Source organism: Phyllobates terribilis, unplaced genomic scaffold (assembly GCF_046119375.1).
Source record: "Phyllobates terribilis strain yellow unplaced genomic scaffold, ASM4611937v1 Scaffold_9__5_contigs__length_417890890, whole genome shotgun sequence".
Lineage (NCBI taxonomy): Eukaryota > Metazoa > Chordata > Amphibia > Anura > Dendrobatidae > Phyllobates > Phyllobates terribilis.
Window position 1 is genome coordinate 183,461,257 of NW_027362769.1, and position 72,089 is coordinate 183,533,345.

The 72,089-nt window shown below is 51.6% G+C and overlaps 3 protein-coding genes across 3 annotated transcripts; 2 read left to right on the forward strand and 1 right to left on the reverse strand.

The window, feature by feature from the left end:
• Positions 1-18,043: 18,043 nt before the first annotated feature.
• TMEM177 (transmembrane protein 177) lies at positions 18,044-21,440 on the forward strand. Its single transcript, XM_073645711.1, has 2 exons — positions 18,044-18,136; positions 20,031-21,440. Exon 2 carries the CDS (start codon positions 20,042-20,044, stop codon positions 20,969-20,971), a length of 930 nt encoding a protein of 309 aa, XP_073501812.1. The 5' UTR covers positions 18,044-18,136; positions 20,031-20,041; the 3' UTR covers positions 20,972-21,440.
• Positions 21,441-33,873: 12,433 nt separating this feature from the next.
• LOC141160906 (fibrinogen-like protein 1-like protein) lies at positions 33,874-36,806 on the reverse strand. Its single transcript, XM_073645713.1, has 2 exons — positions 36,519-36,806; positions 33,874-34,636 (listed from the first exon to the last, which is right to left on the reverse strand). Exons 1-2 carry the CDS (start codon positions 36,691-36,693, stop codon positions 33,987-33,989), a joined length of 825 nt encoding a protein of 274 aa, XP_073501814.1. The 5' UTR covers positions 36,694-36,806; the 3' UTR covers positions 33,874-33,986.
• A 2,557-nt stretch (positions 36,807-39,363) lies between these two features.
• On the forward strand, positions 39,364-44,358 carry LOC141161932 (fibrinogen-like protein 1-like protein). Its single transcript, XM_073647494.1, has 3 exons — positions 39,364-39,514; positions 40,117-40,295; positions 43,535-44,358. Exons 1-3 carry the CDS (start codon positions 39,459-39,461, stop codon positions 44,239-44,241), a joined length of 942 nt encoding a protein of 313 aa, XP_073503595.1. The 5' UTR covers positions 39,364-39,458; the 3' UTR covers positions 44,242-44,358.
• The last annotated feature ends 27,731 nt before the right edge of the window (positions 44,359-72,089 follow it).

The following is a 72,089-nucleotide window of genomic DNA, read 5'->3' on the forward strand; positions in this document are numbered from 1 at the left end:
AGACAGTATCACACAGGAGAGGATTAGATACACAGCTCAGCAGACAGTATCACACAGGAGAGGATTAGATACACGGCTCAGCAGTCAGTGTCACACAGGATGGGATTAGATACACGGCTCAGCAGACAGTATCACACAGGATAGGATTAGATACACGGCTCAGCAGACAGTATCACACAGGATAGGATTAGATACACGGCTCAGCAGACAGTATCACACAGGATGGGATTAGATACACGGCTCAGCAGACAGTATCACACAGGATAGGATTAGATATACGGCTCAGCAGACAGTATCACACAGGATAGGATTAGATACACGGCTCAGCAGACAGTATCACACAGGATAGGATTAGATACACGGCTCAGCAGACAGTATCACACAGGAGAGGATTAGATACACAGCTCAGCAGACAGTATCACACAGGAGAGGATTAGATACACAGCTCAGCAGACAGTATAACACAGGATAGGATTAGATACACGGCTCAGCAGACAGTATCACACAGGATAGGATTAGATACACGGCTCAGCAGACAGTATCACACAGGATAGGATTAGATACACGGCTCAGCAGACAGTATCACACAGGATAGGATTAGATACACGGCGCAGCAGACAGTATCACACAGGATAGGATTAGATACACGGCTCAGCAGACAGTATCACACAGGATAGGATTAGATACACGGCTCAGCAGACAGTATCACACAGGATAGGATTAGATACATGGCTCAGCAGACAGTATCACACAAGATAGGATTAGATACACAGCTCAGCAGACAGTATCACACAGGATAGGATTAGATACACGGCTCAGCAGACAGTATCACACAGGATAGGATTAGATACACGGCTCAGCAGACAGTATCACACAGGATGGGATTAGATACACGGCTCAGCAGACAGTATCACACAGGATAGGATTAGATATACGGCTCAGCAGACAGTATCACACAGGATAGGATTAGATACACGGCTCAGCAGACAGTATCACACAGGATAGGATTAGATACACGGCTCAGCAGACAGTATCACACAGGAGAGGATTAGATACACGGCTCAGCAGACAGTATCACACAGGATAGGATTAGATACACGGCTCAGCAGACAGTATCACACAGGATAGGATTAGATACACGGCGCAGCAGACAGTATCACACAGGATAGGATTAGATACACAGCTCAGCAGACAGTATCACACAGGATAGGATTAGATACACGGCTCAGCAGACAGTATCACACAGGATAGGATTAGATACAGCTCAGCAGACAGTATCACACAGGATAGGATTAGATACACGGCTCAGCAGACAGTATCACACAGGATAGGATTAGATACAGCTCAGCAGACAGTATCACACAGGATAGGATTAGATACACGGCTCAGCAGACAGTATCACACAGGATAGGATTAGATACACGGCTCAGCAGACAGTATCACACAGGACAGGATTAGATACACAGCTCAGCAGACAGTATCACACAGGATAGGATTAGATACACAGCTCAGCAGACAGTACCACACAGGATAGGATTAGATACACGGCTCAGCAGACAGTATCACACAGGATAGGATTAGATACACAGCTCAGCAGACAGTATCACACAGGATAGGATTAGATACACGGCTCAGCAGACAGTATCACACAGGACAGGATTAGATACAAAGCTCAGCAGACAGTATCACACAGGATAGGATTAGATACAAAGCTCAGCAGACAGTATCACACAGGATAGGATTAGATACACGGCTCAGCAGACAGTATCACACAGGATAGGATTAGATACACGGCTCAGCAGACAGTATCACACAGGAGAGGATTAGATACACAGCTCAGCAGACAGTACCACACAGGATAGGATTAGATACACAGCTCAACAGAGAGTATCACCCAGGAGAGGATTAGATACACAGCTCAGCAGACAGTATCACACAGGAGAGGATTAGATACACGGCTCAGCAGACAGTACCACACAGGATAGGATTAGATACACGGCTCAGCAGACAGTATCACACAGGAGAGGATTAGATACACAGCTCAGCATACAGTATCACACAGGATAGGATTAGATACACAGCTCAGCAGACAGTATCACACAGGATAGGATTAGATACACGGCTCAGCAGACAGTACCACACAGGATAGGATTAGATACACGGCTCAGCAGACAGTATCACACAGGAGAGGATTAGATACACAGCTCAGCATACAGTATCACACAGGATAGGATTAGATACATGGCTCAGCAGACAGTATCACAGGATAGGATTAGATACACGGCTCAGCAGACAGTATCACACAGGATAGGATTAGATACACGGCTCAGCAGACAGTACCACACAGGATAGGATTAGATATACGGCTCAGCAGACAGTATCACACAGGAGAGGATTAGATACACGGCTCAGCAGACAGTATCACCCAGGAGAGGATTAGATACACAGCTCAGCAGACAGTATCACACAGGAGAGGATTAGATACACGGCTCAGCAGACAGGATCACACAGGATAGGATTAGATACACGGCTCAGCAGACAGTATCACACAGGAGAGGATTAGATACACAGCTCAGCAAACAGTATCACACAGGATAGGATTAGATACACGGCTCAGCAGACAGTATCACACAGGATAGGATTAGATACACGGCTCAGCAGACAGTATCACACAGGAGAGGATTAGATACACGGCTCAGCAGACAGTACCACACAGGATAGGATTAGATACACGGCTCAGCAGACAGTATCACACAGGAGAGGATTAGATACACGGCTCAGCAGATAGTATCACCCAGGAGAGGATTAGATACACAGCTCAGCAGACAGTATCACACAGGAGAGGATTAGATACACGGCTCAGCAGACAGTATCACACAGGAGAGGATTAGATACACAGCTCAGCAGACAGTACCACACAGGATAGGATTAGATACACGGCTCAGCAGACAGTATCACACAGGAGAGGATTAGATACACAGCTCAGCAGACAGTACCACACAGGATAGGATTAGATACACGGCTCAGCAGACAGTATCACACAGGAGAGGATTAGATACACGGCTCAGCAGATAGTATCACCCAGGAGAGGATTAGATACACAGCTCAGCAGACAGTATCACACAGGAGAGGATTAGATACACGGCTCAGCAGACAGTATCACACAGGAGAGGATTAGATACACAGCTCAGCAGACAGTACCACACAGGATAGGATTAGATACACGGCTCAGCAGACAGTATCACACAGGAGAGGATTAGATACACAGCTCAGCAGACAGTACCACACAGGATAGGATTAGATACACGGCTCAGCAGACAGTATCACACAGGAGAGGATTAGATACACGGCTCAGCAGACAGTATCACACAGGATAGGATTAGATACACATCAACGTCAATGTGCCGTCCCTGTGACATGTACAGTGCTGGCCAAAAGTATTGGCACCCCTGCAATTCTGTCAGATAATACTCAGTTTCTTCCTGAAAATGATTGCAATCACAAATTCTTTGGTATTATTATCTTCATTTAATTTGTCTTCAATGAAAAAAAACACAAAAATAATTGTCCTAAAGCCAAATTGGATATAATTCCACACCAAACCTAAAAAGGGGGTGGACAAAAGTATTGGCACTGTGTGAACAATCCTGTGATGCTTCTGTAATTGGTGTAATTAACAGCACCTGTAACTTACCTGTGGCACCTAACAGGTGTTGGCAATAACTAAATCACACTTGCAGCCAGTTAACATGGATTAAAGTTGACTCAACCTCTGTCCTGTGTCCTTGTGTGACCACATTGAGCATGGAGAAAAGAAAGAAGACCAAAGAACTGTCTGAGGACTTGAGAAACCAAATTGTGAGGAAGCATGAGCAATCTCAAGGCTACAAGTCCATCTCCAAAGACCTGAATGTTCCTGTGTCTTCCGTGCGCAGTGTCAGTGTAAAGCCCATGGCACTGTGGCTAACCTCCCTAGATGTGGCCGGAAAAGAAAAATTGACGAGAGATTTCAACGCAAGATTGTGCGGATGGTGGATAAAGAACCTCGACTAACATCCAAACAAGTTCAAGCTGCCCTGAGTCCGAGGGTACAACAGTGTCAACCCGTACTATCCGTCGGCGTCTGAATGAAAAGGGACTGTATGGTAGGATACCCAGGAAGACCCCACTTCTTACCCCGAGACATAAAAAAGCCAGGCTGGAGTTTGCCAAAACTTACCTGAGAAAGCCTAAAACGTTTTGGAAGAATGTTCTCTGGTCAGATGAGACAAAAGTAGATGGGAAAAAGCATCAACATAGAGTGTACAGGAAAAAAAAAGAAGCATTCAAAGAAAAGAACACGGTCCCTACAGTCAAACATGGTGGAGGTTCCCTGATGTTTTGGGGTTGCTTTGCTGCCTCTGGCACTGGACTGCTTGACCGTGTGCATGGCATTATGAAGTCTGAAGACTACCAACAAATTTTGCAGCATAATGTAGGGCCCAGTGTGAGAAAGCTGGGTCTCCCTCAGAGGTCATGGGTCTTCCAGCAGGACAATGACCCAAAACACACTTCCAAAAGCACTATAAAATGGTTTGTGAGAAAGCACTGGAGACTTCTAAGGTGGCCAGCAATGAGTCCAGACCTGAATCCCATAGAACACCTGTGGAGAGATCTCAAAATGGCAGTTTGGAGAAGGCAGCCTTCAAATATCAGGGACCTGGAGCAGTTTGCCAAAGAAGAATGGTCTACAATTCCAGCAGAGCATTGTAAGAAACTCATTGATGGTTACCGGAAGCGGTTGTTCGCAGTTATTTTGGCTAAAGGTTGTGCAACCAAGTATTAGGCTGAGGGTGCCAATACTTTTGTCCGGCCCTTTTTTGGAGTTTTGTGTGAAATGATCAATGATTTGATTTTTGCTTCATTCTCTTTTGTGTTTTTTCATTGAAGACAAATTAAATGAAGATAATAAGACCAAAGAATTTGTGATTGCAAGAAACTGAGTATTATCTGACAGAATTGCAGGGGTGCCAATACTTTTGGCCAGCACTGTATCAGAGCTGTGAATGCGCCGTCCCAGTGACATGTAGCAGAGTTGTGAATGTGCCGTCCCTGACATGTAGCAGAGCTGTGAATGTGCCGTCCATGTGACATGTAGCAGAGCTGTGAATGTGCCGTCCCTGTGACATGTAGCAGAGCTGTGAATGCGCCGTCCCAGTGACATGTAGCAGAGCTGTGAATGTGCCGTCCATGTGACATGTAGCAGAGCTGTGAATGTGCCGTCCATGTGACATGTAGCAGAGCTGTGAATGTGCCGTCCATGTGACATGTAGCAGAGCTGTGAATGTGCCGTCCCTGACATGTAGCAGAGCTGTGAATGTGCCGTCCCTGACATGTAGCAGAGCTGTGAATGTGCCGTCCATGTGACATGTAGCAGAGCTGTGAATGTGCCATCCATTTGACATGTAGCAGAGCTGTGAATGTGCCGTCCATGTGACATGTAGCAGAGCTGTAAATGTGCCGTCCCTGTGACATGTAGCAGAGCTGTGAATGTGCTGTCCCTGTGACATGTAGCAGAGCTGTGAATGTGCCGTCCATGTGACATGTAGCAGAGCTGTGAATGTGCCGTCCATGTGACATGTAGCAGAGCTGTGAATGTGCCCACCCTGTGACATGTAGCAGAGCTGTGAATGTGCCGTCCCTGTGACATGTAGCAGAGCTGTGAATGTGTTGTGCCTGTGACATGTAGCAGAGCTGTGAATGTGCCGTCCATGTGACATGTAGCAGAGCTGTGAATGTGCCGTCCATGTGACATGTAGCAGAGCTGTGAATGTGCCGTCCCTGTGACATGTAGCAGAGCTGTGAATGTGTTGTGCCTGTGACATGTAGCAGAGCTGTGAATGTGCCGTCCATGTGACATGTAGCAGAGCTGTGAATGTGCCGTCCATGTGACATGTAGCAGAGCTGTGAATGTGCCGTCCCTGTGACATGTAGCAGAGCTGTGAATGTGCCGTCCCTGTGACATGTAGCAGAGCTGTGAATGTGCCGTCCCTGTGACATGTAGCAGAGCTGTGAATGTGCCGTCCCTGTGACATGTAGCAGAGCTGTGAATGTGCCGTCCATGTGACATGTAGCAGAGCTGTGAATGTGCCGTCCCTGTGACATGTAGCAGAGCTGTGAATGTGCCGTCCATGTGACATGTAGCAGAGCTGTGAATGTGCCGTCCATGTGACATGTAGCAGAGCTGTGAATATGACGTCCATGTGACATTTAGCAGAGCTGTGAATGTGCCGTCCCTGTGACATGTAGCAGAGCTGTGAATGTGCCGATCCTGTGACATGTAGCAGAGCTGTGAATGTGTTGTGCCTGTGACATGTAGCAGAGCTGTGAATGTGCCGTCCCTGTGACATGTAGCAGAGCTGTGAATGTGCCGTCCATGTGACATGTAGCAGAGCTGTGAATGTGCCGTCCATGTGACATGTAGCAAAGCTGTGAATGTGCTGTCCCTGTGACATGTAGCAGAGCTGTGAATGTGCCGTCCATGTGACATGTAGCAGAGCTGTGAATGTGCCGTCCCTGTGACATGTAGCAAAGCTGTGAATGTGCTGTCCCTGTGACATGTAGCAGAGCTGTGAATGTGCCGTCCCTGTGACATGTAGCAAAGCTGTGAATGTGCTGTCCCTGTGACATGTAGCAGAGCTGTGAATGTGCCGTCCCTGTGACATGTAGCAGAGCTGTGAATGTGCCGTCCATGTGACATGTAGCAGAGCTGTGAATGTGCCGTCCCTGTGACATGTAGCAAAGCTGTGAATGTGCCGTCCATGTGACATGTAGCAGAGCTGTGAATGTGCCGTCCCTGTGACATGTAGCAGAGTTGTGAATGTGCCGTCCATGTGACATGTAGCAGAGCTGTGAATGTGCTGTCCCTGTGACATGTAGCAGAGCTGTGAATGTGCCGTCCCTGTGACATGTAGCAGAGCTGTGAATGTGCCGTCCCTGTGACATGTAGCAGAGCTGTGAATGTGCTGTCCCTGTGACATGTAGCAGAGCTGTGAATGTGCCGTCCCTGTGACATGTAGCAGAGCTGTGAATGTGCTGTCCCTGTGACATGTAGCAGAGCTGTGAATGTGCCGTCCCTGTGACATGTAGCAGAGCTGTGAATGTGCCGTCCCTGTGACATGTAGCAGAGCTGTGAATGTGCCGTCCCTGTGACATGTAGCAGAGCTGTGAATGTGCCGTCCCTGTGACATGTAGCAGAGCTGTGAATGTGCTGTCCCTGTGACATGTAGCAGAGCTGTGAATGTGCCGTCCCTGTGACATGTAGCAGAGCTGTGAATGTGCCGTCCCTGTGACATGTAGCAGAGCTGTGAATGTGCCGTCCCTGTGACATGTAGCAGAGCTGTGAATGTGCCGTCCCTGTGACATGTAGCAGAGCTGTGAATGTGCTGTCCCTGTGACATGTAGCAGAGCTGTGAATGTGCCGTCCCTGTGACATGTAGCAGAGCTGTGAATGTGCCGTCCCTGTGACATGTAGCAGAGCTGTGAATGTGCCGTCCCTGTGACATGTAGCAGAGCTGTGAATGTGCCGTCCCTGTGACATGTAGCAGAGCTGTGAATGTGCTGTCCCTGTGACATGTAGCAGAGCTGTGAATGTGCCGTCCCTGTGACATGTAGCAGAGCTGTGAATGTGCTGTCCCTGTGGCATCTGTATTCACCTGCACCAGGTCTGTTCATCAGCGTCAGCGTTATGTGGGCAGCAGTGATCGCTCTACAATAAGGCTCTGTGCACACAGTCAGGAGCGGCTGAGTGTTTATGGAGCGTCAGGATGTTACAGCAGTGGATGTTATTTCTAAAAATCCCATCTCCACTCTGCGTCTCTGTGCACCTGCGGACCACCCTCTGACACTGACGTACGGTGCGTCTTTCAGGACCGCTGTCCATTTCTCTTGCGGGTCCCATTTGGACTTTCCCCATAGACCTAACATCAATGAGGAAAGTCCATGTGAGAAAAAAATTGTGCCGCTCATTTGCATGTTCTGCAGCGTCGGGGGCACGGACAACTACGGATCTTGGGCACATACCCTCACACAGCCATTACTGTATAATATACAGAGGTGACATCATCACTGTCCAAATATAAACCATCAAACTGACAGCGACACTGAATGCCAAGCAGCAGCTGCAAAAGCCGAACAATAATGTGATAAACAGCTGGAAACATTGAGAACACCATGTATGAGGGTCCGAACAAAGAACCAGCACACGATTCATTCATTGCAAGTACTGTGTGCGGCCCAGAAGACGAGGCTTGTGAGGGTGACAGACGGCTCCATTATCTGCAGAGGAATCTGATTAAAGGAGACGTGGAGCTCAGGATCTCTCCCCATGGCCGCTGTTACCATCCCTGCTGCTTCCCCGAATATTCAGCTTTCTTTGTAATTCCGCCTTACGGCTTCTGATTTATGGGCTTTTATATTTAGCGCAAATTTTTATGGTCCCTTTACTAAGGGAGCGTCATTCACAGGGTCATTATGCAAAGCAGCCTGAAAACCCGCCCCCAGAAATACACATAAGACACGCCCCCAGAAATACACATAAGACACGCCCCCAGAAATTCACATAAGACACGCCCCCAGAAATTCACATAAGACACGCCCCCAGAAATTCACATAAGACACGCCCCCAGAAATTCACATAAGACACGCCCCCAGAAATACACATAAGACACGCCCCCAGAAATTCACATAAGACACGCCCCCAGAAATTCACATAAGACACGCCCCCATAAATACACATAAGACACGCCCCCAGAAATTCACATAAGACACGCCCCCAGAAATTCACATAAGACACGCCCCCAGAAATTCACATAAGACACGCCCCCAGAAATTCACATAAGACACGCCCCCAGAAATTCATGTTAGACACGCTCCCAGAAATTCACATAAGACACGCCCCCAGAAATTGACATAAGACACGCCCCCCGAAAGACACGCCCCCAGAAAGACACATAAGACACGCCCCCAGAAATTCACGTAAGACACGCCCCCATAAATTCACGTAAGACACGCCCTCTCCATTTAAAAAAAAAACAAAACACATACAAATTAGCACTAAATATAAAAGCCCCGATCCCTGGAAGTGTATGGTGGAAACCAGGGCTGTGGCGTCGGTAAGCCAAACCTCCATCTCCTCAATTTCCATGACACCAACTCCCTCATACACGACTCCGACCACCTCATACACGGCTCCGACTCCCTCATACACGACTCAGACCCCCTCATACACGGCTCCGACCCCCTCATACACGGCTCCGACCCCCTCATACGCGACTCCGACCCCCTCATACGCGACTCCGACCCCCTCATACGCGGCTCCGGCTCCCTCATACGCGGCTCCGACCCCCTCATACACGGCTCCGACTCCCTCATACACGGCTCCGACCCCCTCATACGCGGCTCCGACCCCCTCATACGCGGCTCCGACTCCCACATACGCGGCTCCGGCCCCCTCATACACGGCTCCGGCCCCCTCATACACGACTCCGACCCCCTCATACACGACTCCGACCCCCTCATACACGACTCCGACCCCCTCATACACGACTCCGACCCCCTCATACACGACTCCGACCCCCTCATACACGGCTCCGACTCCCTCATACACGGCTCCGACTCCCTCATACACGACTCCGACCCCCTCATACACGGCTCCGACCCCCTCATACACGACTCCGACCCCCTCATACACGGCTCCGACCCCTCATACACGGCTCCGACTCCCTCATACACGACTCCGACTCCCTCATACACGACTCCGACCCCCTCATACACGGCTCCTACTCCCTCATACACGGCTCCGACCCCCTCATACACGGCTCCGGCCCCCTCATACACGACTCCGACTCCCTCATACACGACTCCGACCCCTTCATACACGACTCCGACCCCCTCATACACGGCTCCTACTCCCTCATACACGACTCCGACTCCCTCATACACAGCTCCTACTCCCTCATACACGACTCCGACCCCCTCATACACGGCTCCGACTCCCTCATACACGGCTCCGACTCCCTCATACACGACTCCGACCCCCTCATACACGACTCCAACCCCCTCATACACGGCTCCGACTCCCTCATACACGGCTCCGACTCCCTCATACACGGCTCCGACTCCCTCATACACGGCTCCGACTCCCTCATACACGACTCCGACCCCCTCATACACGGCTCCGACTCCCTCATACACGGCTCCGACTCCCTCATACACGACTCCGACCCCCTCATACACAGCTCCGACTCCCTCATACACGGCTTCGACTCCCTCATACACGGCTCCGACTCCCGCATACACGGCTCCGACTCCCTCATACACGACTCCGACCCCCTCATACACGGCTCCGACTCCCTCATACACGGCTCCGGCTCCCTCATACACGGCTCCGGCTCCCTCATACACGACTCCGACTCCCTCATACACGGCTCCGACTCCCTCATACACGGCTCCGGCTCCCTCATACACGACTCCGACTCCCTCATACACGGCTCCGACTCCCTCATACACGGCTCCGGCTCCCTCATACACGGCTCCGGCTCCCTCATACACGGCTCCGGCTCCCTCATACACGGCTCCGACCCCCTCATACACGGCTCCGACTCCCTCATACACGGCTCCGACTCCCTCATACACTGCTCCGACTCCCTCATACACGGCTCCGACTCCCTCATACACGGCTCCGACTCCCTCATACACTGCTCCGACTCCCTCATACACGACTCCGACCCCCTCATACACAGCTCCGACTCCCTCATACACGACTCCGACTCCCTCATACACGGCTCCGACTCCCTCATACACGGCTCCGGCTCCCTCATACACGGCTCCGGCTCCCTCATACACGGCTCCGGCTCCCTCATACACGGCTCCGACCCCCTCATACACGGCTCCGACTCCCTCATACACGGCTCCGACTCCCTCATACACGGCTCCGACTCCCTCATACACTGCTCCGACTCCCTCATACACGGCTCCGACCCCCTCATACACGGCTCCGACTCCCTCATACACGACTCTGACCCCCTCATACACGACTCTGACCCCCTCATACACAGCTCCGACTCCCTCATACACTGCTCCGACTCCCTCATACACGGCTCCGACCCCCTCATTCACGGCTCCGACTCCCTCATACACGACTCTGACCCCCTCATACACGACTCTGACCCCCTCATACACGACTCCGACTACCTCATACACGGCTCCAACTCCCTCATACACGGCTCCGACCCCCTCATACACGGCTCCGACCCCCTCATACACGACTCCGACCCCCTCATACACGGCTCCGACTCCCTCATACACGACTCCGACCCCCTCATACACAGCTCCGACTCCCTCATACACGACTCCGACTCCCTCATACACGGCTCCGGCTCCCTCATACACGGCTCCGGCTCCCTCATACACGGCTCCGGCTCCCTCATACACGGCTCCGACCCCCTCATACACGGCTCCGACCCCCTCATACACGGCTCCGACTCCCTCATACACGGCTCCGACCCCCTCATACACGGCTCCTACTCCCTCATACACGACTCCGACCCCCTCATACACGGCTCCGACCCCCTCATACACGGCTCCTACTCCCTCATACACGGCTCTGACCCCCTCATACACGGCTCCGACTCCCTCATACACGACTCCGACTCCCTCATACACGGCTCCGACCCCCTCATACACGGCTCCTACTCCCTCATACACGACTCCGAGTCCCTCATACACGGCTCCGGCCCCCTCATACACGACTCCAACCCCCTCATACACGACTCCGACCCCCTCATACACGGCTCCGACCCCCTCATACACGGCTCCTACTCCCTCATACACGGCTCTGACCCCCTCATACACGGCTCCGACTCCCTCATACACGACTCCGAGTCCCTCATACACGGCTCCGGCCCCCTCATACACGACTCCGGCCCCCTCATACACGACTCCAACCCCCTCATACACGACTCCGACCCCCTCATACACGGCTCCGACCCCCTCATACACGGCTCCTACTCCCTCATACACGGCTCTGACCCCCTCATACACGGCTCCGACTCCCTCATACACGACTCCGACTCCCTCATACACGGCTCCGACCCCCTCATACACGGCTCCTACCCCCTCATACACGACTCCGACTCCCTCATACACGGCTCCGACTCCCTCATACACGGCTCCGACCCCCTCATACACGGCTCCTACTCCCTCATACACGGCTCCGACCCCCTCATACACGGCTCCTACTCCCTCATACACGACTCTGACCCCTTCATACACGGCTCCGGCCCCCTCATACACGGCTCCTACTCCCTCATACACGACTCCGACCCCCTCATACACGGCTCCTACTCCCTCATACACGACTCCGACTCCCTCATACACGGCTCCGACTCCCTCATACACGGCTCCGACCCCCTCATACACGGCTCCTACTCCCTCATACACGGCTCCGGCCCCCTCATACACGACTCCGACCCCCTCATACACGACTCCGACCCCCTCATACACGGCTCCGACCCCCTCATACACGGCTCCTACTCCCTCATACACGGCTCTGACCCCCTCATACACGGCTCCGACTCCCTCATACACGACTCCGACTCCCTCATACACGGCTCCGACCCCCTCATACACGGCTCCTACCCCCTCATACACGACTCCGACTCCCTCATACACGGCTCCGACTCCCTCATACACGGCTCCGACCCCCTCATACACGGCTCCTACTCCCTCATACACAGCTCCGACCCCCTCATACACGGCTCCTACTCCCTCATACACGACTCTGACCCCTTCATACACGGCTCCGGCCCCCTCATACACGGCTCCTACTCCCTCATACACGACTCCGACCCCCTCATACACGGCTCCTACTCCCTCATACACGACTCCGACTCCCTCATACACGGCTCCGACTCCCTCATACACGGCTCCGACCCCCTCATACACGGCTCCGACCCCCTCATACACGGCTCCGACTCCCTCATACACGGCTCCGACCCCCTCATACGCGACTCCGACTCCCTCATACGCGGCTCCGACCCCCTCATACGCGGCTCCTACTCCCTCATACGCGGCTCCGACCCCCTCATACGCGGCTCCGACCCCCTCATACGCGGCTCCGACCCCCTCATACGCGGCTCCGACCCCCTCATACACGACTCCGACCCCCTCATACACGGCTCCGACCCCCTCATACACGGCTCCGGCCCCCTCATACACGGCTCCTACTCCCTCATACACGGCTCCGACTCCCTCATACACGGCTCCGACTCCCTCATACACGACTCCGACTCCCTCATACACGGCTCCGACCCCCTCATACACGGCTCCGGCCCCCTCATACACGGCTCCTACTCCCTCATACACGGCTCCGACTCCCTCATACACAGCTCATGTTTAAGCTTTAGTGATAAATTTACTGTAGTAAAATGGTAACATCAGGCTTTTAATCATTATTATGATACAATAATCAAGCTATTTAGATAGAATATAAAATACATTTATGAGCTAAGAGGAGAAACAAACTAAAACATCAAGCATACAGAGACAACATATACTGGACCATTGATGTATGCACAGTTTATTGAAAGTTTAGATATGCTTTAAGAAGTACTTACCTTCATCCTACTTTCCTGTTCACTCCAGCAGTTCTGAGATGAGTGCAGGCATTCTTTCCCTGTGAGTTTCAGGAGTTATTATTGGGGTCCTTTATTCAGTATCCTCATCCCATGGTCAGAGCGAAGAACAAATATTAGGCGTCTCTCTCTAGAGGACTTGTCCTGTATATTATACAGACAACCCAAGAGGTCAGAGGCCACATCTCCCTCCACAGCAGGTGGGATTGTGCATCATGAGGAGCGGTTGGGCCGCACAGGGCCCCTATACTGTTCTTCCACAGGGGCCTTTTGTGTCCGCTCTGGACTCGATCACTGGGTGTCCAGCAGGATGACACCGTGTGATCGACTATGAAGTCATTGGCCACAAGATAATTACAGATGTAATTAATTATATTGGGGTTATGATCACAGGGGAGCGATATCGATTCGGGTGTATTATATCGGATGGCCAGATGGGGTCAGGAAGACATTTTTTATCCTCCTGTTTTGCCCTGTGCATGTTTCAGAAGTAGAAAATGTTGCTCACTTGCAACAAATTATATCACACTCAAAATCCGCAGAAGAGGCAGAAAGATGCTTTATTAATGATCAGTTCCCAAATCCTTCAGCAGCAGTTTTCTGAAGTGTTCCCAAAGCAATGAGCGCCCTCTACTGGTGCGCATGACATATAACACGACGGCTGCAGCTCTTCACCAGCTGTACAATGTGGATGATTATAGGATGATTGATGTTTGGAAGAGGAACCTTTTTCGGGAGAGATTGCACGATATTGTGATACAATGTTACGTTTTCTACCTTCAGAATGAAGGCTCCAACCCAAAATCACCCAAACATATCATGGCACTGAAGCATCAATCTAAAGCCGCCCCTACAAGAACAAAACCCAGGACACCGACACAATGAGCAGATCCCCGGCAGTAAGAAAATAAGCAGCAATGGTGCCTGAAAGGAACACAGGGGACCTGGTAACAGAATATTGATCAAAAAAACTTAAAAGCCGTCCTACCACGTCACGGTGACCCTAATAGGGGAAGTCCTAACCTCCAATACTAAAACCTTACCATGTGTCTAATGACATAAGTGTGAATAAGGGACGAGAGGACGGAACGATAAGTGGCTTCAGCCAACTGCTACGCTCCTCGCTCCTGTACATACATGAACACTGAGCTGGATGTGCTTTATCTTCCATGGGGACATTGCATGGGGCATGCTGACAATCAACATGCACAACCCTTCTTTCTTGTAACATCTGATTTTGGTAGAGGGTTGGGAAACCACTATATGCATTAAAGAGGCTGGCCACTACCATCAATATCTGATGGGTGGGGATGGGACAGCCAGCACCCGCCAATCAGCTGTTACCGGAGCCAGACGGAAGTTCTCCGGGGCTGCCAGAACACAGCAGCTGTCACCGCTATAGGGCTCCAGTACGGCAGGTCCACCACGTAGAAGAGGGAGTGAGTGTGCAGTACCGCCCCCCGGCCACTATAGAAATGATGGCGCTGCTGTGCAAGGGCAGCATTGGAGACCCTCCGGCCAATGGTGCTGACAGTTTATTGGCTGCCGGGTGTCCCATCCCCACCGATCAGATACTGATGGCCGATCCTAAAGATAATAAAGTCATGGCCGACCCCTGTGAACAGTCAGCGGATTCAGCTGAACTCCTCCGGTCTGGCGGACGTTCATCTGATGTGTGCGGCCGCCGGAAGGTGTGAACAGTCGCACAGGTGATTAAAGGGGATGTTATAAGGTTATCACGAAGCAAAGACGTCACAACCTGTAATCCATCAACTGTGCAACCATGCACCTGTGACCACTGCAGCCAATCCCTGGCCTCAATGGGCATATACTGCCCTGTGCCCTTCACTGGTAATGCTAGCGATTGGCTGCAGAGGTCACAGGTGCATGGTCAGAATACTATCACTTCAGTGCACAAGACTGGCAGGACCGGTGCACCTTTCCCCATAGATAACTACCAAGAGCAACACGCCGTCTGGCTGATACGGGGCGCCAGCAGGCAGCCACAGGGACCGGCCGAGGGCTCCACTATTAGTACTGCAGTTTCGCAAACCCCCTAGGCTTCGTTCACACCAGTGTCCTGCCGCCTATAACGGATCTATTGTACCAGGACCAGCGCCCGGGATTTATACTGGCTTCTGCCAGATCAGAGAACATCGGCAGAGCTCATCGGCGGCACGCACATCGGCAGAGCTCATCGGCGGCGGGCACATCGGCAGAACTCATCGGCGGCGCGCACATCGGCAGAACTCATCGGCGGCGCGCACATCGGCAGAACTCATCGGCGGCGCGCACATCGGCAAAGCTCATCGGCGGCGAGCACACCGGCAGAACTCATCGGCGGCGCGCACATCGGCAGAACTCATCGGCGGCGGGCACATCGGCAGAACTCATCGGCGGCGCGCACATCGGCAGAACTCATCGGCGGCGGGCACATCGGCAGAGCTCATCGGCGGCGCGCACATCGGCAGAACTCATCGGCGGCGGGCACATCGTCAGAACTCATCGGCGGCGCGCACATCGTCAGAACTCATCGGCGGCGCGCACATCGTCAGAACTCATCGGCGGCACGCACATCGGCAGAACTCATCGGCGGCAAGCACATCGGCAGAACTCATCGGAGGCGGGCACATCGTCAGAACTCATCGGCGGCGGGCACATCGGCAGAACTCATCGGCGGCGGGCACATCGTCAGAACTCATCGGAGGCGCGCACATCGTCAGAACTCATCGGCGGCGCGCACATCGGCAGAGCTCATCGGCGGCGAGCACACCGGCAGAACTCATCGGCGTCGCGCACATCGGCAGAACTCATCGGCGGCGGGCACATCGGCAGAGCTCATTGACGGAGGGCACATCGGCAGAGCTCATCGGCGGCACGTACATCGGCAGAGCTCATCGGCGGTAGGCACATCGGCAGAGCTCATCGGCGGCGGGCACATCGGCAGAGCTCATCGGCGGCACGTACATCGGCAGAGCTCATCGGCGGTAGGCACATCGGCAGAACTCATCGGCGGCGGGCACATGGGCAGAGCTCATCGGCGGCAGGCACATCGGCAGAACTCATCGGCGGCGGGCACATCGGCAGAGATCATCGGCGGCGAGCACATCGGCAGAGCTCATCGGTGGCGCGCACATCGGCAGAGCTCATTGGCGGCGAGCACAATGGCAGAGCTCATTGACGGAGGGCACATCGGCAGAGCTCATCGGCGGCACGTACATCGGCAGAGCTCATCGGCGGTAGGCACATCGGCAGAACTCATCGGCGGCGGGCACATGGGCAGAGCTCATCGGCGGCAGGCACATCGGCAGAACTCATCGGCGGCGGGCACATCGGCAGAGCTCATCGGCGGCGAGCACATTGGCAGAGCTCATCGGCGGCGGGCACATCGGCAGAGCTCATCGGCGACAAGCACATCGGCAGAACTCATCGGCGGCGGGCACATCGGCAGAGCTCATCGGCGGCGCGCACATCGGCAGAACTCATCGGCGGCGCGCACATCGGCAGAACTCATCGGCGGCGGGCACATCAGCAGAACTCATCGGCGGTTGGCACATCGGCAGAACTCATCGGCAGAACTCATCGGCGGCGGGCACATCGGCAGAACTCATCGGCGGTGGGCACATCGGCAGAACTCATCGGCAGAGCGCACATCGGCAGAGCTCATCGGCAGCGGGCACATCGGCAGAGCTCATCGGCGGCGGGCACATCGGCAGAGCTCATCGGCGGCGGGCACATCGGCAGAGCTCATCGGTGGCGCGCACATCGGCAGAGCTCATCGGCGGCGCGCACATCGGCAGAGCTCATCGGCGGCGGGCACATCGGCAGAGCTCATCGGAGGCGCGCACATCGGCAGAACTCATCGGCGGCGCGCACATCGGCAGAGCTCATCGGCGGCGCGCACATCGGCAGAGCTCATCGGCGGCGCGCACATCGGCAGAACTCATCGGCGGCGGGCACATCGACAGAACTCATCGGCGGCGGGCACATCGGCAGAACTCATCGGCGGCGGGCACATCGGCAGAACTCATCGGCGGCGGGCACATCGGCAGAACTCATCGGCGGCGGGCACATCGGCAGAACTCATCGGCGGCGCGCACATCGGCAGAACTCATCGGCGGCGCGCACAGCGCCTCGTAATAACCGAGGAATGAAAATATCATTTATTGTTCCTGCTATCTGCAGCTTCCGGGCACCAACATCTCTGTCCGCACCGGGGCTCAGGGCTCACAGCCTGCACTCCAGAAATGTCACAGTTGTCAGAAATCCGAGGTGATCGCTCAGGATCCGGGGAGATTGCTCAGTTTGATTCCTGCATCTTCAGCCGTCACCGACACCGACGGCAGCGCGCAATGTAAACACAACGTGACGTCACCGCGCTTCGCGTCACTGGAACGCAGCGTCGTCTGGGCGAGTTCTCCCGGCAGCTCTTTACGGCCGCATAGACTGCACGTGAGGTGGAGGTCAGAGCTGGGACCGGTGTTGGGGCAGCAGCAGGGGTTTATCGCGATAGTGGCTTCAGTGTCACGACATGTAGTAACCTGCATGTATTGTGTATCTGTATTGTGGTTGTTTGCAGGTTCTGCCTCTTCTGCAGCACATGAGGCATCGGGGGTCTCCAGGCTGATGATTATTGGGGGTTTTGTCCTTTGGGTGGGATTTTCTTCAGTTGTTGAGGGTAATTAATGTGTAATGGATGCTGCTTAGCTCTTCACTTTGGCACCATTGTCCACCTCTGCTTGCTTTCAGTGAATGGGAGAACTATGTTCTGGTGCTTTATGGGCGGGGTCTCGGCCCCTGTGTCCGGGCTCCACTGTCGCCCTTTTTGGATAGTTTCGGGGTCTCAGCAGAGCCCAGACACAGGGGCCGAGACCCCAAAACTATCCACAGGGGCAGACAGCAAAGCCCGGACACAGGGGCCGAGACCCTGAAACCATCCACAGGGGGCGACAGTCACTGATAGCAGAGCCCGGACACAGGGGCCGAGACCCCGAAACTATCCACAGGGGGCAATAGTCACTGATAGCAGAGCCCGGACACGGGCCGAGACCGAACAGAGGCCGACAGCAAAGCCCGCACACAGGGGCCGAGACCCCAAAACAATCCACAGGGGCAGACAGCAAAGCTCGGACACAGGGATCGAGACCCCAAAACCATCCACAGGGGGCGACAGTCACTGATAGCAGAGCCCGGACACAGGGGCCGAGACCCCGAAACTATCCACAGGGGGCAACAGTCACTGATAGCAGAGCCCGGACACGGGCCGAGACCGAACAGAGGCCGACAGCAAAGCCCGGACACAGGGGCCGAGACCCCAAAACAATCCACAGGGGGCGACAGTCACTGATAGCAGAGCCCGGACACAGGGGCCGAGACCCCGAAACTATCCACAGGGGGCGACAGTCACTGATAGCAGAGACTGAACAGAGGCCGACAGCAAAGCCCGCACACAGGGGCCGAGACCCTGAAACCATCCACAGGGGGCGACAGTCACTGATAGCAGAGCCCGGACACAGGGGCCGAGACCCCGAAACTATCCACGGGGCGACAGTCACTGATAGCAGAGCCCGGACACGGGCCGAGACCGAACAGAGGCCGACAGCAAAGCCCGCACACAGGGGCCGAGACCCCAAAACAATCCACAGGGGCAGACAGCAAAGCTCGGACACAGGGATCGAGACCCCAAAACCATCGACAGGGGGCGACAGTCACTGATAGCAGAGCCCGGACACAGGGGCCGAGACCCCGAAACTATCCACAGGGGGCAACAGTCACTGATAGCAGAGCCCGGACACAGAGGCCATCAGTGACTGTTGCCCCCTGTGGATAGTTTCGGGGTCTCGGCCCCTGTGTCCGGGCTCTGCTATCAGTGACTGTCGCCCCCTGTCGATGGTTTTGGGGTCTCGACCCCTGTGTCCGGGCTTTGCTGTCTGCCCCTGTGGATTGTTTTGGGGTCTCGGCCCCTGTGTCCGGGCTTTGCTGTCGGCCTCTGTTCGGTCTCGGCCCGTGTCCGGGCTCTGCTATCAGTGACTGTCGCCCCCTGTGGATAGTTTCGGGGTCTCGGCCCCTGTGTCCGGGCTCTGCTATCAGTGACTGTCGCCCCCTGTGGATGGTTTCGGGGTCTCGGCCCCTGTGTCCGGGCTTTGCTGTCTGCCCCTGTGGATAGTTTCGGGGTCTCAGCCCCTGTGTCCGGGCTTTGCTGTCGGCCCCTGTCGGGTCTTGGCCCGTGTCCGGGCTCTGCTATCAGTGACTGTCGTCCCCTGTGGATGGTTTCGGGGTGTCGGTCGCAGTCGTATTCCTCTCATGTTTGTCTGCCAGGTCCCCGCTGATTTCTCTTGTCTGTTCTCTGGTTGTCAGGTTGTCGGAGCATGGCGTCCGTCCTGTTCTTGAAGCTCTGCGTCTTCACTCGGCAGCATCGGGGGAGGATTCTCGGGGCGTCTTCTCTAGCTCTGCTTGCTGTGAACGTTTCGCACCACGTGTTCCCGGAACAGACATTCAGGAAGTTGTATCAGGCGTGGACGAGAGGCGAGCCGGCTCTGCTCAGCGAGCGTCTGCAGACCCTGCTCTGTGATGTCCTGGATGACGCCCACCTGTCCACCTCGGGTTTCACGCCCTTTGCGGCCTACGGCTTCCAGCCCGTCAGTGCCGGGGTCCCTTGCTTTCCCAGCGGCTGCTTGATTGGAATTCCCGCCAATTATAACAGTACGGAGGCGGATGGAGCCGGCACCGCGAACCGTCTGCTGGTGATTAATGGCCAGGAGGTGGACTGGGCCAGTGAACCCGGGATCCGGCTTAGAGACTCCCTGACCTTATCCATAGAGGCCCAGAAGTTCTCCTTGGCCCGGGAAGCTGTTCACGCCCAGACCAGTGGCCCCATCCTGCAGGCATCAGTAGCCCCGCTCTGCCTAACCAGCGTCTGTGTCTCCAGCGTGGCCTTGAAGCAGCTCCTCGGTCTGTACTCCGGACCCCTGGTATTGCGGGGGGTCTTCAATGTCCTGGCTGTTCTCCTGGGGTTTACGGGCTACTGTCTGTGTTACGATGCAGTCAATCAATGGCTGGACTACAGGTCAGACAGGAAGGCGGCCGCACTGTCTGCAGACTATGCCCGGGGTGGGCTGGAGTTCTACGAGAAGATACTGGCACGTAATAGGCTGCTCCGGGGGATTATGGGCAACCAGGGGGCTACCATGTACGCACCCAGCGGGAATCTGTTCCCCAAACATAAACTGAGACTGAAGCACGCCCCGTACACGTGCCGGAGAGACCGGATCCTGCACGCCCTGGAGAAGCAGGAGTGACGTGTCGTCCGGAGGTGGTCGGGCCGCTCCGCATGCTTCCTTGTAGGCGAATTGTATCAATTGATTGCTGGATCTGCCCCTAAATGTTCACTCACCGGATCTCAACATCCTCACCGTCCGGGACTGGGCTGCAGAGGCCGGGACCACCCAGGCGACGCCCGTCCGTCCTGATATAGAGGAGCGTCTGCCCTGCTTGCTGTCTGTGAATAGCACCCGTGGCTCCACATCTTCTGAGATCCATCATTCGCACAGCTGCTCCCGATCCCCCGTTTGCGCGAGTCTGACCCTGACACATTGTAGGGGTTTGTGGCCATTTACCAAGGAGCCTCCATAGATGCGTGATGTCATACAGCGAAGTGGCTCCTGCGCGGCGGCCTTTCTGTCACGTGACCCGCGCTGCGGCCGTTCTGTCATGTGACCGTCGAGGCATCACCCGATCTGACACAATAAACCTTTATTTTCTACGATTCATCATTTATATATTGTTCTGATAAATACCTCGGCTTTGTGCATGTCGGAAAAAGACGGCGGAGGCCGGAGAGCGTCCACAGCCTCATTATAGTCCATTGGATTCCTGTGTTATTGGGGTTACGGCACAAACCTGATCCAGTTCTCAGCGGAGAGCTCTGTGTGTGTGAACTCAGCCTTAGATGCATCGTCTACTGGAGGGTAAAGTAGTCATAAACCCGCTACCTCCCCATGCTTTACAAAGCAGCTCTGCTCTATTAAAGGGGTAATCTGGTCGTGCTCTCTTCTGCATTGGGGGGAAACATTACGTCTTCTGATACCGCTTGGCTCAGGTCTCAGACACCTGCTGCTCCAGTATACAAGACGGCAGATATCTGAAGTCATGATGATACTGCCCGATGTGGATGCTGGACCTGATGACCCACTTAAGGCATAACTGATCAGCTCCGCTGTGTATTGGAGTCTACGGTACTCTGAGATCCACCTCCTGTCTCATTAACTCGGCTGCTGCTCTGACCCAATGGAGGATAAGGGCAGATACATATAGGTGCATCTCATTAAATTAAAATATCATCAAAAAGTTCATTTATTTCAGTTCGTTCAGCGTGATTACACACAGAGGGATCTATTATATAGAGTCATTACACACAGGGATCTATTATATAGAGTCATTACACACAGGGATCTATTTCAAGTGATATATTTCTATTAATGTTGATGATTATGGCTTACAGCCAATGAAAACACAAAAGTCATTATCTCAGTAAATTAGAATAATTAACAAAAAACATCTACAAAGGCTTCCTAAACGTTTTAAAAGGTCCCTTAGTCTGTTTCAGTAGGCTCCACAGTCATGGGGAAGCCTGCTGACTTGACAGATATCCAGAAGGCAGTCATTGACACACTCCACAAGGTCCCGGAGTCTGGAGGAAGAGTGGAGAGGCCACAATCCAAGCTGCTGGAGGTCTAGTGTGAAGTTTCCACAATCAGTGATGGTTTGGGGGGCCATGTCATCTGCAGGTGGAGGTCCACTGTGTTTTATCAAGACCAAAGTCAGCGCCGCCGTCTACCAGGACATTTTACAGCCCTTCATGCTTCCCCCTGCCGACAAGCTTTATGGAGATGGAAATGTCATTCTCCAGCAGGACTTGGCCCCTGTCCACACGGCGAAAAGTACCAATACCTGGTTTACACACAACAGGATCACTGTGCTTGATTGGCAGCAAACTCGCCTGACCTTAACCCCATAGAGGATCTATTATAGAGAATCTATGGGGTATTGTCAAGAGGAAGATGAGACCCCAGACCCCACAATGCAGACGAGCTGAAGGCGGCTATCAAAGCCACCTGGGCTCCATAACCCCTCAGCAGCCACAGGCTGATCCCTCCATGCCACAGGCTGATCCCTCCAGGCCACAGGCTGATCCCTCCATGCCACAGGCTGATCCCTCCATGCCACAGGCTGATCCCTCCATGCCACAGGCTGATCCCTCCATGCCTCAGGCTGATCCCTCCATGCCACAGGCTGATCCCTCCATGCCACATTGCCGCATTGATGCAGTAACTGATGCACAAGGAGCCCGACCAAGTATTGAGGACATTTACTGAACAGACATTTCGGATTTTAAAATCATTTTTCAAGCTGTTGTTATAAAGTATTCTAATTTACTGAGATAATGACGTTTGTGTTTTCATTGGCTGTAAGCCATAATCATCAACATTAACAGCAATAAACAGGTGAAATAGATCCCTCTGTGTGTAATGACTCTATATAATAGATCCCTCTGCGTGTAATGACTCTATAATAGATCGCTCTGTGTGTAATGACTCTATATAATAGATCCCTCTGTGTGTAATGGCTCTATATAATAGATCCCTCTGTGTGTAATGACTCTATATAATAGATCCCTCTGTGTGTAATGACTCTATATAATAGATCCCTCTGTGTGTAATGACTATAGAATAGATCCCTCTGTGTGTAATGACTATATAATAGATCCCTCTGCGTGTAATGACTATATAATAGATCCCTCTGTGTGTAATGACTCTATATAATAGATCCCTCTGTGTGTAATGGCTCTATATAATAGATCCCTCTGTGTGTAATGGCTCTATATAATAGATCCCTCTGTGTGTAATGACTCTATATAATAGATCACTCTGTGTGTAATGACTCTATATAATAGATCCCTCTGTGTGTAATGACTCTATATAATAGATCCCTCTGTGTGTAATGACTCTATATAATAGATCCCTCTGTGTGTAATGACTCTATATAATAGATCCCTCTGTGTGTAATGACTCTATATAATAGATCCCTCTGTGTGTAATGACTCTATATAATAGATCCCTCTGTGTGTAATGACTCTATATAATAGATCGCTCTGTGTGTAATGACTCTATATAATAGATCGCTCTGTGTGTAATGACTCTATATAATAGATCGCTCTGTGTGTAATGACTCTATATAATAGATCGCTCTGTGTGTAATGACTCTATATAATAGATCCCTCTCTGTGTAATGACTATATAATAGATCACTGTGTGTAATGACTCTATATAATAGATCCCTCTGTGTAATGACTATATAATAGATCACTCTGTGTGTAATGACTCTATATAATAGATCCCTCTGTGTAATGACTATATAATAGATCACTCTGTGTGTAATGACTCTATATAATAGATCCCTCTGTGTGTAATAACTTTATAATAGATCCCTCTGTGTGTAATGACTCTATATAATAGATCCCTCTGCATGTAATGACTCTATATAATAGATCCCTCTGTGTGTAATGACTCTATAATAGATCCCTCTGTGTGTAATGACTCTATATAATAGATCGCTCTGCGTGTAATGACTCTATATAATAGATCCCTCTGCGTGTAATGACTCTATATAATAGATCACTCTGCGTGTAATGACTCTATATAATAGATCGCTCTGCGTGTAATGACTCTATAATAGATCGCTCTGTGTGTAATGACTCTATATAATAGATCGCTCTGTGTGTAATGACTCTATATAATAGATCCCTCTGTGTGTAATGACTCTATATAATAGATCCCTCTGTGTGTAATGACTCTATATAATAGATCCCTCTGTGTGTAATGACTATATAATAGATCCCTCTGTGTAATAACTATATAATAGATCCCTCTGTGTGTAATGACTCTATATAATAGATCCCTCTGCGTGTAATGACTCTATATAATAGATCCCTCTGTGTGTAATGACTCTATAATAGATCCCTCTGTGTGTAATGACTCTATATAATAGATCGCTCTGCGTGTAATGACTCTATATAATAGATCCCTCTGCGTGTAATGACTCTATATAATAGATCGCTCTGCGTGTAATGACTCTATATAATAGATCGCTCTGCGTGTAATGACTATATAATAGATCGCTCTGTGTGTAATGACTCTATATAATAGATCGCTCTGTGTGTAATGACTCTATATAATAGATCGCTCTGTGTGTAATGACTCTATATAATAGATCGCTCTGTGTGTAATGACTCTATATAATAGATCCCTCTGTGTGTAATGACTCTATATAATAGATCCCTCTGTGTGTAATGACTCTATATAATAGATCCATCTGTGTGTAATGACTCTATATAATAGATCCCTCTGTGTGTAATGACTTTATATAATAGATCCCTCTGTGTGTAATGACTCTATATAATAGATCCCTCTGTGTGTAATGACTCTATATAATAGATCCCTCTGTGTGTAATGACTCTATATAATAGATCCCTCTGTGTGTAATGACTCTATATAATAGATCCCTCTGTGTGTAATGACTCTATATAATAGATCGCTCTGTGTGTAATGACTCTATATAATAGATCGCTCTGTGTGTAATGACTCTATATAATAGATCCCTCTCTGTGTAATGACTCTATATAATCCCTCTTTGTGTAATGACTCTATATAATAGATCACTCTGTGTGTAATGACTCTATATAATAGATCCCTCTGTGTGTAATGACTCTATATAATAGATCACTCTGTGTGTAATGACTCTATATAATAGATCACTCTGTGTGTAATGACTCTATATAATAGATCCCTCTGTGTGTAATAACTATATAATAGATCCCTCTGTGTGTAATGACTCTATATAATAGATCCCTCTGTGTGTAATGACTCTATAATAGATCCCTCTGTGTGTAATGACTCTATATAATAGATCCCTCTGTGTGTAATGACTCTATATAATAGATCCCTCTGTGTGTAATGACTCTATATAATAGATCCCTCTGTGTGTAATGACTCTATATAATAGATCCCTCTGTGTGTAATGACTCTATATAATAGATCCCTCTGTGTGTAATGACTCTATATAATAGATCCCTCTGTGTGTAATGACTCTATATAATAGATCCCTCTGTGTGTAATGACTCTATATAATAGATCCCTCTGTGTGTAATGACTCTATATAATAGATCCCTCTGTGTGTAATGACTCTATATAATAGATCACTCTGTGTGTAATGACTCTATATAATAGATCACTCTGTGTGTAATGACTCTATATAATAGATCCCTCTGTGTGTAATGACTCTATATAATAGATCCCTCTGTGTGTAATGACTCTATATAATAGATCCCTCTGTGTGTAATGACTCTATATAATAGATCGCTCTGTGTGTAATGACTCTATATAATAGATCGCTCTGTGTGTAATGACTCTATATAATAGATCGCTCTGTGTGTAATGACTCTATATAATCCCTCTGTGTGTAATGACTCTATATAATAGATCCCTCTGTGTGTAATGACTCTATATAATAGATCCCTCTGTGTGTAATGACTCTATATAATAGATTCCTCTGTGTGTAATGACTATATAATAGATCACTCTGTGTGTAATGACTCTATATAATAGATCACTCTGTGTGTAATGACTCTATATAATAGATCCCTCTGTGTGTAATGACTCTATATAATAGATCCCTCTGTGTGTAATGACTCTATATAATAGTTCCCTCTGTGTGTAATGACTCTATATAATAGATCACTCTGTGTGTAATGACTATATAATAGATCCCTCTGTGTGTAATGACTCTATATAATAGATCCCTCTGCGTGTAATGACTCTATATAATAGATCCCTCTGTGTGTAATGACTATATATTAGATCCGTCTGTGTGTAATGACTCTATATAATAGATCCCTCTGTGTGTAATGACTCTATATAATAGATCCCTCTGTGTGTAATGACTCTATATAATAGATCCCTCTGTGTGTAATGACTCTATAATAGATCCCTCTGTGTGTAATGACTATATAATAGATCCCTCTGTGTGTAATGACTCTATATAATAGATCCCTCTGTGTGTAATGACTCTATATAATAGATCCCTCTGTGTGTAATGACTCTATATAATAGATCCCTCTGTGTGTAATGACTCTATATAATAGATCCCTCTGTGTGTAATGACTCTATATAATAGATCCCTCTGTGTGTAATGACTCTATATAATAGATCCCTCTGTGTGTAATGACTCTATATAATAGATCCCTCTGTGTGTAATGACTCTATATAATAGATCCCTCTGTGTGTAATGACTCTATATAATAGATCCCTCTGTGTGTAATGACTCTATATAATAGATCCCTCTGTGTGTAATGACTCTATATAATAGATCCCTCTGTGTGTAATGACTCTATATAATAGATCCCTCTGTGTGTAATGACTCTATATAATAGATCCCTCTGTGTGTAATGACTATATAATAGATCCCTCTGTGTGTAATGACTCTATATAATAGATCCCTCTGTGTGTAATGACTATATAATAGATCCCTCTGTGTGTAATGACTCTATATAATAGATCCCTCTGTGTGTAATGACTCTATATAATGGATCCCTCTGTGTGTAATGACTCTATATAATAGATCCCTCTGTGTGTAATGACTCTATATAATAGATCCCTCTGTGTGTAATGACTCTATATAATAGATCCCTCTGTGTGTAATGACTCTATATAATAGATCCCTCTGTGTGTAATGACTCTATATAATAGATCCCTCTGTGTGTAATGACTCTATATAATAGATCCCTCTGTGTGTAATGACTCTATATAATAGATCCCTCTGTGTGTAATGACTCTATATAATAGATCCCTCTGTGTGTAATGACTCTATATAATAGATCCCTCTGTGTGTAATGACTCTATATAATAGATCCCTCTGTGTGTAATGACTCTATATAATAGATCCCTCTGTGTGTAATGACTATATAATAGATCCCTCTGTGTGTAATGACTCTATATAATAGATCCCTCTGTGTGTAATGACTCTATATAATAGATCCCTCTGTGTGTAATGACTCTATATAATAGATCACTCTGTGTGTAATGACTCTATATAATAGATCCCTCTGTGTGTAATGACTCTATATAATAGATCCCTCTGTGTGTAATGACTCTATATAATAGATCCCTCTGTGTGTAATGACTCTATATAATAGATCACTCTGTGTGTAATGACTCTATATAATAGATCCCTCTGTGTGTAAGGACTCTATATAATAGACCCCTCTGTGTGTAATGACTCTATATAATAGATCCCTCTGTGTGTAATGACTCTATATAATAGATCCCTCTGTGTGTAATGACTATATAATAGATCGCTCTGTGTGTAATGACTTTATATAATAGATCCCTCTGTGTGTAATGACTCTATATAATAGATCACTCTGTGTGTAATGACTCTATATAATAGATCCCTCTGTGTGTAATGACTCTATATAATAGATCCCTCTGTGTGTAATGACTCTATATAATAGATCCCTCTGTGTGTAATGACTCTATATAATAGATCCCTCTGTGTGTAATGACTCTATATAATAGATCACTCTGTGTGTAATGACTCTATATAATAGATCCCTCTGTGTGTAATGACTCTATATAATAGATCCCTCTGTGTGTAATGACTCTATATAATAGATCCCTCTGTGTGTAATGACTCTATATAATAGATCGCTCTGTGTGTAATGACTTTATATAATAGATCCCTCTGTGTGTAATGACTCTATATAATAGATCACTCTGTGTGTAATGACTCTATATAATAGATCCCTCTGTGTGTAATGACTCTATATAATCGATCCCTCTGTGTGTAATGACTCTATATAATAGATCACTCTGTGTGTAATGACTCTATATAATAGATCCCTCTGTGTGTAATGACTCTATATAATAGATCCCTCTGTGTGTAATGACTCTATATAATAGATCCCTCTGTGTGTAATGACTCTATATAATAGATCCCTCTGTGTGTAATGACTCTATATAATAGACCCCTCTGTGTGTAATGACTCTATATAATAGATCCCTCTGTGTGTAATGACTCTATATAATAGATCCCTCTGTGTGTAATGACTCTATATAATAGATCGCTCTGTGTGTAATGACTTTATATAATAGATCCCTCTGTGTGTAATGACTCTATATAATAGATCCCTCTGTGTGTAATGACTCTATATAATAGATCGCTCTGTGTGTAATGACTTTATATAATAGATCCCTCTGTGTGTAATGACTCTATATAATAGATCACTCTGTGTGTAATGGCTCTATATAATATAGGAGTTTCACTTTTTGTATTGAAGAACCGAAATAAATGAACTTTTTGATGATTTTCTAATTGGTGAGATGCACCTGTAGACTATAATGGGTCCGTAAACACATGCAGCTCTGCTTATTCCCATACAAGTTACAGCCTCCACTCTCCCCCCTCTTTACTGGTGCTCATGTGCCTGTGGGGTCTGACGTATTGACTATTATATAACAGATTACTCCACGTATCATAAAGTATTCTGCCGGATCCATCCACGTTTCTGGAACATTCCCCGGTGGCCGTGTGACCTCATTATTACAGACACATCGGGGATACGTGTGACAATCCTGCTCCATCAGGAGGACGGGGATTAGCAGCTAAGTACGTTCCCCTCCCCCACGCCAACCGTGACCCTGAGAAGAGCTGACAGCGAGCGGAGAATCCGCCAAATTATTGATACGTTACAGATATTATATAACACCGCTGGGGCTCATCTCTGCTCAACACGAACGCAGAAAATCAACGGTCAGAAGCCGATAAAACATTTCCAGTTTCCAACACCTCTGCTTGCTGTCAGGGAATGGAAACAATGAAACCCTGGTCCTTTTTACATAGTTAAAGGGAATCTGTCCCCCCCTGGGAGATATCTGACCTCTACTATGGGCATACAGGTGATAGAAATGTAACTCTATACCTACCTGTATGGCCATAGTAGAGGTCTGATGGGAGTCTGTCCCCCCTGGGAGATATCTGACCTCTACTATGGACATACAGGTGATAGAAATGTAACTCTATACCTACCTGTATGACCATAGTAGAGGTCTGATGGGAGTTTGTCCCTCCTGGGAGATATCTGACCTCTACTATGGCCATACAGGTGATAGAAATGTAACTCTATACCTACCTGTATGGCCCATAGTAGAGGTCTGATGGGAATCTGTCCCCCCTGGGAGATATCTGACCTCTACTATGGCCATACAGGTGATAGAAATGTAACTCTATACCTACCTGTATGGCCCATAGTAGAGGTCTGATGGGAGTCTGTCCTCCCTGGGAGATATCTGACCTCTACTATGGCCATACAGGTGATAGAAATGTAACTCTATACCTACCTGTATGGCCCATAGTAGAGGTCTGATGGGAATCTGTCACCCCCTCGGAGATATCTGACCTCTACTATGGACATACAGGTGATAGAAATGTAACTCTATACCTACCTGTATGGCCATAGTAGAGGTCTGATGGGAATCTGTCACCCCCTCGGAGATATCTGACCTCTACTATGGGCATACAGGTGATAGAAATGTAACTCTATACCTACCTGTATGGCCATAGTAGAGGTCTGATGGGAGTCTGTCCCCCCTGGGAGATATCTGACCTCTACTATGGCCATACAGGTGATAGAAATGTAACTCTATACCTACCTGTATGGCCCATAGTAGAGGTCTGATGGGAGTCTGTCCCCCCTGGGAGATATCTGACCTCTACTATGGGCATACAGGTGATAGAAATGTCAATCTATACCTACCTGTATGGCCATAGTAGAGGTCTGATGGGAGTCTGTCCCCCCTGGGAGATATCTGACCTCTACTATGGCCATACAGGTGATAGAAATGTAACTCTATACCTACCTGTATGGCCATAGTAGAGGTCTGATGGGAGTCTGTCCCTCCTGGGAGATATCTGACCTCTACTATGTGCATACAGGTGATAGAAATGTAACTCTATACCTACCTGTATGGCCATAGTAGAGGTCTGATGGGAGTATGTCCCCCCTGGGAGATATCTGACCTCTACTATGGACATACAGGTGATAGAAATGTAACTCTATACCTACCTGTATGGCCATAGTAGAGGTCTGATGGGAGTATGTCCCCCCTGGGAGATATCTGATCTCTACTATGAGCATACAGGTGATAGAAATGTAACTCTATACCTACCTGTATGGCCATAGTAGAGGTCTGATGGGAGTCTGTCCTCCCTGGGAGATATCTGACCTCTACTATGGGCATACAGGTGATAGAAATGTAACTCTATACCTACCTGTATGGCCATAGTAGAGGTCTGATGGGAATCTGTCCCTCCTGGGAGATATCTGACCTCTACTATGGGCATACAGGTGATAGAAATGTAACTCTATACCTACCTGTATGGCCATAGTAGAGGTCTGATGGGAATCTGTCCCCGCTGGGAGATATCTGACCTCTACTATGGGCATACGGGTGATAGAAATGTAACTCTATACCTACCTGTATGGCCATAGTAGAGGTCTGATGGGAGTCTGTCCCCCCTCGGAGATATCTGACCTCTACTATGGGCATACAGGTGATAGAAATGTAACTCTATACCTACCTGTATGGCCATAGTAGAGGTCTGATGGGAATCTGTCCCCGCTGGGAGATATCTGACCTCTACTATGGGCATACGGGTGATAGAAATGTAACTCTATACCTACCTGTATGGCCATAGTAGAGGTCTGATGGGAATCTGTCCCCGCTGGGAGATATCTGACCTCTACTATGGGCATACAGGTGATAGAAATGTAACTCTATACCTACCTGTATGGCCATAGTAGAGGTCTAATGGGAGTCTGTTCCCCCTCGGAGATATCTGACCTCTACTATGGGCATACAGATGATAGAAATGTAACTCTATACCTACCTGTATGGCCATAGTAGAGGTCTGATGGGAATCTGTCCCCGCTGGGAGATATCTGACCTCTACTATGGGCATACGGGTGATAGAAATGTAACTCTATACCTACCTGTATGGCCATAGTAGAGGTCTGATGGGAGTCTGTCCCCCCTGGGAGATATCTGACCTCTACTATGGACATACAAGTGATAGAAATGTAACTCTATACCTACCTGTATGGCCATAGTAGAGGTCTGATGGGAGTCTGTCCCCCCTGGGAGATATCTGACCTCTACTATGGACATACAGGTGATAGAAATGTAACTCTATACCTACCTGTATGACCATAGTAGAGGTCTGATGGGAATCTGTCCCTCCTGGGAGATATCTGACCTCTACTATGGGCATACAGGTGATAGAAATGTAACTCTATACCTACCTGTATGGCCATAGTAGAGGTCTGATGGGAGTCTGTCCCCCCTGGGAGATATCTGACCTCTACTATGGACATACAGGTGATAGAAATGTAACTCTATACCTACCTGTATGACCATAGTAGAGGTCTGATGGGAGTTTGTCCCTCCTGGGAGATATCTGACCTCTACTATGGGCATACAGGTGATAGAAATGTAACTCTATACCTACCTGTATGGCCATAGTAGAGGTCTGATGGGAGTCTGTCCCTCCTGGGAGATATCTGACCTCTACTATGGGCATACAGGTGATAGAAATGTAACTCTATACCTACCTGTATGGCCATAGTAGAGGTCTGATGGGAGTCTGTCCCTCCTGGGAGATATCTGACCTCTACTATGGACATACAGGTGATAGAAATGTAACTCTATACCTACCTGTATGGCCATAGTAGAGGTCTGATGGGAATCTGTCCCCCCTGGGAGATATCTGACCTCTACTATGGGCATACAGGTGATAGAAATGTAACTCTATACCTACCTGTATGGCCATAGTAGAGGTCTGATGGGAGTCTGTCCCCCCTGGGAGATATCTGACCTCTACTATGGGCATACAGGTGATAGAAATGTAACTCTATACCTACCTGTATGGCCATAGTAGAGGTCTGATGGGAATCTGCCCCCCTGGGAGATATCTGACCTCTACTATGGGCATACAGGGGATAGAAATGTAACTCTATACCTACCTGTATGGCCATAGTAGAGGTCTGATTGCAGAGAACAGTGTTTTTATAAAATTGGTTTTCACATGCTCGGCGCACTGTGACTCCCCGGCGCCTGCGCACTAGAACACTGCAGAAACAAACGAGGGCGCATTCGTGGGAAGTGAACTGCGTCCAGACGGCTGCGACTTGTTTGTACGATAAGGAGCTGACTGTTTCTCATCCTTTTTTGATCAGTGCAGAAAAAAAAACGTTCCAGGCTTCTTCTGCCCACGAACAGTAAAACATGGTCACGTCTGTTACAGAAGTGTCTCCATTTTTTTTGAGCACGCTCACATGTGAACCGTCCCATAGACTACGGCAGGTCTGTGCATGAACACATGCAGGAATCACAGACGTCTGAGTGCAGCCCAGGGGCACAATTATTTCTGCGTTTAAGTTGTTGTTTTTTTTCTATTATGTATTTTTTTGCGCTCTTGAAGTTTAGTTGAAAGTCGCCTAATGCTGTAAAACGTTGCACGTTAATCTGAATAAAAAAATAACCAAAAGCACTCACTGGGTGAAGTAATGTACATATGTAAAAAACTCTAACTTTTAAAAAAGTTAGAACTGAAGAATTAGTTGAGACCGTTGCATTAGTTATTTGTGCCCACGGTGATGAAAAATAAAGGTGCAAAGAGCTTAAAAAAAAGATGAAAAACAGATAATGAATTAAGCAAAGAGACAAAAAGGCTCAAAATGTGATGAATCGGCCTCCGGTGCAGAACTCGCTGTTCAGCGTGTGCTGGTGACTACTCTCGTTCTCCTAAGCTTCCCCAGAACGTCCGGCCTCCGACTATATTCGAGCCCCCTGGGTGCGATCCATGGCCTCCTCACTGCCAGGATGATGTTAGGAGGCCATCTGTCGTGGCCATGGGGGTAACGGTTACAAGACCTGTGGCCGGACTGTTACTGGTGGCTGTTTGGCACAGAGGAGGGCCCCTTTACTACAACCCCCCCCATCATGGCTGAGCGCCCCCATACGCTGCTGCAGCCATGGCAGATCATGTCTCGGTGACATTTAGCGGACGCAGTAACGTTTCCAGACTCCGCTCACGTGTTGCTCTTTATTAATCAGATGATCACACGTATTGATGGTTGTATGTAATTTATAGAAGCAGAATTACAGGGGCTGTAGGTAATGGGGGGCTCAGTCGGCACTTGCTCTACACCCGGTGACAATACATATGGACGGGCTTGATCAGGATGAGCGAGCCCCTGCAATTATGGTTGCAGAGCGTTTTCCAGTGCAGAAGCCCCTTATTGTTGAGGTGGGCTTCGTAGCAGGAGTCGTACCACCAGCCGCCGCCGTGCTTATTGGCGCAGTTTGTATTGTAGAGCCGGTCGTTGTCGTCGTCGTGGGTCGAGAACCTCATGTTGTCGTGTAGGTTTTTGTGGGTCCCCGATGACATTGAGTCGCCGGCGTCACCCTCGTACGTCCCCAGCCTCAGGCGGTACTTGTCCGCAGCGTTGGTCAGGTAGAAGCTGTCGTAATCCGCCGTCCTGGTCCTGTTCTCAGAATCCACCAGGAGGAACCGGACTTTGCTCCACTTCTGCTCCGTTAACAGATTGATATAGTGATTGCCGAGGTAATGGTCCAGCTCAATGTTCCCGAAGCCGTACTCGTACCCCGTCCACCGTTCGCTCCAGGTGATTTTGGTGCCGAGACTGTTCCTCTGGATGACGGTCCAGCCCCCGCAGTCATACATGTAGCACTGGACCACCAGATAAGCGGAGCCCGCCGGCTGGATCACGTAGACGCCGCTCTGCCTGTGCCCCAGGAGGTAGAGATCATCACAGTCCCTGGTGAAAAAGACTGAAAGACACCAAAACTAATGAGAGTCCACCAAGGACCATCACAGCACAAGTATTACATGACGTTATGTGCAGGGGGGTCCGAAGACCACTCTCCAGAACAATAAGAATGGACCCTCCTGTCCTCAACACCCAGACGTCAGGTGTCTAGAGGGGTCCGTCATGGAGAAGAGCTTAGTATCCGCTCAGACTGGCCCCAATGAGCTACAGGGGGCGCTCTATACTGAAGGATGGGGGGAGTTGCACCATCATTATCTCCTATGTAGGATGAGAACCCGGTAATGGACGGACATCGGACCCTCCTCAGGGCACCGATCCATTAATCAGGATGGCCATAAGACGTCTCGCATCTATTAACCCAACACAGACCAAAAATTCTGGACAAACACAACTATTTACTAATGTTAAAGGGGCTTTTCTGATTTTTCTATGTAAAACTTTGGGGTCAGATCTCTGCTTGCTGTCAGCTTGTAAAAACACATTTACTTACATTTAGGGACTGAAGAACGAGTCCTCCTTGTAATACGAGAAAAAAAATCTCATCATGCTGCGAGTGGCCGCCTATATCGGACGAGACAAGTCAATGGGTGCAAGAAAAAAAACGGACGGCGCACGGACCACCCGATTGTTACGGATACATTACCATTCTGTAACGTAGAACACTGTAAATGATTGCAGAATAATAGCTGCTCACAGGGGATTGCCGGTAACAAACCCTCAGCTGTGAGAAGCATTGGGTCTGGACAAGGTATCAGAATCTGCCCAGAAGCAATGACTGTTCCTCTCTCACTGTCAGCAAGCAGAGATCTTAACAACAATGAGAAAACACAAAGGGGCTGATCCATTAAGACGGGAGTTCTGGATGAAGGGGCCGTGGTGGGGTAAAATGCACCAAATTCATTATGAGGGACGCGTCACTTAATAAATTCGGCGCACCACCCCCAGAAATGCTGCTGCAGTCAGGGACTGGAGTAACCTTCCTAGAGAAAGTTACATCAGTAAAGTGGCGAAATCTTCTGATGAGTTTGTCAGCAGGGCCCCGCCGCCCCTGTCCCACCCGTCCTGTGGCCACTGGTGGAGCTGGTCAGGACGGGCGTAAAAACTGACCTAAAACTGTAGAAAGTGATTTACTAGTAATGTACAGAACCGTGCAAAGGTTTTAGGCGGGTGAGACAAAATGCTGCAGAGGAAGAAAGTTACCAAAACTAGAAGCTTTAATAGTTTTATCAGTTAACAAAATGTAAAGTGATAGAAGAAAAGAGAACAGATCCCAGATCTCCTATCATCCGGCCAATGTCAGTATGAATGAGGAGTCCTGGGGGTGATCCGGCCCCACAGAGCCCTGATCTCCCATCATCCCGTCTGTCTGGGATCACATGAGGAGACAGAAGGATCCGCACAAGAATCATACACCGGAGATCTGGGGTCAGTGCTCCAAGATGTCTGGAAAACCTCCTGCCGAGATCCTCCATAACCAGTGTACAAGTGACTAGAAGTGATGGGCGGTTACCAGATACTGATGATGGAGGTGACGGGCGGTCACCAGATACTGATGATGGAGGTGACGGGCGGTCACCAGATACTGATGATGGAGGTGACGGGCGGTCACCAGATACTGATGATGGAGGTGACGGGCGGTCACCAGATACTGATGATGGAGGTGACGGGCGGTCACCAGATACTGATGATGGAGGTGACGGGCGGTCACCAGATACTGTGTGGGAACAGCATGTGGCCCTTTCTGTGCGGCCGCCTCTCCTTCGGGCACTCGTGCAGCTGCACACAGTATGTCCGCCTGTGATTGATGGACCGGCCATTGGATGACTACACTCCACACCCAGACTCGTGCAATCTCTTCCTAGTGAGGATGTTGGGGGTCTTACCTTTCCGCTGTCGCAGATCTTTATAGTTGATAATGGTGCTCACGTCATCAATCATTTTGATATTAGCAATCAGTGGATTTGCCATTTGTTTGTGATCGTTATCCTCATCCGTCCAGGAGACTGAGACACCCGACAGCATCAAGCAGCAGTAGGTCCACAGCTTTGCCTGCAGCATCCTGGCACTGGGAGATCCGGGCCAAAACACTCAGACATGTAAAAAAAAATCCTTTTATATCCGGTCATTAAGGGACCGGTCATTACGAGTCCTCCAGCTGCAAAGTGTGACCCAGCCGGGAATAAAACTCATGTAACGCCAGAACAAATATCCCTGTGTGGGCGCCAAGGCTGCATCGGGAACAAACACGTGTGGATCCGCAGATTGGACGTGGCTGATGGGTTGGGGTCGGCGCCGTACCTGACACCTGGCGGGTGGGGAACTTTTATTTTCTGAGAACCTGGTAAAAGTTTATTAGTTCATTACACAGATTTACGAGACATTTCCGTCTGCTGCCAACACCTACAGGGTAAAGAATAATGAAGCTTTTCCCCAATTGACGAGTCATCTCCTTCCACGTCTCCAGAATCTGCCCTTCATCATCATCATCCCCAATCTGCTGCCTATCTCCATCGACAGCACCGCTCCAATCTCTAGAAGTCACTCCAGGTTACCTTCATTATATGTTAGAGCTGTGTGTAGTCAGAAATCGTCATCTGATTCTTTTTAGGCCCAAAGTTCTACTCTGTCCCACCCTCATGCTTTACACTGCAGCTCTGCTCTATACTGGAAAGCTTTTTATCAGTAACGTCAGCTTATCTGCACTGTCTGCTAGAGTCTGAGGAAGCATAACATTTATCTGCTGTTTCATCCGAGGCTCAGGCTGTTGTTCTGTTTCTTTTCCATACTTTACACTGCAGCTTTGCTCTGTGACATGGAACTTGGCTGCATTGTCTAATCTCTCTTTTGTATAGTTGGAGACAAAACCTTCTATTCTGTTGCATGCTGATGCTTTACACTGCAGCTCTGCTCTGTAATGCACACCCATGTTACGTTCAGTGACTCCAGCTTTGCTGCATTGTTTGCTGCAGTCTCTGCTGGCTTAGAATTAATCTGTTTCACCAGTGGGTTAGTTAGACGACTGGTCACTCGGCCCGTCTATACTTTACACTGCAGCTCTGCTCGTGCAGATCGGTTTCTGAGTATACGGTGCCTGCAGACGAGCGAATGAAAAATTATATACAGAAAACTAGGACCATTTTTTCTCATTTTCACCAGATGACACGGGGGCCACACAGTGGGGGCAGTAATAGGGACAAATAGGGCAGCCACCCAATAGCAGCAATAGAGGAGGACGGCTCTGAAAGTGATAAATTAATTTATTTTCCTCACTTATATAGCGTCATCAATTCCACAGATTTACAGACATTATCGGCACTGTCCCCATTGGGGTTCACAATATACATTCCCTGTCAGTCTTTGGAGTGTGGGAGGAAACCGGAGAACCCGGAGGAAACCCACGCAAACACGGGGAGAACATACAAACTCCTTGGTGGGATTTGAACCCAGGACCCCAGCACTGCAAAGCTACAGTGAAGAATGTGTCTGTGTAATAAAGTCTGCGGCTGGAAGAAGTCATCGTGGCGGTCTGGCAGTCTGCGGCTGGAAGAAGTCATCGTGGCGGTCTGGCAGTCTGCGGCTGGAAGAAGTCATCGTGGCGGTCTGGGCCGCATGTAAAGCACGGGAAAAGTCAAAGACTCCCATTATAAAGTTCTGTCACTGTATGCATCCATACTATCATCTGCTATAGGGTCTACAGGACTGGTATCTACCACTGTACGGTCACCATATGGCGGTGATATCTGTCCTTGTATCGTGTTTGTGTTCAGTAACAGAATTATCTGCTGGGGGGCCACTATACCCACTAGGGATGGGGGATATTCTCTGTGCAGGTGGCTGGAGCCCACCTAGATGTGTTTGGCCACTTTTTCAAGGAATTTTGCAATTTACTACTTGTTAAAATTTGCAGCCGTCCTTGAAATATTAACATCTTTCTCTTGTTTACAGCTCGTTTCCAAGGAGACCGACCACTGCTGCTGTCCAGCTTGTAAGTGCTGCCAGGATTGGGCTCCTGGCCAGCTTCAAAACAATAGCTGAAAAAATTAGCTTTTAAGCACTGCGCATGTTCTGCTGTCCAGCAGCGGTGGTCGGTCTCCAGGGCAACGAGCGGTAAACCAAAGGAAAGTGTAAATATCTCAAGAATGGCTGAAAAATATAAATAAGCAGTAAATTGTATTTCCAACCCTATTACACTTATCCATCTATGAATACACGTGCGCTAATCTATCGCCCCCCAAGTGTAATATACTGTGAATACACCCTGCTGGTATAGGGGCACAACGCCTGGCACCAGGGGCGGACACAGACAGGAGGGGCCCCTGTGCAAGAACAGTATATGGGTCCTTTGCAGCCCAAGGGCTCCTCATAATGCACAATCCCTACCGCTCCTCATAATGCACAATCCAACCTGCAGGTAGTGGCCCCTTTATCCTTTGGCCCCTGTGTGGCTGCACCTATGGTATGTCCGCTGTGTTGTGGGGGATGGGGCACACGTTCTGCATTGCTGCTTATATCATTTTCCTATAAGCTGCCAGGGGGGCAGATATTTCGGGGCTCGAGCGGCACGAGAAGTCCAGGCGCCTCTATAATGCTCGGCTTTCCCTTATTTTGGACAGATCTGGAAAGGTTAACTACTAGTTTTCCTGATGACCCGACAGAGGAGGAAGCCGCTTCCTTTATTACAGGTGCCCGCTTTATGATGCCAGCTGGAGCCCGGGCACACAAGGATAATTTGATATATTTCATTTATCATAAACTCTGTTCATAAAACATCTCCGGGATCTTCCTCCAAATTACTGACCTATAAAATATTACAGCAGCTTTATATGAGCGCAGTGCGGCCCCGGAGACGCTGCGAGGAGCAGGAGGCTGCGGTCCCAACGTAAGTGCCCCCCGGGGAGGAGAATCCAGGTGGGATAGATGCGATATATTGTGTATATATAATGCGGGTGGGTGATCTGTGTAAAGATGTCGGTGCCATATTTGTGAATTTGGACTTCTTAAAAAGTCGCCTAAACTTTTGCATCGGCCCATTTTTCCTTTTTGAACTTTTAAATTGTTAAAGATGAAAATATTTATTTTTTTTGCCTAAAATACAAAGGAAATGTGTCCTGTGTAACTTTAGGGCTTTTAGATCATTTCATCTTCAACTTGCTTAACTCTTCACAATAACAGGAATTTTGACCAGGGGGGGCAGAAACTTTTACATGCCACTGTACACCCAGAGGCTGCAACACAGCTGGGAGTCTGCTACAATGGCATCCAGTTTGGGCAATCCTTTGTGAGCTGAACATCCTGCTGGATACATTGTAACAAACTATCAATACAGGTGTCCTTGTGCTGCTGTATTTCATTGAGACTGGATATAATTGTTACAAACCCTCAGCTGTTAATAGTCATTAGGTCTGGAGAGGTTTTCAGCCTCTGGGACATTTTTTGAATTTCTATATTGGAAGCTGCAGAACTGCTTTGTGTCTTCCCCAGGATGACGCCTCCGTGGTCCTGTGTCCTGGGCGTCCTCTTCACCTGGACCCTTGTGAGATGTGAAGCTTTCACCTTCGTGTCCCGGGCAGATTTATATTCCCAGCTCGCCAACAGACACGTGCTGAGCCACGCACAGCTGCAGCAGCTGCGCAATGTGCCGGCGGCCGGGGTCTTCCGAGGTGAGTACCATTGTCCCACCATTGTCAGTAGGGTCACATACTCCGGTGATGAGGCCGTGAGAGCCGAGCGGTGTGTGCGCTCCACATAAATGCTAAAGAGAGTTTATATAGAAAAGTGACTCGCTGTTCACATGGTCAGGCTTTTCAGCTTCTTTTAACCACTTCAGGTTTCCAAAGACGTTAATTGGTTAAAGCAGTGAGCGGTCCGTTCTTCAGGCGGCTTCAGCTTGGACCCCGATCACTGATTTATATTATATTATATACAAGTAAAAATAACACCGGCGGCCAAAGACGGTGCAAGACGCTGAAAAGGAGCCGGTGTGTCTTCGGGGTCTTCCTCCTGAAAACCAGTGGGTTTGTGCACATCTTAAAAGACGTCGTGTCTGTGCACTTACCCTTATGTGGACTGATTGTGTCTGCTCCAGTCACCTCCAGAGCTGCATTCCAGAATGATGTAACAGCTCAGCTCTTAAGTGGATAACTGTCCACTGAGCTCCCACTGGTAACCGCAAACCTGCAGAATTATAAATGCAGCTCTGGTTGTGGCTAGAGTTTTAGGTACAGTGTAAATTGCGTACCATCACGTGCATTTTTTTTCTGCACCAAAAACCACAGTGGTGGCAGGAAAAGCGCTGCGTACAATACCAGTGTTTTTGTAGACTTTTTCTTGCATTTTCACCTATTTATTTTAAAGGGTTAAATGCGCTGCAAAAACCGCTGAAAGAATTGACATCCTGCATCTGGGCTCGAAATACAGACGGAAACAACCCCAGCGCAGAGGAGTTCAGAAATGTCATTGATTTACTCTGGTTCTGTAAGATGCGGCACATTTTACTCACCAAATACACTGCATGAAATCCGCAGCAAAACGCCAAGTGTGAACAAGCCCTAAGGATACAGTCGCACATCCATGTGACACGGCCCGCTGCTGTTTTTTTCTCGGACCCATATACTTTCATTCAGTCATACACATGAGTTTTACATACGAGGTCCGTGAGACTCGGAGCTCGTCCTGTTCTCATCCATTTTGCGGTTCAGACTCGGCCATTAAAGTCTATGGGGATCCACATAAAACAGACGCACCGCGCTCCAGATTTTACATCCAAGTTTTACAACAAGAAGGACGACACCAGAGAAAAATAAATGGTTTCTTTTCTCTCGGATGATATCACCAAAGAGAAAGTTCACATGAGCGAATACAAATGCGTTTTTCATCCAGAAAAACTGACAATTTTTCATCAGTTTTTTCATCCGTGTTGCGTCCGTTTATCTAGTAACATTTACAGTTATATGAAAAAGTTTGGGCACCCCTATTAATCTTAAGCTTGATGTTTTATAAAAATTGGTGTTTCTGCAGCAGCTCTTTCAGTTTGATATATGTAATAACTGTTGGACACAGTAATGTTTCTGCCTTGAAATGAGGTTTATTGTACTAACAGAAAATGTGCAATCTGCATTCAAACAAAATTTGACAGGTGCATAAGTATGGGCACCTCACCAGAAAAGTGACATTAATATTTAGTAGATCCTCCTTTTGCCTCTAGTCGCTTCCTGTAGCTTTTAATGAGTTCCTGGATCCTGGATGAAGGTATTTTTGACCATTCCTCTTTACAAAACAATTCCAGTTCAGTTAAGTTTGATGGTCGCCGAGCATGGACAGCCCTCTTCAAATGATCCCACAGATGTTCAATGATATTCAGGTCTGGGGACTGGGATGGCCATTCCAGAACATTGTAATTGTTCCTCTGCATGAATGCCTGAGTAGATTTGGAGCGGTGTTTTGGATCATTGTCTTGCTGAAAGATCCATCCCCTGCGTAACTTCAGCTTTATCACTGATTCTTGAACATTATTGTCAAGAATCTGCTGATACTGAGTGGAATCCATGCGTCCCTCAACTTTAACAAGATTCCCGGTGCCGGCATTGGCCACACAGCCCCAAAGCATGATGGAACCTCCACCTAATTTTACTGTGGGTAGCAAGTGTTTTTCTGGGAATGCTGTGTTTTTTTGCCGCCATGCTTAACGCCTTTTTGTATGACCAAACAACTCAATCTTGGTTTCACCAGTCCACAGGACCTTCTTCCAAAAAGAAATTGGCTTCTCCAAATGTGCTTTTGCATACCTCAGCCGACTCTGTTTGTGGCGTGCTTGCAGAAACGGCTTCTTTCTCATCACTCTCCCATACAGCTTCTCCTTGTGCAAAGTACGTTGTATAGTTGACCGATGAACAGTGACACCATCTGCAGCAAGTTGATGCTGCAGCTCTCTGAAGGTGGTCTGAGGATTGTCCTTGACTGATCTCACCATTCTTCTTCTCTGCCTTTCTGATGTTTTTCTTGGCCTGCCACTTCTGGCCTTAACAAGAACTGTCCCTGTGTTCTTCCATTTCCTTACTATGTTCCTCACAGTGGAAACTGACAGGTTAAATCTCTGAGACAGCTTTTTGTATCCTTCCCCTGAACAACTATGTTGAATAATCTTTGTTTTCAGATCATTTGACAGTTGTTTTGAGGAGCCCATGATGCCACTCTTCAGAGGAGATTCAAACAGGAGAACAACTTGCAAGAGGCCACTTTAAGTAGCTTTTCTCATGATTGCATACACCTGGCTATGAAGTTCAAAGCTCAATGAGGTTACAAAACCAAAAAAAGTGCTTTAGTAAGTCAGTAAAAAGTAGGCAGGAGTATTTAAAACAAGAAAGTGATAAGGGTGCCCATACTTATGCACCTGTCAAATTTTGTTTGAATGCAGATAGCACATTTTCTGTTAGTACAATAAACCTCATTTCAAGGCAGAAACATTACTGTGTCCAACAGTTATTACATATATCAAACTGAAATAGCTGCTGCAAAAACACCAATTTTTATAAAACATTAAGCTTAAGATTAATAGGGTGCCCAAACTTTTTCATATAACTGTATAAGAAGATAAAGAGTTTCCCGTGGTAAATGACGATGTATCTGTGAATATCGACTGCTGGACTCTGGATCCATACCAGATCCCGTAGACATGAATTGGCGAATCTGAATACGGAGAGTCCGCACTGAGATCTTATTGATGCCGTTATTTCATCCATGTGAAGACCCCGTTCATCGTCGCAGCCCTATCACTGAACATTGGCTCGAGGGCTGTCAGTGTTTCGGTGCTGGTGTGACCGTAGCCTCACACATGTGTGAATGTGGCATAAATTGACTTATTTTTTTGTGCATATTTAAAGTGTTTTCATCTTTTTCTTAGAACTTGTGGCCAAGGATTGCAGAGCGGCTTATCTGAACATGAGAAGAACCAGTGGGCTGTATGTGCTGTGGCCTAAGGACTCCCCCCCAATGGTGGTGTACTGTGACCTGAGTCCGGAGGGGGCTGGCTGGACCTTCCTGCAGAGGAACTCGCTGCAGGACTCCATGTCTTTTGGGTCTCATAACTGGGACCAGTACAGAAATGGCTTTGGTGATCTGACGGGGGACCACTGGTTGGGCAATGACCTGATCCACCATCTTACCAAGCACAGCCCCTTCACGGTCAGGATCCTGCTGGTCGACAGTCAGGGTAACAAGTATCATGCCGACTATTCTAGCTTCAGGGTGGACAGTGAGGGTAACGACTACAGCCTGAGGCTGGGGGACTACTCTGGGACTGCGGGGGACGCCCTGACCACCATGAATGAGACAGGGACCCATGACAACATGAAGTTCTCCACCACAGACAGAGACAATGACCGCTGGAGCAAGAACTGCGCAGAGACCTATGGGGGAGGGTGGTGGTTCGACAGCTGCCACTCGGCTCTCCTCAATACTGACCGCACCATATACTGGGGGGGTCTGTGCGACCAGAGCACAACCTGCCGGGCCTCAAGTATCATGGTCAAGCCGGGCCGGAAGAACTGCTCCCCCATAATGCTGCCCGGAGCAGGGGAGTATCCCCCCATCCATTACAGCCAGTCATAAATCACTGCCCCCCACGTTCCAGGAGCCCCCACAGCCAGAAATGTCGCTCTGGACGAGATCTCCGCCGATTCAATGTGATTACAGCAATGTAACAATAAATCTGCAGCTCCACAATCATTCCTCAACGTCTTCTTGCTGATTCCTTGTAGAAGTTCTAGAAATGTTGAACAGACTTTACTTTCTTATCATTTGCAAGATCACTGCTTGGTGAGGGCAGTGTCTGCTGCGCCCCTGTCCTGCTCACAGCAGAGGGGCTGCTACAATTACATCCACTCCTCCGGGTACTCCGTAAGACCCCTGCACACGTCCATGTAAAACACGTAGGGGAAAAAACGGTACCGGCGTCATCAGTGTTTCCCAACCGTGTGTCATCCGTGTAGCATCAGTGTTTTTCCAGTATGGCTACAAAAAAGAAATAACAAAGATTCTCCTAAACTTTGCAATGTTAAACATGTACAGCACACGGATCGCGCACGTCCAGCACACGGATGGCACACAGATCGTACATGTCCAGCACACGGATCACGCACGTCCAGCACACGGATCGCGCACGTCCAGCACACGGAGCGTACACGTCCAGCACACGGAGCGTACACGTCCAGCACACGGATCGCACACGTCCAGCACACGGAGCGTACACTTCCAGCACACGGATCGCGCACGTCCAGCACACGGATCGCACACGTCCAGCACACGGAGCGTACACGTCCAGCACACGGAGCGTACACGTCCAGAACACGGAGCGTACACGTCCAGAACACGGATCGTACACGTCCAGCACACGGATCGTACACGTCCAGAACACGGATCGTACACGTCCAGCACACGGAGCGTACACGTCCAGCACACGGATCCATGTGCAGTACGTGTTTTACGTGGACCCATAGACTTGTATTGGCATCAATGCTGAGGGAAAAAACAGACATGTCTCCGTGTGGTTCGCACGGAGATGTGAAGGTCACCGTAGGTTATAATGGGCACATGTAACATCTGTGAAAAAAACGAATACCACACGCACTGGAAACACGGACATGTGAATGGGGACTAACAAACTATCCAGACAGGAGGGTGAGGTCAGGATTGTCTAGATTGGATGTAGATGCAGAAATAAGTATTTGTGCAAAATGATTATCACCGGCCACGGACTAGTGATCCCACCACGGAGAAGCCCCCGACACCCCTGGTGCCTCTTGTGATTACTGGTGGCCTCATCATTGTGGAGGCGTCAGGACACAACGTAAGGACACAGGTAGTTTGAGATTCTCAGGTCTCTGGTTCGGCGGCCATAGACTATAGGCTCGGCTCGAGGACATATTGGTGCCACCTGCCCCAAGAGGTGAGATCTGTGCAGGGGAGGACATATCATTGGTGCAACCTGCCCCAAGAGGTGAGGTCTGTGCAGGGGAGGACATATCATTGATGCCTCCTGCCCCAAGAGGTGAGGTCTGTGCAGGGGAGGACATATCATTGATGCCATCTGCCCCAAGAGGTGAGGTCTGTGCAGGGGAGGACATATCATTGATGCCATCTGCCCCAAGAGGTGAGGTCTGTGCAGGGGAGGACATATCATTGGTGCCACCTGCCCCAAGAGGTGAGGTCTGTGCAGGGGAGGACATATCATTGGTGCAACCTGCCCCAAGAGGTGAGGTCTGTGCAGGGGAGGACATATCATTGGTGCAACCTGCCCCAAGAGGTGAGGTCTGTGCAGGGGAGGACATATCATTGGTGCAACCTGCCCCAAGAGGTGAGGTCTGTGCAGGAGAGGACCTATCATTGGTGCAACCTGCCCCAAGAGGTGAGGTCTGTGCAGGGGAGGACATATCATTGGTGCAACCTGATCCAAGAGGTGAGGTCTGTGCAGGGGAGGACATATCATTGGTGCAACCTGCCCCAAGAGGTGAGGTCTGTGCAGAGGACATATCATTGGTGCCACCTGCCCCAAGAGGTGAGGTCTGTGCAGAGGACATATCATTGGTGCCACCTGCCCCAAGAGGTGAGGTCTGTGCAGAGGACATGTCATTGGTGCCACCTGCCCCAAGAGGTGAGGTCTGTGCAGGGGAGGACATATCATTGGTGCCACCTGCCCCAACAGGTGAGAGCTGCGCAGGGGAGGACATATCATTGGTGCCACCTGCCCCAACAGGTGAGGTCTGTGCAGGGGAGGACATATCATTGGTGCCACCTGCCCCAACAGGTGAGATCTGCGCAGGGGAGGACATATCATTGGTACCACCTGCCCCAACAGGTGAGGTCTGTGCAGGGGAGGACATATCATTGGTGCCACATGCCCCAACAGGTGAGATCTGCGCAGGGGAGGACATATCATTGGTATCACCTGCTCCAACAGGTGAGGTCTGTGCAGGGGAGGACATATCATTGGAGCCATCTGCCCCAACAGGTGAGGTCTGCGCAGGGGAGGACATATCATTGGTACCACCTGCCCCAACAGGTGAGGTCTGTGCAGGGGAGGACATATCATTGGTACCACCTGCCCCAACAGGTGAGATCTGCGCAGGGGAGGACATATTATTGGTACCACCTGCTCCAACAGGTGAGGTCTGTGCAGGGGAGGACATATCATTGGTGCCTCCTGCCCCAAGAGGTGAGGTCTGTGCAGGGGAGGACATATCATTGGTGCCTCCTGCCCCAAGAGGTGAGGTCTGTGCAGGGGAGGACATATCATTGGTGCCACCTACCCCAAGAGGTGAGGTCTGTGCAGGGGAGGACATATCATTGATGCCTCCTGCCCCAAGAGGTGAGGTCTGTGCAGGGGAGGACATATCATTGGTGCCACCTGCCCCAACAGGTGAGATCGGCGCAGGGGAGGACATATCATTGGTGCCACCTGCCCCAACAGGTGAGGTCTGTGCAGGGGAGGACATATCATTGGTGCCACCTGCCCCAACAGGTGAGGTCTGTGCACGGGAGACATATCATTGGTGCCACCTACCCCAAGAGGTGAGGTCTGTGCAGAGGAGGACATATCATTGGTGCAACCTGCCCCAAGAGGTGAGGTCTGTGCAGAGGACATATCATTGGTGCCAACTACCCCAAGAGGTGAGGTCTGTGCAGGGGAGGACATATCATTGATGCAATCTGCCCCAAGAGGTGAGGTCTGTGCATGGGAGGACATATCATTGGTGCCTCCTGCCCCAACAGGTGAGGTCTGTGCAGGGGAGGACATATCATTGGTGCCACCTGCCCCAACAGGTGAGATCTGCGCAGGGGAGGACATATCATTGGTACCACCTGCCCCAACAGGTGAGGTCTGTGCAGGGGAGGACATATCATTGGTGCCACCTGCCCCAACAGGTGAGATCTGCGCAGGGGAGGACATATCATTGGTACCACCTGCCCCAAGAGGTGAGATCTGTGCAGGGGAGGACATATCATTGGTGCCTCCTGCCCCAAGAGGTGAGGTCTGTGCAGGGGAGGACATATCATTGGTGCAACCTGCCCCAAGAGGTGAGGTCTGTGCAGGGGAGGACATATCATTGGTACAACCTGCCCCAAGAGGTGAGGTCTGTTCAGGGGAGGACATATCATTGGTGCCTCCTGCCCCAAGAGGTGAGGTCTGTGCAGGGGAGAACATATCATTGGTGCAACCTGCCCCAAGAGGTGAGGTCTGTGCAGGGGAGGACATATCATTGGTGCAACCTGCCCCAAGAGGTGAGGTCTGTGCAGGGGAGGACATATCATTGGTGCCTCCTGCCCCAAGAGGTGAGGTCTGTGCAGGGGAGAACATATCATTGGTGCAACCTGCCCCAAGAGGTGAGGTCTGTGCAGGGGAGGACATATCATTGGTGCAACCTGCCCCAAGAGGTGAGGTCTGTACAGAGGACATATCATTGGTGCCACCTACCCCAAGAGGTGAGGTCTGTGCAGGGGAGGACATATCATTGGTGCCTCCTGCCCCAAGAGGTGAGGTCTGTGCAGGGGAGGACATATCATTGGTGCCACCTGCCCCAACAGGTGAGATCGGCGCAGGGGAGGACATATCATTGGTGCCACCTGCCCCAACAGGTGAGGTCTGTGCAGGGGAGGACATATCAGTGGTGCACCTGCCCCAAGAGGTGAGGTCTGTGCAGGGGAGGACATATCATTGGTGCCACCTGCCCCAACAGGTGAGGTCTGTGCAGGGGAGGACATATCATTGGTGCCTCCTGTCCCAAGAGGTGAGGTCTGTGCAGGGGAGGACATATCATTGGTGCCACCTGCCCCAAGAGGTGAGGTCTGTGCAGGGGAGGACATATCATTGGTGCCATCTGCCCCAACAGGTGAGGTCTGTACAGGGGAGGACATATCATTGGTGCCTCCTGCCCCAAGAGGTGAGATCTGTGCAGGGGAGAACATATCATTGGTGCCTCCTGCCCCAAGAGGTGATGTCTGTGCAGGGGGGACATATCATTGATGCCACCTGCCCCAAGAGGTGAGGTCTGTGCAGGGGAGGACATATCATTGGTACAACCTGCCCCAAGAGGTGAGGTCTGTGCAGGGGAGGACATATCATTGGTGCCACCTGCCCCAAGAGGTGAGGTCTGTGCAGGAGAGGACATATCATTGGTGCCTCCTGCCCCAACAGGTGAGATCTGTGCAGGGGAGGACATATCATTGGTGCAACCTGACCCAAGAGGTGAGGTCTGTGCAGGGGGGACATATCATTGGTGCCAGCTGCCCCAAGAGGTGAGGTCTGTGCAGGGGAGGACATATCATTGGTGCCTCCTGCCCCAAGAGGTGAGGTCTGTGCAGGGGAGGACATATCATTGGTGCCTCCTGCCCCAAAAGGTGAGGTCTGTGCAGGGGAGGACATATCATTGGTGCAACCTGCCCTAAGAGGTGAGGTCTGTGCAGGGGAGGACATATCATTGATGCCATCTGCCCCAAGAGGTGAGGTCTGTGCAGGGGAGGACATATCATTGGTGCAACCTGCCCCAAGAGATGAGGTCTGTGCAGGGGAGGACATAACATTGATGCAATCTGCCCCAAGAGGTGAGGTCTGTGCAGAGGACATATCATTGGTGCACAGGGGCCAAAGAGGTGAGTTCTGTGCAGGGGAGGACATAACATTGGTGCCACCTGCCCCAAGAGGTGAGGTATGTGCAGGGAGGACATATCATTGGTGCACAGGGGCCAAGGAGGTGAGTTCTGTGCAGGAGAGGACATAACATTGGTGCCACCTGCCCCAAGAGGTGAGGTCTGTGCAGGGGAGGACATATCATTGGTGCAACCTGCCCCAAGAGGTGAGGTCTGTGCAGAGGACATATCATTGGTGCCTCCTGCCCCAAGAGGTGAGGTCTGTGCAGGAGAGGACATATCATTGGTGCCTCCTGCCCCAAGAGGTGACGTCTGTGCAGGGAGGACATATCATTGGTGCAACCTTCCCCAAGAGGTGAGGTCTGTGCAGGGCAGGACATATCATTGGTGCCATCTGCCCCAAGAGATGAGGTCTGTGCAGGGGAGGACATATCATTGGTGCACAGGGGCCCAAGAGGTGAGTTCTGTGCAGGGGAGAACATATCATTGGTGCCATCTGCCCCAAGAGGTGAGGTCTGTGCAGGGAGGACATATCATTGGTGCACAGGGGCACAAGAGGTGAGTTCTGTGCAGGGGAGGACATATCATTGGTGCCATCTGCCCCAAGAGATGAGGTCTGTGCAGGGGAGGACATATCAGCGGTGCAACCTGCCCCAAGAGGTGAGGTCTGTGCAGGGAGGACATATCATTGGTGCCACCTGCCCCAAGAGGTGAGGTCTGTGCAGAGGACATATCATTGTTGCCTCCTACCCCAAGAGGTGAGGTCTGTGCAGGGGAGGACATATCATTGGTGCCACCTGCCCCAATAGGTGAGGTCTGTGCAGGGGAGGACATATCATTGGTGCAATCTGACCCAAGAGGTGAGGTCTGTGCAGGGGAGGACATATCATTGGTGCAACCTGATCCAAGAGGTGAGGTCTGTGCAGGGGAGGACATATCATTGATGCCTCCTGCCCCAAGAGGTGAGGTCTGTGCAGGGGAGGACATATCATTGGTGCAACCTGATCCAAGAGGTGAGGTCTGTGCAGGGGAGGACATATCATTGATGCCTCCTGCCCCAAGAGGTGAGGTCTGTGCAGGGGAGGACATATCATTGGTGCAACCTGCCCCAAGAGGTGAGGTCTGTGCAGAGGACATATCATTGTTGCCTCCTACCCCAAGAGGTGAGGTCTGTGCAGGGGAGGACATATCATTGGTGCCATCTGCCCCAAGAGGTGAGGTCTGTGCAGGGGAGGACATATCATTAGTGCAACTTGCCCCAAGAGGTGAGGTCTGTGCAGGGAGGACATATCATTAGTGCAACTTGCCCCAAGAGGTGAGGTCTGTGCAGAGGACATATCATTGTTGCCTCCTACCCCAAGAGGTGAGGTCTGTGCAGGGGGGACATATCATTGGTGCAACCTGCCCCAAGAGGTGAGGTCTGTGCAGGGGGGACATATCATTGGTGCAACCTGCCCCAAGAGGTGAGGTCTGTGCAGGGGAGGACATATCATTGGTGCCACCTGCCCCAAGAGGTGAGGTCTGTGCAGAGGACATATCATTGTTGCCTCCTACCCCAAGAGGTGAGGTCTGTGCAGGGGAGGACATATCATTGGTGCCATCTGCCCCAAGAGGTGAGGTCTGTGCAGGGGAGGACATATCATTGGTGCAACCTGCCCCAAGAGGTGAGGTCTGTGCAGGGGAGGAAATATCATTGGTGCCATCTGCCCCAAGAGGTGAGGTCTGTGCAGGGGAGGGCATATCATTGGTGCCATCTGCCCGAAGAGGTGAGGTCTGTGCAGGGGAGGACATATCATTAGTGCAACTTGCCCCAAGAGGTGAGGTCTGTGCAGGGAGGACATATCATTAGTGCAACTTGCCCCAAGAGGTGAGGTCTGTGCAGGGAAGGACATATCATTGGTGCAACCTGCCCCAAGAGGTGAGGTCTGTGCAGGGGGGACATATCATTGGTGCAACCTGCCCCAAGAGGTGAGGTCTGTGCAGGGGAGGACATATCATTGGTGCAACCTGCCCCAAGAGGTGAGGTCTGTGCAGGGAGGACATATCATTGGTGCCACCTGCCCCAAGAGGTGAGGTCTGTGCAGAGGACATATCATTGTTGCATCCTGCCCCAAGAGGTGAGGTCTGTGCAGGGGAGGACATATCATTGGTGCAACCTGCCCCAAGAGGTGAGGTCTGTGCAGGGGAGGACATATCATTGGTGCAACCTGCCCCAAGAGGTGAGGTCTGTGCAGAGGACATATCATTGTTGCCTCCTGCCCCAAGAGGTGAGGTCTGTGCAGGGGAGGACATATCATTGGTGCCATCTGCCCCAAGAGGTGAGGTCTGTGCAGGGGAGGACATATCATTGGTGCAACCTGCCCCAAGAGGTGAGGTCTGTGCAGAGGACATATCATTGTTGCCTCCTGCCCCAAGAGGTGAGGTCTGTGCAGGGGAGGACATATCATTGGTGCCATCTCCCCGAAGAGGTGAGGTCTGTGCAGGGGAGGACATATCATTAGTGCAACTTGCCCCAAGAGGTGAGGTCTGTGCAGGGAGGACATATCATTAGTGCAACTTGCCCCAAGAGGTGAGGTCTGTGCAGGGAGGACATATCATTAGTGCAACTTGCCCCAAGAGGTGAGGTCTGTGCAGGGAAGGACATATCATTGGTGCAACCTGCCCCAAGAGGTGAGGTCTGTGCAGGGGGGACATATCATTGGTGCAACCTGCCCCAAGAGGTGAGGTCTGTGCAGGGGAGGACATATCATTGGTGCAACCTGCCCCAAGAGGTGAGGTCTGTGCAGGGAGGACATATCATTGGTGCCACCTGCCCCAAGAGGTGAGGTCTGTGCAGAGGACATATCATTGTTGCCTCCTGCCCCAAGAGGTGAGGTCTGTGCAGGGGAGGACATATCATTGGTGCAACCTGCCCCAAGAGGTGAGGTCTGTGCAGGGGAGGACATATCATTGGTGCAACCTGCCCCAAGAGGTGAGGTCTGTGCAGAGGACATATCATTGTTGCCTCCTGCCCCAAGAGGTGAGGTCTATGCAGGGGAGGACATATCATTGGTGCCATCTGCCCCAAGAGGTGAGGTCTGTGCAGGGGAGGACATATCATTGGTGCAACCTGCCCCAAGAGGTGAGGTCTGTGCAGAGGACATATCATTGTTGCCTCCTGCCCCAAGAGGTGAGGTCTGTGCAGGGGAGGACATATCATTGGTGCCACCTGCCCAAAGAGGTGAGGTCTGTGCAGGGGAGGACATATCATTGGTGCAACCTGCACCAAGAGGTGAGGTCTGTGCAGGGAGGACATATCATTGGTGCCACCTGCCCGAAGAGGTGAGGTCTGTGCAGGGGAGGACATATCATTGGTGCCATCTGCCCCAAGAGGTGAGGTCTGTGCAGGGGAGGACATATCATTGGTGCAACTTGCCCCAAGAGGTGAGGTCTGTGCAGGGGAGGACATATCATTGGTGCCATCTGCCCCAAGAGGTGAGGTCTGTGCAGGGGAGGACATATCATTGGTGCAACCTGCCCCAAGAGGTGAGGTCTGTGCAGGGGAGGACATATCATTGGTGCCATCTGCCCCAAGAGGTGAGGTCTGTGCAGGGGAGGACATATCATTAGTGCAACTTGCCCCAAGAGGTGAGGTCTGTGCAGGGGAGGACATATCATTGGTGCAACCTGCCCCAAGAGGTGAGGTCTGTGCAGGGGAGGACATATCATTGGTGCCATCTGCCCCAAGAGGTGAGGTCTGTGCAGGGGAGGACATATCATTGGTGCAACCTGCCCCAAGAGGTGAGGTCTGTGCAGGGGAGGACATATCATTGGTGCAACCTGCCCCAAGAGGTAAGGTCTGTGCAGGGAGGACATATCATTGGTGCCACCTGCCCGAAGAGGTGAGGTCTGTGCAGGGGAGGACATATAATTGGTGCCACCTGCCCGAAGAGGTGAGGTCTGTGCAGGGGAGGACATATCATTGGTGTCTCCTGCCCCAAGAGGTGAGGTCTGTGCAGGGGAGGACATATCATTGGTGCCATCTGCCCCAAGAGGTGAGGTCTGTGCAGGGGAGGACATATCATTGGTGCCACCTGCCCCAAGAGGTGAGGTCTGTGCAGGGGAAGACATATCATGGGTGCAACCTGCCTCAAGAGGTGAGGTCTGTGCAGTGGAGGACATATCATTGGTGTCTCCTGCCCCAAGAGGTGAGGTTTGTGCAGGGGAGGACATATCATTGGTGCCTCCTGCCCCAAGAGGTGAGGTCTGTGCAGGGGAGGACATATCATTGGTGCCTCCTGCCCCAAGAGCTGAGGTCTGTGCAGGGAGGACATATCATTGGTGCCATCTGCCCGAAGAGGTGAGGTCTGTGCAGGGGAGGACATATCATTAGTGCAACTTGCCCCAAGAGGTGAGGTCTGTGCAGGGAGGACATATCATTAGTGCAACTTGCCCCAAGAGGTGAGGTCTGTGCAGGGAAGGACATATCATTGGTGCAACCTGCCCCAAGAGGTGAGGTCTGTGCAGGGGGGACATATCATTGGTGCAACCTGCCTCAAGAGGTGAGGTCTGTGCAGGGGAGGACATATCATTGGTGCCACCTGCCCCAAGAGGTGAGGTCTGTGCAGGGAGGACATATCATTGGTGCCACCTGCCCCAAGAGGTGAGGTCTGTGCAGAGGACATATCATTGTTGCCTCCTACCCCAAGAGGTGAGGTCTGTGCAGGGGAGGACATGTCATTAGTGCAACTTGCCCCAAGAGGTGAGGTCTGTGCAGGGAGGACATATCATTAGTGCAACTTGCCCCAAGAGGTGAGGTCTGTGCAGGGAAGGACATATCATTGGTGCAACCTGCCCCAAGAGGTGAGGTCTGTGCAGGGGGGACATATCATTGGTGCAACCTGCCCCAAGAGGTGAGGTCTGTGCAGGGGAGGACATATCATTGGTGCAACCTGCCCCAAGAGGTGAGGTCTGTGCAGGGAGGACATATCATTGGTGCCACCTGCCCCAAGAGGTGAGGTCTGTGCAGAGGACATATCATTGTTGCCTCCTACCCCAAGAGGTGAGGTCTGTGCAGGGGAGGACATATCATTGGTGCCATCTGCCCCAAGAGGTGAGGTCTGTGCAGGGGAGGACATATCATTGGTGCAACCTGCCCCAAGAGGTGAGGTCTGTGCAGGGGAGGACATATCATTGGTGCCATCTGCCCCAAGAGGTGAGGTCTGTGCAGGGGAGGACATATCATTGGTGCAACCTGCCCCAAGAGGTGAGGTCTGTGCAGGGGAGGACATATCATTGGTGCCATCTGCCCCAAGAGGTGAGGTCTGTGCAGGGGAGGACATATCATTGGTGCCATCTGCCCGAAGAGGTGAGGTCTGTGCAGGGGAGGACATATCATTAGTGCAACTTGCCCCAAGAGGTGAGGTCTGTGCAGGGAAGGACATATCATTGGTGCAACCTGCCCCAAGAGGTGAGGTCTGTGCAGGGGGGACATATCATTGGTGCAACCTGCCCCAAGAGGTGAGGTCTGTGCAGGGAGGACATATCATTGGTGCCACCTGCCCCAAGAGGTGAGGTCTGTGCAGAGGACATATCATTGTTGCCTCCTGCCCCAAGAGGTGAGGTCTGTGCAGGGGAGGACATATCATTGGTGCCATCTGCCCCAAGAGGTGAGGTCTGTGCAGGGGAGGACATATCATTGGTGCAACCTGCCCCAAGAGGTGAGGTCTGTGCAGAGGACATATCATTGTTGCCTCCTGCCCCAAGAGGTGAGGTCTGTGCAGGGGAGGACATATCATTGGTGCCACCTGCCCAAAGAGGTGAGGTCTGTGCAGGGGAGGACATATCATTGGTGCAACCTGCACCAAGAGGTGAGGTCTGTGCAGGGAGGACATATCATTGGTGCAACCTGCCAGAAGAGGTGAGGTCTGTGCAGGGGAGGACATATCATTGGTGCCATCTGCCCCAAGAGGTGAGGTCTGTGCAGGGGAGGACATATCATTGGTGCCATCTCCCCGAAGAGGTGAGGTCTGTGCAGGGGAGGACATATCATTGGTGCAACTTGCCCCAAGAGGTGAGGTCTGTGCAGGGGAGGACATATCATTGGTGCCATCTGCCCCAAGAGGTGAGGTCTGTGCAGGGAGGACATATCATTGGTGCCATCTCCCCGAAGAGGTGAGGTCTGTGCAGGGGAGGACATATCATTAGTGCAACTTGCCCCAAGAGGTGAGGTCTGTGCAGGGAGGACATATCATTAGTGCAACTTGCCCCAAGAGGTGAGGTCTGTGCAGGGAAGGACATATCATTGGTGCAACCTGCCCCAAGAGGTGAGGTCTGTGCAGGGGGGACATATCATTGGTGCAACCTGCCCCAAGAGGTGAGGTCTGTGCAGGGGAGGACATAACATTGGTGCAACCTGCCCCAAGAGGTGAGGTCTGTGCAGGGAGGACATATCATTGGTGCCACCTGCCCCAAGAGGTGAGGTCTGTGCAGAGGACATATCATTGTTGCCTCCTGCCCCAAGAGGTGAGGTCTGTGCAGGGGAGGACATATCATTGGTGCAACCTGCCCCAAGAGGTGAGGTCTGTGCAGGGGAGGACATATCATTGGTGCAACCTGCCCCAAGAGGTGAGGTCTGTGCAGAGGACATATCATTGTTGCCTCCTGCCCCAAGAGGTGAGGTCTATGCAGGGGAGGACATATCATTGGTGCCATCTGCCCCAAGAGGTGAGGTCTGTGCAGGGGAGGACATATCATTGGTGCAACCTGCCCCAAGAGGTGAGGTCTGTGCAGAGGATATATCATTGTTGCCTCCTGCCCCAAGAGGTGAGGTCTGTGCAGGGGAGGACATATCATTGGTGCCACCTGCCCAAAGAGGTGAGGTCTGTGCAGGGGAGGACATATCATTGGTGCAACCTGCACCAAGAGGTGAGGTCTGTGCAGGGGAGGACATATCATTGGTGCCACCTGCCCAAAGAGGTGAGGTCTGTGCAGGGGAGGACATATCATTGGTGCAACCTGCACCAAGAGGTGAGGTCTGTGCAGGGAGGACATATCATTGGTGCCACCTGCCCGAAGAGGTGAGGTCTGTGCAGGGGAGGACATATCATTGGTGCCATCTGCCCCAAGAAGTGAGGTCTGTGCAGGGGAGGACATATCATTGGTGCAACTTGCCCCAAGAGGTGAGGTCTGTGCAGGGGAGGACATATCATTGGTGCCATCTGCCCCAAGAGGTGAGGTCTGTGCAGGGGAGGACATATCATTGGTGCAACCTGCCCCAAGAGTTGAGGTCTGTGCAGGGGAGGACATATCATTGGTGCCATCTGCCCCAAGAGGTGAGGTCTGTGCAGGGGAGGACATATCATTAGTGCAACTTGCCCCAAGAGGTGAGGTCTGTGCAGGGGAGGACATATCATTGGTGCAACCTGCCCCAAGAGGTGAGGTCTGTGCAGGGGAGGACATATCATTGGTGCCATCTGCCCCAAGAGGTGAGGTCTGTGCAGGGGAGGACATATCATTGGTGCAACCTGCCCCAAGAGGTGAGGTCTGTGCAGGGGAGGACATATCATTGGTGCAACCTGCCCCAAGAGGTAAGGTCTGTGCAGGGAGGACATATCATTGGTGCCACCTGCCCGAAGAGGTGAGGTCTGTGCAGGGGAGGACATATCATTGGTGTCTCCTGCCCCAAGAGGTGAGGTCTGTGCAGGGGAGGACATATGATTGGTTCCATCTGCCCCAAGAGGTGAGGTCTGTGCAGGGGAGCACATATCATTAGTGCAACTTGCCCCAAGAGGTGAGGTCTGTGCAGGGGAGGACATATCATTGGTGCAACCTGCCCCAAGAGGTGAGGTCTGTGCAGGGGGGACATATCATTGGTGCAACCTGCCCCAAGAGGTGAGGTCTGTGCAGGGGAGGACATATCATTGGTGCAACCTGCCCCAAGAGGTGAGGTCTGTGCAGGGAGGACATATCATTGGTGCCACCTGCCCGAAGAGGTGAGGTCTGTGCAGGGGAGGACATATCATTGGTGTCTCCTGCCCCAAGAGGTGAGGTCTGTGCAGGGGAGGACATATCATTGGTGCCATCTGCCCCAAGAGGTGAGGTCTGTGCAGGGGAGGACATATCATTGGTGCCACCTGCCCCAAGAGGTGAGGTCTGTGCAGGGGAAGACATATCATGGGTGCAACCTGCCTCAAGAGGTGAGGTCTGTGCAGTGGAGGACATATCATTGGTGTCTCCTGCCCCAAGAGGTGAGGTTTGTGCAGGGGAGGACATATCATTGGTGCCTCCTGCCCCAAGAGGTGAGGTCTGTGCAGGGGTGGACATATCATTGGTGCCTCCTGCCCCAAGAGGTGAGGTCTGTGCAGGGAGGACATATCATTGGTGCCATCTGCCCGAAGAGGTGAGGTCTGTGCAGGGGAGGACATATCATTAGTGCAACTTGCCCCAAGAGGTGAGGTCTGTGCAGGGAGGACATATCATTAGTGCAACTTGCCCCAAGAGGTGAGGTCTGTGCAGGGAAGGACATATCATTGGTGCAACCTGCCCGAAGAGGTGAGGTCTGTGCAGGGGGGACATATCATTGGTGCAACCTGCCCCAAGAGGTGAGGTCTGTGCAGGGGAGGACATATCATTGGTGCAACCTGCCCCAAGAGGTGAGGTCTGTGCAGGGAGGACATATCATTGGTGCCACCTGCCCCAAGAGGTGAGGTCTGTGCAGAGGACATATCATTGTTGCCTCCTACCCCAAGAGGTGAGGTCTGTGCAGTGGAGGACATATCATTGGTGCCATCTGCCCCAAGAGGTGAGGTCTGTGCAGGGGAGGACATATCATTAGTGCAACTTGCCCCAAGAGGTGAGGTCTGTGCAGGGAAGGACATATCATTGGTGCAACCTGCCCCAAGAGGTGAGGTCTGTGCCGGGGGGACATATCATTGGTGCAACCTGCCCCAAGAGGTGAGGTCTGTGCAGGGGAGGACATATCATTGGTGCAACCTGCCCCAAGAGGTGAGGTCTGTGCAGGGAGGACATATCATTGGTGCCACCTGCCCCAAGAGGTGAGGTCTGTGCAGAGGACATATCATTGTTGCCTCCTACCCCAAGAGGTGAGGTCTGTGCAGGGGAGAACATATCATTGGTGCCATCTGCCCCAAGAGGTGAGGTCTGTGCAGGGGAAGACATATCATTAGTGCAACTTGCCCCAAGAGGTGAGGTCTGTGCAGGGGAGGACATATCATTGGTGCAACCTGCCCCAAGAGGTGAGGTCTGTGCAGGGAGGACATATCATTGGTGCCACCTGCCCGAAGAGGTGAGGTCTGTGCAGGGGAGGACATATCATTGGTGTCTCCTGCCCCAAGAGGTGAGGTCTGTGCAGGGGAGGACATATCATTGGTGCCATCTGCCCCAAGAGGTGAGGTCTGTGCAGGGGAGGACATATCATTGGTGCCACCTGCCCCAAGAGGTGAGGTCTGTGCAGGGGAAGACATATCATGGGTGCAACCTGCCTCAAGAGGTGAGGTCTGTGCAGTGGAGGACATATCATTGGTGTCTCCTGCCCCAAGAGGTGAGGTTTGTGCAGGGGAGGACATATCATTGGTGCCTCCTGCCCCAAGAGGTGAGGTCTGTGCAGGGGAGGACATATCATTGGTGCCTCCTGCCCCAAGAGGTGAGGTCTGTGCAGGGAGGACATATCATTGGTGCCATCTGCCCGAAGAGGTGAGGTCTGTGCAGGGGAGGACATATCATTAGTGCAACTTGCCCCAAGAGGTGAGGTCTGTGCAGGGAGGACATATCATTAGTGCAACTTGCCCCAAGAGGTGAGGTCTGTGCAGGGAAGGACATATCATTGGTGCAACCTGCCCCAAGAGGTGAGGTCTGTGCAGGGGGGACATATCATTGGTGCAACCTGCCCCAAGAGGTGAGGTCTGTGCAGGGGAGGACATATCATTGGTGCAACCTGCCCCAAGAGGTGAGGTCTGTGCAGGGAGGACATATCATTGGTGCAACCTGCCCCAAGAGGTGAGGTCTGTGCAGAGGACATATCATTGTTGCCTCCTACCCCAAGAGGTGAGGTCTGTGCAGGGGAGGACATATCATTGGTGCCATCTGCCCCAAGAGGTGAGGTCTGTGCAGGGGAGGACATATCATTAGTGCAACTTGCCCCAAGAGGTGAGGTCTGTGCAGGGAAGGACATATCATTGGTGCAACCTGCCCCAAGAGGTGAGGTCTGTGCAGGGGGGACATATCATTGGTGCAACCTGCCCCAAGAGGTGAGGTCTGTGCAGGGGAGGACATATCATTGGTGCAACCTGCCCCAAGAGGTGAGGTCTGTGCAGGGAGGACATATCATTGGTGCCACCTGCCCCAAGAGGTGAGGTCTGTGCAGAGGACATATCATTGTTGCCTCCTACCCCAAGAGGTGAGGTCTGTGCAGGGGAGGACATATCATTGGTGCCATCTGCCCCAAGAGGTGAGGTCTGTGCAGGGGAGGACATATCATTGGTGCAACCTGCCCCAAGAGGTGAGGTCTGTGCAGGGGAGGACATATCATTGGTGCCATCTGCCCCAAGAGGTGAGGTCTGTGCAGGGGAGGACATATCATTGGTGCCATCTGCCCGAAGAGGTGAGGTCTGTGCAGGGGAGGACATATCATTAGTGCAACTTGCCCCAAGAGGTGAGGTCTGTGCAGGGAGGACATATCATTAGTGCAACTTGCCCCAAGAGGTGAGGTCTGTGCAGGGAAGGACATATCATTGGTGCAACCTGCCCCAAGAGGTGAGGTCTGTGCAGGGGGGACATATCATTGGTGCAACCTGCCCCAAGAGGTGAGGTCTGTGCAGGGGAGGACATAACATTGGTGCAACCTGCCCCAAGAGGTGAGGTCTGTGCAGGGAGGACATATCATTGGTGCCACCTGCCCCAAGAGGTGAGGTCTGTGCAGAGGACATATCATTGTTGCCTCCTGCCCCAAGAGGTGAGGTCTGTGCAGGGGAGGACATATCATTGGTGCAACCTGCCCCAAGAGGTGAGGTCTGTGCAGGGGAGGACATATCATTGGTGCAACCTGCCCCAAGAGGTGAGGTCTGTGCAGAGGACATATCATTGTTGCCTCCTGCCCCAAGAGGTGAGGTCTATGCAGGGGAGGACATATCATTGGTGCCATCTGCCCCAAGAGGTGAGGTCTGTGCAGGGGAGGACATATCATTGGTGCAACCTGCCCCAAGAGGTGAGGTCTGTGCAGAGGATATATCATTGTTGCCTCCTGCCCCAAGAGGTGAGGTCTGTGCAGGGGAGGACATATCATTGGTGCCACCTGCCCAAAGAGGTGAGGTCTGTGCAGGGGAGGACATATCATTGGTGCAACCTGCACCAAGAGGTGAGGTCTGTGCAGGGGAGGACATATCATTGGTGCCACCTGCCCAAAGAGGTGAGGTCTGTGCAGGGGAGGACATATCATTGGTGCAACCTGCACCAAGAGGTGAGGTCTGTGCAGGGAGGACATATCATTGGTGCCACCTGCCCGAAGAGGTGAGGTCTGTGCAGGGGAGGACATATCATTGGTGCCATCTGCCCCAAGAAGTGAGGTCTGTGCAGGGGAGGACATATCATTGGTGCAACTTGCCCCAAGAGGTGAGGTCTGTGCAGGGGAGGACATATCATTGGTGCCATCTGCCCCAAGAGGTGAGGTCTGTGCAGGGGAGGACATATCATTGGTGCCATCTGCCCCAAGAGGTGAGGTCTGTGCAGGGGAGGACATATCATTGGTGCAACCTGCCCCAAGAGGTGAGGTCTGTGCAGGGGAGGACATATCATTGGTGCAACCTGCCCCAAGAGGTAAGGTCTGTGCAGGGAGGACATATCATTGGTGCCACCTGCCCGAAGAGGTGAGGTCTGTGCAGGGGAGGACATATCATTGGTGTCTCCTGCCCCAAGAGGTGAGGTCTGTGCAGGGGAGGACATATGATTGGTTCCATCTGCCCCAAGAGGTGAGGTCTGTGCAGGGGAGCACATATCATTAGTGCAACTTGCCCCAAGAGGTGAGGTCTGTGCAGGGGAGGACATATCATTGGTGCAACCTGCCCCAAGAGGTGAGGTCTGTGCAGGGGGGACATATCATTGGTGCAACCTGCCCCAAGAGGTGAGGTCTGTGCAGGGGAGGACATATCATTGGTGCAACCTGCCCCAAGAGGTGAGGTCTGTGCAGGGAGGACATATCATTGGTGCCACCTGCCCGAAGAGGTGAGGTCTGTGCAGGGGAGGACATATCATTGGTGTCTCCTGCCCCAAGAGGTGAGGTCTGTGCAGGGGAGGATATATCATTGGTGCCATCTGCCCCAAGAGGTGAGGTCTGTGCAGGGGAGGACATATCATTGGTGCCACCTGCCCCAAGAGGTGAGGTCTGTGCAGGGGAAGACATATCATGGGTGCAACCTGCCTCAAGAGGTGAGGTCTGTGCAGTGGAGGACATATCATTGGTGTCTCCTGCCCCAAGAGGTGAGGTTTGTGCAGGGGAGGACATATCATTGGTGCCTCCTGCCCCAAGAGGTGAGGTCTGTGCAGGGGAGGACATATCATTGGTGCCTCCTGCCCCAAGAGGTGAGGTCTGTGCAGGGAGGACATATCATTGGTGCCATCTGCCCGAAGAGGTGAGGTCTGTGCAGGGGAGGACATATCATTAGTGCAACTTGCCCCAAGAGGTGAGGTCTGTGCAGGGAGGACATATCATTAGTGCAACTTGCCCCAAGAGGTGAGGTCTGTGCAGGGAAGGACATATCATTGGTGCAACCTGCCCGAAGAGGTGAGGTCTGTGCAGGGGGGACATATCATTGGTGCAACCTGCCCCAAGAGGTGAGGTCTGTGCAGGGGAGGACATATCATTGGTGCAACCTGCCCCAAGAGGTGAGGTCTGTGCAGGGAGGACATATCATTGGTGCCACCTGCCCCAAGAGGTGAGGTCTGTGCAGAGGACATATCATTGTTGCCTCCTACCCCAAGAGGTGAGGTCTGTGCAGTGGAGGACATATCATTGGTGCCATCTGCCCCAAGAGGTGAGGTCTGTGCAGGGGAGGACATATCATTAGTGCAACTTGCCCCAAGAGGTGAGGTCTGTGCAGGGAAGGACATATCATTGGTGCAACCTGCCCCAAGAGGTGAGGTCTGTGCAGGGGGGACATATCATTGGTGCAACCTGCCCCAAGAGGTGAGGTCTGTGCAGGGGAGGACATATCATTGGTGCAACCTGCCCCAAGAGGTGAGGTCTGTGCAGGGAGGACATATCATTGGTGCCACCTGCCCCAAGAGGTGAGGTCTGTGCAGAGGACATATCATTGTTGCCTCCTACCCCAAGAGGTGAGGTCTGTGCAGGGGAGAACATATCATTGGTGCCATCTGCCCCAAGAGGTGAGGTCTGTGCAGGGGAGGACATATCATTAGTGCAACTTGCCCCAAGAGGTGAGGTCTGTGCAGGGGAGGACATATCATTGGTGCAACCTGCCCCAAGAGGTGAGGTCTGTGCAGGGAGGACATACCATTGGTGCCACCTGCCCGAAGAGGTGAGGTCTGTGCAGGGGAGGACATATCATTGGTGTCTCCTGCCCCAAGAGGTGAGGTCTGTGCAGGGGAGGACATATCATTGGTGCCATCTGCCCCAAGAGGTGAGGTCTGTGCAGGGGAGGACATATCATTGGTGCCACCTGCCCCAAGAGGTGAGGTCTGTGCAGGGGAAGACATATCATGGGTGCAACCTGCCTCAAGAGGTGAGGGCTGTGCAGTGGAGGACATATCATTGGTGTCTCCTGCCCCAAGAGGTGAGGTTTGTGCAGGGGAGGACATATCATTGGTGCCTCCTGCCCCAAGAGGTGAGGTCTGTGCAGGGGAGGACATATCATTGGTGCCTCCTGCCCCAAGAGGTGAGGTCTGTGCAGGGAGGACATATCATTGGTGCCATCTGCCCGAAGAGGTGAGGTCTGTGCAGGGGAGGACATATCATTAGTGCAACTTGCCCCAAGAGGTGAGGTCTGTGCAGGGAGGACATATCATTAGTGCAACTTGCCCCAAGAGGTGAGGTCTGTGCAGGGAAGGACATATCATTGGTGCAACCTGCCCCAAGAGGTGAGGTCTGTGCAGGGGGGACATATCATTGGTGCAACCTGCCCCAAGAGGTGAGGTCTGTGCAGGGGAGGACATATCATTGGTGCAACCTGCCCCAAGAGGTGAGGTCTGTGCAGGGAGGACATATCATTGGTGCAACCTGCCCCAAGAGGTGAGGTCTGTGCAGAGGACATATCATTGTTGCCTCCTACCCCAAGAGGTGAGGTCTGTGCAGGGGAGGACATATCATTGGTGCCATCTGCCCCAAGAGGTGAGGTCTGTGCAGGGGAGGACATATCATTAGTGCAACTTGCCCCAAGAGGTGAGGTCTGTGCAGGGAAGGACATATCATTGGTGCAACCTGCCCCAAGAGGTGAGGTCTGTGCAGGGGGGACATATCATTGGTGCAACCTGCCCCAAGAGGTGAGGTCTGTGCAGGGGAGGACATATCATTGGTGCAACCTGCCCCAAGAGGTGAGGTCTGTGCAGGGAGGACATATCATTGGTGCCACCTGCCCCAAGAGGTGAGGTCTGTGCAGAGGACATATCATTGTTGCCTCCTACCCCAAGAGGTGAGGTCTGTGCAGGGGAGGACATATCATTGGTGCCATCTGCCCCAAGAGGTGAGGTCTGTGCAGGGGAGGACTTATCATTAGTGCAACTTGCCCCAAGAGGTGAGGTCTGTGCAGGGAAGGACATATCATTGGTGCAACCTGCCCCAAGAGGTGAGGTCTGTTCAGGGGAGGACATATCATTGGTGCAACCTGCCCCAAGAGGTGAGGTCTGTGCAGGGGGGACATATCATTGGTGCAACCTGCCCCAAGAGGTGAGGTCTGTGCAGGGGAGGACATATCATTGGTGCAACCTGCCCCAAGAGGTGAGGTCTGTGCAGGGAGGACATATCATTGGTGCCACCTGCCCCAAGAGGTGAGGTCTGTGCAGAGGACATATCATTGTTGCCTCCTACCCCAAGAGGTGAGGTCTGTGCAGGGGAGGACATATCATTGGTGCCATCTGCCCCAAGAGGTGAGGTCTGTGCAGGGGAGGACATATCATTGGTGCAACCTGCCCCAAGAGGTGAGGTCTGTGCAGGGGAGGACATATCATTGGTGCCATCTGCCCCAAGAGGTGAGGTCTGTGCAGGGGAGGACATATCATTGGTGCCATCTGCCCGAAGAGGTGAGGTCTGTGCAGGGGAGGACATATCATTAGTGCAACTTGCCCCAAGAGGTGAGGTCTGTGCAGGGAGGACATATCATTAGTGCAACTTGCCCCAAGAGGTGAGGTCTGTGCAGGGAAGGACATATCATTGGTGCAACCTGCCCCAAGAGGTGAGGTCTGTGCAGGGGGGACATATCATTGGTGCAACCTGCCCCAAGAGGTGAGGTCTGTGCAGGGGAGGACATATCATTGGTGCAACCTGCCCCAAGAAGTGAGGTCTGTGCAGGGAGGACATATCATTGGTGCCACCTGCCCCAAGAGGTGAGGTCTGTGCAGAGGACATATCATTGTTGCCTCCTGCCCCAAGAGGTGAGGTCTTTGCAGGGGAGGACATATCATTGGTGCAACCTGCCCCAAGAGGTGAGGTCTGTGCAGGGGAGGACATATCATTGGTGCAACCTGCCCCAAGAGGTGAGGTCTGTGCAGAGGACATATCATTGTTGCCTCCTGCCCCAAGAGGTGAGGTCTGTGCAGGGGAGGACATATCATTGGTGCCATCTGCCCCAAGAGGTGAGGTCTGTGCAGGGGAGGACATATCATTGGTGCAACCTGCCCCAAGAGGTGAGGTCTGTGCAGAGGACATATCATTGTTGCCTCCTGCCCCAAGAGGTGAGGTCTGTGCAGGGGAGGACATATCATTGGTGCCACCTGCCCAAAGAGGTGAGGTCTGTGCAGGGGAGGACATATCATTGGTGCAACCTGCACCAAGAGGTGAGGTCTGTGCAGGGAGGACATATCATTGGTGCCACCTGCCCGAAGAGGTGAGGTCTGTGCAGGGGAGGACATATCATTGGTGCCATCTGCCCCAAGAGGTGAGGTCTGTGCAGGGGAGGACATATCATTGGTGCAACTTGCCCCAAGAGGTGAGGTCTGTGCAGGGGAGGACATATCATTGGTGCCATCTGCCCCAAGAGGTGAGGTCTGTGCAGGGAGGACATATCATTGGTGCCATCTCCCCGAAGAGGTGAGGTCTGTGCAGGGGAGGACATATCATTAGTGCAACTTGCCCCAAGAGGTGAGGTCTGTGCAGGGAGGACATATCATTAGTGCAACTTGCCCCAAGAGGTGAGGTCTGTGCAGGGAAGGACATATCATTGGTGCAACCTGCCCCAAGAGGTGAGGTCTGTGCAGGGGGGACATATCATTGGTGCAACCTGCCCCAAGAGGTGAGGTCTGTGCAGGGGAGGACATATCATTGGTGCAACCTGCCCCAAGAGGTGAGGTCTGTGCAGGGAGGACATATCATTGGTGCCACCTGCCCCAAGAGGTGAGGTCTGTGCAGAGGACATATCATTGTTGCCTCCTGCCCCAAGAGGTGAGGTCTGTGCAGGGGAGGACATATCATTGGTGCAACCTGCCCCAAGAGGTGAGGTCTGTGCAGGGGAGGACATATCATTGGTGCAACCTGCCCCAAGAGGTGAGGTCTGTGCAGAGGACATATCATTGTTGCCTCCTGCCCCAAGAGGTGAGGTCTATGCAGGGGAGGACATATCATTGGTGCCATCTGCCCCAAGAGGTGAGGTCTGTGCAGGGGAGGACATATCATTGGTGCAACCTGCCCTAAGAGGTGAGGTCTGTGCAGGGGAGGACAGATCATTGGTGTCTCCTGCCCCTAGAGTTGAGGTCTGTGCAGGGGGGACATATCATTGGTGCCTCCTGCCCCAAGAGGTTAGGTCTGTGCAGGGGAGGACATATCATTGGTGCCACCTGCCCCAAGAGGTGAGGTCTGTGCAGGGAGGACATATCATTGGTGCAACCTGCCTGAAGAGGTGAGGTCTGTGCAGGGAAGGACATATCATTGGTGCCACCTGCCCCAAGAGGTGAGGTCTGTGCAGGGGAGGACATATCATTGGTGCCACCTGCCCCAAGAGGTGAGGTCTGTGCAGGGAGGACATATCATTGGTGCAACCTGATCCAAGAGGTGAGGTCTGTGCAGGGGAGGACATATCATTGGTGCCTCCTGCCCCAAGTGGTGAGGTCTGTGCAGGGGAGGACATATCATTGGTGCAACCTGCCCCAAGAGGTGAGGTCTGTGCAGGGGAGGACATATCATTGGTGCAACCTGCCCGAAGAGGTGAGGTCTGTGCATGGGAGGACATATCATTGGTGCCTCCTGCCCCAAGTGGTGAGGTCTGTGCAGGGGAGGACATATCATTGTTGCCACCTGCCCCAAGAGGTGAGGTCTGTGCAGAGGACATATCATTGTTGCCTCCTACCCCAAGAGGTGAGGTCTGTGCAGGGGAGGACATATCATTGGTGCCATCTGCCCCAAGAGGTGAGGTCTGTGCAGGGGAGGACATATCATTGGTGCAACCTGCCCCAAGAGGTGAGGTCTGTGCAGGGGAGGACATATCATTGGTGCCATCTGCCCCAAGAGGTGAGGTCTGTGCAGGGGAGGACATATCATTGGTGCCATCTGCCCGAAGAGGTGAGGTCTGTGCAGGGGAGGACATATCATTAGTGCAACTTGCCCCAAGAGGTGAGGTCTGTGCAGGGAGGACATATCATTAGTGCAACTTGCCCCAAGAGGTGAGGTCTGTGCAGGGAAGGACATATCATTGGTGCAACCTGCCCCAAGAGGTGAGGTCTGTGCAGGGGGGACATATCATTGGTGCAACCTGCCCCAAGAGGTGAGGTCTGTGCAGGGGAGGACATATCATTGGTGCAACCTGCCCCAAGAGGTGAGGTCTGTGCAGGGAGGACATATCATTGGTGCCACCTGCCCCAAGAGGTGAGGTCTGTGCAGAGGACATATCATTGTTGCCTCCTGCCCCAAGAGGTGAGGTTTGTGCAGGGGAGGACATATCATTGGTGCAACCTGCCCCAAGAGGTGAGGTCTGTGCAGGGGAGGACATATCATTGGTGCAACCTGCCCCAAGAGGTGAGGTCTGTGCAGAGGACATATCATTGTTGCCTCCTGCCCCAAGAGGTGAGGTCTGTGCAGGGGAGGACATATCATTGGTGCCATCTGCCCCAAGAGGTGAGGTCTGTGCAGGGGAGGACATATCATTGGTGCAACCTGCCCCAAGAGGTGAGGTCTGTGCAGAGGACATATCATTGTTGCCTCCTGCCCCAAGAGGTGAGGTCTGTGCAGGGGAGGACATATCATTGATGCCACCTGCCCAAAGAGGTGAGGTCTGTGCAGGGGAGGACATATCATTGGTGCAACCTGCACCAAGAGGTGAGGTCTGTGCAGGGAGGACATATCATTGGTGCCATCTGCCCCAAGAGGTGAGGTCTGTGCAGGGGAGGACATATCATTGGTGCCATCTGCCCCAAGAGGTGAGGTCTGTGCAGGGGAGGACATATCATTAGTGCAACTTGCCCCAAGAGGTGAGGTCTGTGCAGGGGAGGACATATCATTGGTGCCATCTGCCCGAAGAGGTGAGGTCTGTGCAGGGGAGGACATATCATTGGTGCCATCTGCCCCAAGAGGTGAGGTCTGTGCAGGGGAGGACATATCATTGGTGCAACTTGCCCCAAGAGGTGAGGTCTGTGCAGGGGAGGACATATCATTGGTGCCATCTGCCCCAAGAGGTGAGGTCTGTGCAGGGAGGACATATCATTGGTGCCATCTCCCCGAAGAGGTGAGGTCTGTGCAGGGGAGGACATATCATTAGTGCAACTTGCCCCAAGAGGTGAGGTCTGTGCAGGGAGGACATATCATTAGTGCAACTTGACCCAAGAGGTGAGGTCTGTGCAGGGAAGGACATATCATTGGTGCAACCTGCCCCAAGAGGTGAGGTCTGTGCAGGGGGGACATATCATTGGTGCAACCTGCCCCAAGAGGTGAGGTCTGTGCAGGGGAGGACATATCATTGGTGCAACCTGCCCCAAGAGGTGAGGTCTGTGCAGGGAGGACATATCATTGGTGCCACCTGCCCCAAGAGGTGAGGTCTGTGCAGAGGACAATTCATTGTTGCCTCCTGCCCCAAGAGGTGAGGTCTGTGCAGGGGAGGACATATCATTGGTGCAACCTGCCCCAAGAGGTGAGGTCTGTGCAGGGGAGGACATATCATTGGTGCAACCTGCCCCAAGAGGTGAGGTCTGTGCAGGGGAGGACATATCATTGGTGCCATCTGCCCCAAGAGGTGAGGTCTGTGCAGGGGAGGACATATCATTGGTGCAACCTGCCCCAAGAGGTGAGGTCTATGCAGGGGAGGACATATCATTGGTGCCATCTGCCCCAAGAGGTGAGGTCTGTGCAGGGGAGGACATATCATTGTTGCCTCCTGCCCCAAGAGGTGAGGTCTATGCAGGGGAGGACATATCATTGGTGCCATCTGCCCCAAGAGGTGAGGTCTGTGCAGGGGAGGACATATCATTGGTGCAACCTGCCCCAAGAGGTGAGGTCTGTGCAGAGGACATATCATTGTTGCCTCCTGCCCCAAGAGGTGAGGTCTGTGCAGGGGAGGACATATCATTGGTGCCACCTGCCCAAAGAGGTGAGGTCTGTGCAGGGGAGGACATATCATTAGTGCAACCTGCAACAAGAGGTGAGGTCTGTGCAGGGGAGGACATATCATTGGTGCCACCTGCCCAAAGAGGTGAGGTCTGTGCAGGGGAGGACATATCATTGGTGCAACCTGCACCAAGAGGTGAGGTCTGTGCAGGGAGGACATATCATTGGTGCCACCTGCCCGAAGAGGTGAGGTCTGTGCAGGGGAGGACATATCATTGGTGCCATCTGCCCCAAGAGGTGAGGTCTGTGCAGGGGAGGACATATCATTGGTGCAACTTGCCCCAAGAGGTGAGGTCTGTGCAGGGGAGGACATATCATTGGTGCCATCTGCCCCAAGAGGTGAGGTCTGTGCAGGGGAGGACATATCATTGGTGCAACCTGCCCCAAGAGGTGAGGTCTGTGCAGGGGAGGACATATCATTGGTGCCATCTGCCCCAAGAGGTGAGGTCTGTGCAGGGGAGGACATATCATTAGTGCAACTTGCCCCAAGAGGTGAGGTCTGTGCAGGGGAGGACATATCATTGGTGCAACCTGCCCCAAGAGGTGAGGTCTGTGCAGGGGAGGACATATCATTGGTGCCATCTGCCCCAAGAGGTGATGTCTGTGCAGGGGAGGACATATCATTGGTGCAACCTGCCCCAAGAGGTGAGGTCTGTGCAGGGGAGGACATATCATTGGTGCACCCTGCCCCAAGAGGTAAGGTCTGTGCAGGGAGGACATATCATTGGTGCCACCTGCCCGAAGAGGTGAGGTCTGTGCAGGGGAGGACATATAATTGGTGCCACCTGCCCCAAGAGGTGAGGTCTGTGCAGGGGAGGACATATCATTGGTGTCTCCTGCCCCAAGAGGTGAGGTCTGTGCAGGGGAGGACATATGATTGGTTCCATCTGCCCCAAGAGGTGAGGTCTGTGCAGGGGAGCACATATCATTAGTGCAACTTGCCCCAAGAGGTGAGGTCTGTGCAGGGGAGGACATATCATTGGTGCAACCTGCCCCAAGAGGTGAGGTCTGTGCAGGGGAGGACATATCATTGGTGCCATCTGCCCCAAGAGGTGAGGTCTGTGTAGGGGAGGACATATCATTGGTGCAACTTGCCCCAAGAGGTGAGGTCTGTGCAGGGGGGACATATCATTGGTGCAACCTGCCCCAAGAGGTGAGGTCTGTGCAGGGGAGGACATATCATTGGTGCAACCTGCCCCAAGAGGTGAGGTCTGTGCAGGGAGGACATATCATTGGTGCCACCTGCCCGAAGAGGTGAGGTCTGTGCAGGGGAGGACATATCATTGGTGTCTCCTGCCCCAAGAGGTGAGGTCTGTGCAGGGGAGGACATATCATTGGTGCCATCTGCCCCAAGAGGTGAGGTCTGTGCAGGGGAGGACATATCATTGGTGCCACCTGCCCCAAGAGGTGAGGTCTGTGCAGGGGAAGACATATCATGGGTGCAACCTGCCTCAAGAGGTGAGGTCTGTGCAGTGGAGGACATATCATTGGTGTCTCCTGCCCCAAGAGGTGAGGTTTGTGCAGGGGAGGACATATCATTGGTGCCTCCTGCCCCAAGAGGTGAGGTCTGTGCAGGGGAGGACATATCATTGGTGCCTCCTGCCCCTAGAGGTGAGGTCTGTGCAGGGGAGGACATATCATTGGTGCCTCCTGCCCCAAGAGGTGAGGTCTGTGCAGGGGAGAACATATCATTGGTGTCTCCTGCCCCAAGAGGTGAGGTCTGTGCAGGGGAGGACATATCATTGGTGCCTCCTGCCCCAAGAGGTGAGGTCTGTGCAGGGGAGGACATATCATTGATGCCATCTGCCCCAAGAGGTGAGGTCTGTGCAGGGGAAGACATATCATGGGTGCAACCTGCCTCAAGAGGTGAGGTCTGTGCAGTGGAGGACATATCATTGGTGTCTCCTGCCCCAAGAGGTGAGGTCTGTGCAGGGGAGGACATATCATTGGTGCCTCCTGCCCCAAGAGGTGAGGTCTGTGCAGGGGAGGACATATCATTGGTGCCACCTGCCCCAAGAGGTGAGGTCTGTGCAGGGGAGGACATATCATTGATGCCTCCTGCCCAAGAGGTGAGGTCTGTGCAGGGAGGACATATCATTGGTGCAACCTGCCCCAAGAGGTGAGGTCTGTGCAGGGGAGGACATATCATTGGTATCACCTGCCCCAAGAGGTGAGGTCTGTGCAGGGGAGGACATATCATTGGTGCCTCCTGCCCCAAGAGGTGAGGTCTGTGCAGGGGAGGACATATCATTGGTGCCACCTGCCCCAAGAGGTGAGGTCTGTGCAGGGGAGGACATATCATTGGTACCACCTGCCCCAAGAGGTGAGGTCTGTGCAGGGGAGGACATATCATTGGTGCAACCTGCCCCAAGAGGTGAGGTCTGTGCAGGGGAGGATATATCATTGTTGCAACCTGCCCCAAGAGGTGAGGTCTGTGCAGGGGAGGACATATCATTGGTGCCACCTGCCCCAAGAGGTGAGGTCTGTGCAGGGGAGGACATATCATTGGTGCAACCTACCCCAAGAGGTGAGGTCTGTGCAGGGGAGGACATATCATTGGTGCCATCTGCCCCAAGAGGTGAGGTCTGTGCAGGGGGGACATATCATTGGTGCAACCTGCCCCAAGAGGTGAGATCTGTGCAGGGGAGGACAGATCATTGGTGCCTCCTGCCCCAAGAGGTGAGGTCTGTGCAGGGGAGGACATATCATTGGTGCAACCTGCCCCAAGAGGTGAGATCTGTGCAGGGGAGGACATATCATTGGTGCCTCCTGCCCAAAGAGGTGAGGTCTGTGCAGGGGAGGACATATAATTGGTGCAATCAGCCCCAAGAGGTGAGGTCTGGGCAGGGGGGTATATCTTTGGTGCAACCTGCTCCAAGAGGTGAGGTCTGTGCAGAGGACATATCATTGGTGCCACCTACCCCAAGGGGTGAGGTTTGTGCAGGGAGGACATATCATTGGTGCCACCTGCCCCAAGAGCTGAGGTCTGTGCAGGGGGGACATATCATTGATGCCTCCTGCCCCAAGAGATGAGGTCTGTGCAGGGGAGGACATATCATTGGTG

What these genes read in the sequence shown, in the direction of transcription:
- LOC141161932 (XM_073647494.1), top strand. Translation starts at nt 39,459, where the DNA reads ATGAGCGCAGTGCGGCCCCGGAGACGCTGCGAGGAGCAGGAGGCTGCG. An exon ending in CAGGAGGCTGCGGTCCCAAC is followed by an intron (nt 39,515 to 40,116) that starts GTAAGTGCCCCC and finishes TGTCTTCCCCAG; the next exon opens with GATGACGCCTCCGTGGTCCT. An exon ending in GGCGGCCGGGGTCTTCCGAG is followed by an intron (nt 40,296 to 43,534) that starts GTGAGTACCATT and finishes TCTTTTTCTTAG; the next exon opens with AACTTGTGGCCAAGGATTGC.
- LOC141160906 (XM_073645713.1), bottom strand. Translation starts at nt 36,693, where the DNA reads ATGCTGCAGGCAAAGCTGTGGACCTACTGCTGCTTGATGCTGTCGGGT. An exon ending in AGATCTGCGACAGCGGAAAG is followed by an intron (nt 34,637 to 36,518) that starts GTAAGACCCCCA and finishes GGTGTCTTTCAG; the next exon opens with TCTTTTTCACCAGGGACTGT.
- TMEM177 (XM_073645711.1), top strand. Translation starts at nt 20,042, where the DNA reads ATGGCGTCCGTCCTGTTCTTGAAGCTCTGCGTCTTCACTCGGCAGCAT.